The 69,258-nt window shown below is 49.8% G+C and overlaps 2 protein-coding genes and 1 long non-coding RNA gene across 3 annotated transcripts; 1 reads left to right on the top strand and 2 right to left on the bottom strand.

The window, feature by feature from the left end:
- Positions 1-10,420: 10,420 nt before the first annotated feature.
- On the top strand, positions 10,421-11,248 carry LOC144672401 (uncharacterized). The gene is made up of 2 exons (XR_013574105.1): positions 10,421-10,753; positions 10,892-11,248. It is a non-coding gene; the product is annotated as an uncharacterized LOC144672401 (long non-coding RNA).
- Positions 11,249-12,968: 1,720 nt separating this feature from the next.
- Positions 12,969-14,865, bottom strand: LOC144672375 (uncharacterized). The gene has a single exon (XM_078534220.1). It carries the CDS (start codon positions 14,839-14,841, stop codon positions 13,024-13,026), a length of 1,818 nt encoding a protein of 605 aa, XP_078390346.1. The 5' UTR covers positions 14,842-14,865; the 3' UTR covers positions 12,969-13,023.
- Positions 14,866-20,798: 5,933 nt separating this feature from the next.
- nat14 (N-acetyltransferase 14 (GCN5-related, putative)) lies at positions 20,799-41,547 on the bottom strand. Its single transcript, XM_078534282.1, has 3 exons — positions 41,506-41,547; positions 21,889-22,026; positions 20,799-21,337 (listed from the first exon to the last, which is right to left on the bottom strand). Exons 2-3 carry the CDS (start codon positions 21,967-21,969, stop codon positions 20,801-20,803), a joined length of 618 nt encoding a protein of 205 aa, XP_078390408.1. The 5' UTR covers positions 21,970-22,026; positions 41,506-41,547; the 3' UTR covers positions 20,799-20,800.
- Between the last annotated feature and the right edge of the window lie 27,711 nt (positions 41,548-69,258).

The raw sequence follows: 69,258 nt of genomic DNA, 5'->3' as shown, positions 1-69,258 counted from the left end.
CCTGACCCAGGGTCACGTGAGGAGATATTAGGGACAGGAGACCCAAACCTCAGTCACGGAGGGAGGTTTAAGGAGAGTCTGAAAGGAGAGAGGGAGAGAGAGAGAGACACAAAGAGAGAGACAGAATGAGAGAGACAGAGAAAGAGAGAGAGAGAGAGAAAGAAAGGCAGAGAGAGAGGGAGAGAGAGAGCAGAGAGACAGAGAGAGAGGGACAGAAGCAGAAAGACAGAGATAGAGACAGAGAGAGAGAGACAGACAGTAATAGATGGGCAGTGAGAGAGAGAGAGAGAGAAGGAAACAGAAAGAGAAAGAATGAGAGAGACAGAGGTAGAGAGCTCCATAATCCAAGCTGACACTTTCCACACAAGTCCTAGAGTATATACCTCTCCCTCCGACAGTGCAGCACTCCCTCAGTACTGGCACCGGGGGGGAGTGTCGGCCTGGATTATGGAGCTCAAATCCTAGAGTATATACATCTCCCTCCGACAGTGCAGCACTCCCTCAGTACTGGCACCGGGGGGAGTGTCGGCCTGGATTATGGAGTTCAGGTCTGAGAGAATATCTGCCAATGCTGAGGGAGTGCTGCACTGTCGGAGATGCTGCCTTGTGGAACAGGGCAGCAAAGTGTTTCCCATGTGCTCTCGCTCGTGAACGTCTAAGATCCCACGGCCGCTTTTGGGGTATGGTTGCCGGGGAGGCTCTGTTTTCTCTGCGGTGTCCTGAGGCCCAATATTCATCCTCAATCCACATCACACAGCCAAACAGATGACCTGGGCCATTATCGCATTGCTGTTTGTGGGAGCTTGCTGTGTACTCCTTTGGCCACACAGCCACTCACAACCTCCTGTGCAAGTAAATGTCACGATAATAGTGCAAAGTTCTTCGTTAATCTCTGTGCCTTTGAGTTTTTTTCAATTATTTCACTGGGGTGTGACTAGGTCAGCACTTATTGCCCATCCCTAATTACCCCTTGAGAAGGTGGTGGTGAAGCTGCCTTCTTGAACAAAGCAGCCCCGCTTGATCGGCACCCCATCCACAAACATTCACTCCCTCCAACACCGACGCACAGTAGCAGCAGTGTGTGTGCCATCTACAAGATGCACTGCAGCAACTCACCAAGGCTCCTTCGACAGCACCTTCCAAACCCACAACCGCTACCATCTAGAAGGACAAGGGCAGCAGACACATGGGGAACACCACCACCTGGAAGTTCCCCTCCGAGCCACTCACCAGCCTGACTTGGAAATATATCAGCCATTCTTTCACTGTCGCTGCAATCCCTGTGGTGTAGGTACACCTACGGCGCTGTTAGGGAGGGAGTTCCAGGATTTTGTCTGTGTGGTGTAGGTACACCCACGGTGCTGTTAGGGAGGGAGTTCCAGGATTTTGTCCGTGTGGTGTAGGTACACCCATGGCGCTGTTCGGGAGGGAGTTCCAGGATTTTGTCCCTGTGGTGTAGGTACACCCACGGCGCTGTTAGGGAGGGAGTTCCAGGATTTTGTCTGTGTGGTGTAGGTACACCCATGGCGCTGTTAGGGAGGGAGTTCCAGGATTTTGTCCGTGTGGTGTAGGTACACCCACGGTGCTGTTAGGGAGGGAGTTCCAGGATTTTGTCTGTGTGGTGTAGGTACACCCATGGCGCTGTTAGGGAGGGAGTTCCAGGATTTTGTCCGTGTGGTGTAGGTACACCCACGGCGCTGTTAGGGAGGGAGTTCCAGGATTTTGTCCGTGTGGTGTAGGTACACCCACAGCGCTGTTAGGGAGGGAGTTCCAGGATTTTGTCCGTGTGGTGTAGGTACACCCACGGCGCTGTTAGGGAGGGAGTTCCAGGATTTTGTCCGTGTGGTGTAGGTACACCCACGGCGCTGTTAGGGAGGGAGTTCCAGGATTTTGACCCAGCGACAGTGAAGGGACGGCCGATATATTTCCAAGTCACGGTGGTGAGCGGCTTGGAGGGGAACTTCCAGGTGGTGGCATTCCCATGTGCTGGAAGACCGGGTTTAGGGAGCTCATGTGTTTGCTCTGCAGTTGAAGGAACGGTGAGCTTAGAGTGCGGTTTGTGGGGTGGTCTTGGGGAGAGATACGAATTGGGTGAAAAGCGTCAAGTGGAAGCTCAGGAATTCACCGGAAGGAAACCATTTGCAACTGCGCCAGTCCCAAGCCAGAAGCCCCTGAGTCAAGCCAGTGGTTACTGTTCACTGTTTTATGTGCCTGTAAAGGTGTTGTTGGGGTAAAGGAATAGCAGGGATTTGAGTCATTTTCTTGTGTCTGTATTGACCATTTTGTCTGGTGTGAGATAGTTCAATCATCCCGTTTGATAAATATTTTATTGTTTGTGTTGAAGGTTTATCAGCAGACTCCTGTGCATTTGCTCTGTGACTTTCTTCTGCAGTTTCTCAAATAAAGGTTAGGATCGATCAGGCCAGGTTGCACACTGGGACCTGACTTGCCCAGTATTAACCTCAGCTGGGATTGTAACATAGGCAGGATGAACCTTTGGGCTGACGGCGTCTGTCCTGTCACTGGGAAATAACACTCGCATATTCGAATATTGCAGGGGAACAAAAGCAGCTTTTTGGTCTGGCACTCATTAGGACAATTCGCAAGAATGCTAAATGGAACAGGAACAACAATTTATACCGTATGAGAAGAGAGTGGCTGATCGGTTGGCAAGTGGACTCCGATGGGTCGAGGCATTGCCATGGAGAGTGCACCAGTTGATGGTGACTGACAGTTAGCTGCCAAGCATTGTTTTAATGGTAAATTCTGATTGGTAAAGGCATTGCCGTGAGGAATGAACAAGCGAATGGCTGCTGCTTATTTTGCTTTAGCTTGCATATTTGACAAAAATCTGCGTTTTTCATCAACTGCAGGTCCGCTGTCAAAGTCAGAGCTCAGCATTAATGTGAAATCTGGAATTTACTGGAAAGGAGAAAGTATGGAGATGACATGTAAGGGGGATGTAGCAGAGCCAGAGGGACTGTACTACTTTGATCGAGATGGGCGCGTACTGGGGAACCCTTGAGCTTTCAGACTGTTCGCATTCTCGGTGATGACCGAGAGGGAATCTACCAGGGCAAATATGCACTGTCCACCCCTGCCAAGTGATTTGAGTCCCCTTTCAGTGATGGAGTCCGAGTGACAGAAATCGGTGCGTGTCCAGGGTTTGTTCATCATTTCTGTTAAAGGAGGAATCTGAGTCTTGTGAATCTATCCTTCCAGTTTTCACTCGATTGTAAATTGTTATGTCAACATATTTGCTCACACTTTCATGTTGTGGGGTTGTGCAGGGTTTTACAGTGTAGTTACAGGCCGTTTGGTCCATCTGATCTATATCAGGGCAGACAAGGGATATGGAGACCAGAACTGTGCACGGTGCTCTGAGTGTGGTCTAACCGAGGGGTATGGAGACCGGAACTGTGCACGGTTGTCCGAGTGTGGTCTAACAGAGGGGGATACGGAGACCGGAACTGTGCACGGTGCTCCGAGTGTGGTCTAACCGAGGGATACGGAGACCGGAACTGTGCACGGTGCTCCGAGTGCGGTCTAACCGAGGGGTATGGAGACCAGAACTGTGCACGGTGCTCCGAGTGTGGTCTAACAGAGGGGGATACGGAGACCGGAACTGTGCACGGTGCTCCGAGTGTGGCCTAACCGAGGGATACGGACACCGGAACTGTGCATGGTGCTCCCAGTGTGGTCTAACCGAGGTATACGGAGACCGGAACTGTGCACGGTGCTCCGAGTGCGGTCTAACCGAGGGATACGGAGACCGGAAATGTGCACAGTGCTCCGAGTGTGGTCTAACCGAGGGATACGGAGACCGGAACTGTGAATGGTGCTCCCAGTGTGGTCTAACCGAGAGATACGGAGACCGGAAATGTGCACGGTGCTCCGAGTGCGGTCTAACCGAGGGATACGGAGACCGGAACTGTGCACGGTGCTCCGAGTGTGGTCTAAACGAGGGATATGGAGACCGAAACTGTGCACGGTGCTCCGAGTGTGGTCTAACCGAGGGATACGGAGACCGGAACTGTGCACGGTGCTCCGAGTGTGGTCTAAACGAGGGATATGGAGACCGGAACTGTGCATGGTGCTCCGAGTGTGGTCTAACCGAGGGAGACGGAGACCAGAAATGTGCACGGTGCTCCGAGTGTGCTCTAACCGAGGGATAGGGAGGCCGGAACTGTGCACGGTGCTCCGAGTGTGGTCTCACCGAGGGATAGGGAGACCGGAACTGTGCACGGTGCTCCGAGTGTGGTCTAACCGAGGAGATACGGAGACCGGAACTGTGCACGGTGCTCCGAGTGTGGTCTAACCGAGGGATACGGAGACCGGAACTGTGCACGGTGTTCCGAGTGTGGTCTAACCGAGGAGATACGGAGACCGGATCTGTGCACGGTGCTCCGAGTGTGGTCTAACCGAGGAGTTACGGAGACCGGATCTGTGCACGGTGTTCCGAGTTTGACACTCGCACCCCAACTCCCCCCACCCACCAGGTGGGGTTCTCCGGGTGCTTTCACAGTCCCGTTCCATGCAAACAGCTTCCTTCCTCGCCCCGGACCCCCAGCCCTTATTCCCGGAACAGCTAAACTCTCCGAGCGGAGGGCATGAGGGTCTATTCCAGCTTCTTTTCCAGTGACCTCCCGCCGACTGGCATTGCCCTCGAAGGAGGGTGTTCCCGGAGGGCGACTCGATCAGCATCACCTGCGAGGAACCCCCCCCGATTGGGACTGGCCGCAGGTTTTACATGGACCAGGGGTCTCGAGGGGAGGCCTGGTGCTGATGAAGAATGCGCAGCCTGTGAGTCTCTCCGTCACCTTCAACATCCAGAACGTCACGGAGACGGTGTAGAGGGATCTTTACTGTATCTAACCCCGTGCTGTACCTGTCCTGGGAGTGTTTGATGGGGACGGTGTAGAGGGAGCTTTACTCTGTATCTAACCCCGTGCTGTACCTGTCCTGGGAGTGTTTGATGGGGACGGTGTAGAGGGAGTTTTACTCTGTATCTAACCCTGTGCTGTACCTGTCCTGGGAGTGTTTGATGGGGACGGTGTAGAGGGAGCTTTACTCTGTATCTAACCCCGTGCTGTACCTGTCCTGGGAGTGTTGGATGGGGACAGTGTAGAGGGAGCTTTACTCTGTATCTAACCGCGTGCTGTACCTGTCCTGGGAGTGTTTGATGGGGACAGTGTAGAGGGAGATCAACTCTGTATCTAACCCCGTGCTGTACCTGTCCTGGGAGTGTTTGATGGGTACAGTGTAGAGGGAGCTTTACTCTGTATCTAACCCCGTGCTGTACCTGTCCTGGGAGTGTTTGATGGGGACGGTGTAGAGGGAGCTTTACTCTGTATCTAACCCCGTGCTGTACCTGTCCTGGGAGTGCTGGATGGGGACAGTGTAGAGGGAGCTTTACTCTGTATCTAACCGCGTGCTGTACCTGTCCTGGGAGTGTTTGATGGGGACAGTGTAGAGGTAGCTTTACTCTGTATCTAACCCCGTGCTGTACCTGTCCTGGGAGTGTTTGATGGGTACAGTGTAGAGGGAGCTTTACTCTGTATCTAACCCCGTGCTGTACCTGTCCTGGGAGTGTTTGATGGGGTGGAGGATGTTGGGTGTGAATGGGGGTGCTGGTTGGCCCTGCTATCATGCTGTTCGTGAACTGGTTGAAGATTTTGTCTGGCTGTCTTTTGAACTGCGGCCAGTAGGAGGTGCCCCATCACGCTCATGATGTCTATATTGCCTCTGCAGTTGAATGAGTGACATTTACACTGTCCGAGGACTGTTCAGCACTTGGGAAGCAGCGAACCAACTCTGCTCAAAAAGCTTTGGACTAAGAATGCACGCTTCAACTTATTGAAATGAAAGAGGCCATTTTCCCTGGGTGAATTGGCCTGGTCTCCACCGCTGGTTCCATCAGCCTCACCCTTCCTCCGAGTGAACGCTGTGTTGTGCGCAGAGTCCACCACATGGCCTGTTGAGCCTTCCCCCAGAGTCCAATACTGTCATGGCTGACCGTGGCGTTTCCCACTCCCCCGAATCCCTTAAATCACCCGAGAACCCCAGAAAGTCCGTCCGCCCCCAACCTTCAGTGATGGGGCACCCACAACCCCTTCTGGGGTAGAGAATTCCACCAGGCTCACAGCCCCCTTTGGAGTGAAGACGTTTCTTCTCCTCATCCTCAGTCCCAAACGATCAGCCCCTCCTCCCGAGCATGTGCCCACCCCCCACCCCTCCCACCCCATGTTTTAGATTCCCCCGGCCAGCGGGAACGATCTCTCAGCGCCCACCCCCTCCAGAGTTTTGTAGCTTCCAATGAGATCTCCCCTCGTTCTTCCAAACTCCGGAGAATATGAACCCAATTTACTCAGCCTCTTGCCGTAGGATAACTCCTTCAACCCCCCGGTGACCAATCTGGTGGACCTCGGCTGTACCGCCTCCAATGCAAGTGCATCCTTCTTTAAACGCGGAGACCAAAACTGCGCCCAGTGTTCCAGATTCAATCTCGCCAAAACCCTGTCCGATTGTAACAAGGCTTCTTTCTTCTTGTGCTCCAGTCCCTTTACAATAAAGGCCCACTCGCCATCTGCCTTCCCAGTTGCTGGCTGCACCCACACGCTAACTTTCTACAGGCCTCGTACCAACGCTCCCAAATCGCCCTCACGATCAAACTGTGTGAGCCTCGCACCTTTTGAAAAAAATATACTGCCACCAATAAACATTGGCACAGGGGGGAAATGACATGGGCAACCTTGCTTCTGCACCCCCAACACCCTGTCCACACACCCGCAAATTGTGTAACCGTAACGGCACTTTGCCACCTCTGAGGGTGGTGACAGTCGCTATATAAATGAAAATGGTTGACGTTGCAAATTGCGCAACACGCCACTTGTGAATCGGTAGATTTCATCGCGCGTTCACGCCAGGGTACATCCACGGTCAGGTTTTTTTCCCCTCTCACACCCCATCAGCCAATGAGTTCGAGATGCCACGCAACTCTCTGGGGGGGAGGGGTAGCCGTTGAACAGGAACTGAACTGGGACCAGCCGTATAAATACGGTGTCGACAAGAGCAGGTCAGAGGCTGGGAATCCTGCGGAGAGTCACTCACCTCCTAACTCCCCCAAAGCCTGTCCACCATCTACAAGGCACAAGTCAGGCGTATGATGGAAAACTCCCCACTTGCCTGGATGTGTGCAGCTCCCACAACACTCAAGAAGCTCGACACCGTCCAGGACAAAGCAGCCCCGCTTGATCGGCACCCCATCCACAAACATTCACTTCCTCCACCACCGACGCACAGTAGCAGCAGTGTGTGTGCCATCTACAAGATGCACTGCAGCAACTCACCAAGGCTCCTTCGACAGCACCGCCCAAACCCACGACCGCTACCATCTAGAAGGACAAGGGCAGCAGACACATGGGAACACCACCACCTGGAAGTTACCCTCCAAGCCACTCACCATCCTGACTTGGAAATATATCGGCCGTTCCTTCACTATCGCTGGGTCAAAATCCTGGAACTCACTCTCTAACAGCGCCATGGGTGTACCTACACCACACGGACAAAATCCTGGAACTCCCTCCCTAACAGCACTGTGAGTGTACCTACACATGGACAAAATCCTGGAATTCCCTCCCTAACAGCACCGTGGGTGTACCTACACCACACGGACAAAATGCTGGAACCCCCTCCGTAACAGCGCCATGGGTGTACCTACACCACAGGGACAAAATCCTGGAACTCCCTCCCTAACAGCACCGTGGGTGTACCTACACCACAGGGACAAAATCCTGGAACTCCCTCCCTAACAGCGCTGTGGGTGTACCTACACCACATGGACAAAATCCTGGAACTCCCTCCCTAACAGCACCGTGGGTGTACCTACACCACAAGGACAAAATCCTGGAACTCCCTCCCGAACAGCGCCATGGGTATACCTACACCACACGGACAAAATCCTGGAACTCCCTCCCTAACAGCACCGTGGGTGTACCTACACCACACGGACAAAATCCTGGAACTCCCTCCCTAACAGCCGTGGGTGTACCTACACCGCACGGACAAAATCCTGGAACTCCCTCCCTAACAGCACCGTGGGTGTACCTACACCACATGGACAAAATCCTGGAACTCCCTCCCTAACAGCGCCGTCGGTGTACCTACACCACACGGAACAAAATCCTGGAACTCCCTCCCTAACAGCGCCGTGGGTGTACCTACACCACACGGACAAAATTCTGGAATTCCCTCCCTAACAGCACCGTGGGTGTACCTACACCACAGGGACAAAATCCTGGAACTCCCTCCCTAACAGTGCCTACACCACAGGGACTGCAGCGGTTCAAGAAGGCAGATCATCACCACCTTCTCAAGGGGCAATAAGGGAAGGGCAATAAATGCTGGGCCCGGCCATCGATGTCCACATCCCCGTGAATGAATATACTTAAAAACAAGAGAGAAATATGCCTTCAAATCCCCTCTATAGCTTCCGCAGAATATTTCTAATCTCTGCTCCCGCCGTTCATGGATGCAGCTCCCTCCTTTCTGATCGGTCGCGCATCGTCATAATTCTCCGCGCCACGGTTAAATCCTCTTTCTGGCCTCACAGAGAGGCCAAACGCCACTTTTCCCGATCGTTCCTGGCGGAACCAGCCTCCGTAAGTCCGCTGCCAGAGGAGGGGAATTGTGGAGGCAAAGAGAACGGGGAGGAGGGTGAAAGATTCACAGCCAGACAGGGCTGGGAGGGAGGTCAAATTGGGTCACTCGTTCACACAGGGCCGACACTCTTGAGACGGGCTGAATGGCCTCCTCCTGGAGCTGTCCACTGATCCTCTTCGCTTGAAACCGGGGATGTTTGATCGGGTAACAGTCCAGTCACTTCAATAAGCGGTGTATTCACGCTCTCGCCACACTGTTACCGAGCACAACATGTTTTTTTCTGTAACGTGTAATTATTCAGCAGTGTTGTTCGGTTTCTTGACTACGCAGTGTGGTTTATCCATCCCGCGTGACAGTTGCAGTGGTGAGGATTTGGGTACGCGCGTGGGAGGGGGGAGTGGGGGGGATGGGAGGGAGGCCATTCAGCCCTGAGGACCTGTTCCAGCCGTTCAGCGAGAGCAGGACTGATGTGTGACCCGACTCCCACACGCACGCCTCTGACCCAGGTCCCTCAATGTGGGGAGGCTGACATCGATCTGGGAGGGTAAACGTCTGGGTTTAATGTCTCGTCCCGAAAGACGGCACCTCCGACAGTGCGGCACTCCCTCAGTACTGGCACCAGGGGGGAGTGTCGGCCTGGATTATGGAGCTCAAATCCTAGAGTATATACATCTACCTCCGAAGGTGCAGCACTCCCTCAGTACTGGCACCGGTCTCTGTCTCCCTCGGTTAGACCACACTCGGAGCACCGTGCACAGTTCCGATCTCCGTATCCCTCGGTTAGACCACACTCGGAGCACCGTGCACAGTTCCGGTCTCCGTATCCCCTCGGTTAGACCACACTGGGAGCACCGTGCACAGTTCCGGTCTCCGTATCCCCTCAGTTAGACCACACTCGGAGCACCACGCACAGCTCCGGTCTCCGTATCCCCTCGGTTAGACCACACTGGGAGCACCGTGCACAGTTCCGGTCTCCGTATCCCCCTCGGTTAGACCACACTGGGAGCACCGTGCACAGTTCCGGTCTCCGTATGCCTCTCGGTTAGACCACACTGGGAGCACCGTGCACAGTTCCGGTCTCCGTATGCCTCTCGGTTAGACCACACTGGGAGCACCGTGCACAGTTCCGGTCTCCGTATTATAAAAATGAAATAGAGACACTGGAGAAGGTGCCGTAAATATTCACGAGGAACGATATCGGAACCGAGAGGTTATAACTATCGGGAAAGACTGAATAGGCCGGGGCTCTTTTCTCTGGAAAAGAGAAGCCTGAGAAGGGGGGGGGTAGGGTGGCGGGGTGACCCGATCGAGATCTTTAAGATGAGGAAAGGGGTTTCAATCGGGTCAATGTAGAGAAGATGTTTCCACTTACGGGTGAGAGCAGAACTGTCCGTGGGGGCGTGTGAGGTAAAGGGCATCAATATGAGAGAGTGACTAACAAATCCAATTGGGGTGGGGGGTGGGGAAAGTCAGGAGATACTTCATTCCCCGGAGAGCGGTGGGGTAATGTGGAACTCGTTCCCACAGGGAGGGTCCCGAAGGGAATGGCGGAGATACATTCGGGGGAGGGAGGGGAAGGGATAGAAGGAAATGGGGAAGGGGATGAGATGAAGAGGGGGGGGGGCTGCGAGGAGGAGGCTTCTGGGGAGCTGGGGACACCACAGCACAGGGCAGAGGGGCCGAAGGGCCAGGCGCTGTTGTTTGCGAAATGCTTTCTGTTGCCGGGGGTGCAGAGAGATCACACGAGAGAACGAACAGCAACGTTTACAGATTCCTTTAATATTAATGGAGCAAATCGCACACACACACAGAAACATCAGAGACGTCAGCACCTCTCGGTCACTGAGCCTCGAAAGCTAAAGGTTTTCCGTTCATGCAAACCTCCCTCAGTTTTTCCCAAGAGTGGAAAACAATCCCCAGTGTACACCGTCCCCGTCAAACACTCCCAGGACAGGTACAGCACGGGGTTAGATACAGAGTAAAGCTCCCTCTACACCGTCCCCGTCAAACACTCCCAGGACAGGTACAGCACGGCGTTAGATACACAGTAAAGCTCCCTCTACACCATCCCCATCAAACACTCCCAGGACAGGTACAGCACGCAGTTAGATACAGAGTAAAGCTCCCTCTACACCGTTCCCATCAAACACTCCCAGGACAGGTACAGCACGGGGTTAGATACAGAGTAAAGCTCCCTCTACACTGTCCCCATCAAACACTCCCAGGACAGGTACAGCACGGGGTTAGATACAGAGTAAAGCTCCCTCTACACCGTCCCCATCAAACACTCCCAGGACAGGTACAGCACGGGGTTAGATACAGAGTAAAGCTCCCTCTACACCGTCCCCATCAAACACTCCCAGGACAGGTACAGCACGGGGTTAGATACAGAGTAAAGCTCCCTCTACACTGTCCCCATCAAACACTCCCAGGACAGGTACAGCACGGGGTTAGATACAGAGTAAATCTCCCTCTACACTGTCCCCATCAAACACTCGCTGGACAGGTTGGGAATGGGGAGAAAGTAGGGGACAGGCAGAGAAAGAGTGTCAGAGAGAGGGACAGAGACAGAAAGGGAGGGAGAGAGGGACAGAGAGGGAGGGAGAAAAACAGAGAGGGAGGGATGGACAGAGAGAGAAACAGAGAGAGAGAGAGAGCGAGAGAGAGAGAGACAGAGAGAGAGACAGAGCGAGACAGAGAGAGAGACAGAGAGAGAGAGAGAGAGACAGAGAGAGAGAGAGAGAGACAGAGAGAGAGAGAGAGAGAGACAGAGCGAGACAGAGAGAGAGAGACAGAGAGAGGGATAGAGAGAGAGAGAGGGATAGAGTGACAGAGAGAGAGAGCGTGCCTTTGGCAGCGAGCTGGGGTGCTGGAGATGAAGATGAACTCCCCGCCCGCTGCCCCGCGCTCCTTCAACACGGAAAAGCAGGACAATTCTCACAAAGCGGGTCGCATTCGGGAAGCGTCGGCCGCCAGCTCTTTGGCGGGCGCGGGAGGCGTGAGCGGCGGAGTCAGGGGATCCAGGAGCGGCACACGGGCCCACTCCCAGAGGGGTAGGCAGTCCACAGAGACAGGCGGCAGGGTGAGCTTCTCCTCAAAGTCCCTTCGGCTCAGGCAGCGCCCAGGGCTGAGCCGCCCTCGGCCGACGATCCTGCACCTCTCTCTCTCTCTCTTTCAATACTGCATCGCTCTGCCTTCCTCAGTCGAGCAGCTCGCGGTTGGTGCAATTGGGAGGGAGGCGAGCGGGCGCTCCCATGGAAGCAGCAGCACTAGATTCCCTCAGCGTGAGACTCCAAACTTGTAAAGTCCATACGCTCTTTCGGCGTTAAGCTCCAAACTTTTAGATTCCCTCAGCATGAGACTCCAAACTTATAAAGTCCATACGCTCTTTCGGCGTTAAGCTCCAAACTTTTAGATTCCCTCAGCATGAGACTCCAAACTTGGAAAGTCCATACACTCTTTCGGCATTAAGCTCCAAACTTCTAAAGTCCACAGGCTGCCTCAGAAGGAGGCTCCAAACTTGTAAAGTCCATAGATTCCCTCGACGTGCAGCACCAAAGTTACGAAGCCCATCAATTTCATTCGGCGTGAAGTCCCTCGACTCCCTCAGTGTGAAGCTCCACCCTGTAAAGTTTGTGGCAATCGTCGCAGTTCAGCCATTTTCCTGTTGACGGGGGCGGGGGGGGGGGGGGGGGGGGGGGGGCGGAGGGGTGGGTCAGGGGGCTGTGCTGCAGCACCCTTGGCTCGATGGGGCACCCTGGCGGCAGGAACGAGGCATCGTGACGTGACAAAGAAGCGGCGTGTCGCCCCCCCCCCCTCAGTAAGTACGCAGAGACACGGGGCGGCGTTGGATACGTCTGTCGGGGCCCAGAGCGCCCGAGGTTTGTCTGCTGGCCACGCCAGCTCCGTCTCTCCTGCTCACAGGCCGCGCAGGAAACGGAAGGCCACCGGTTGTTGGTTCTGAAGTGGTCCCGAGGGGACAGACCCATGGCTGCAGCAGCCGAACTCCTCAGCCTGAGGCTCCAAACTTGTAAAGTTCGCAACTCCCTCGGTGTGAAGGTCCAAACTTGTAAAGTTCGTGGAGAGCGTTGCGGTTAGTCTGTGTTCCCACGAGACGGTGGGGGGGGGAAGCAGGGGTGGCGGGCCTAGCTCTGTTGGCGCAGCCTGGTGCTGGGAATGAGGCATTGAGGGGTGGTCGGGGAAAAGTGCAAAGCAGTGAATGGGCACCGGTTGATGGACAATCTTTGTGGTTGGGGGTTGGGATGGGTGGCTCGCGATTGGGGGGCTTTGCGCCTTGACGTCAAAATGGGTTGGAGTTGGAGTTGGCGCTTTCGGGGGGACCCGCGGGAGGGCTGCAGGCCCTCAGAAGGTCTGCACGAGCTGGACGGTGGGCAGGGCCTGCACGGTGTGGATGATCTGGATGGTGGGCAGGGTCTGGAGCCCCTGGACGGCGGCGGGCAGGGCCTGGAGGGCGGGGGCGGCGGGCGGGGCCGGTGGGGGCTGGGGCTCGGCGGCGTGGGTGCGCAGGTGGCGCTGCAGGTAGGAGGCCACGGCGAAGGACTTGGCGCAGACGGGGCAGACGTGGGGCCGCTGGGCCGAGTGGGTGCGGCGGTGGAGCAGCAGGTTGGAGGAGTGGGTGAAGGTCTTGCCGCACACGTCGCAGGCGTAGGGCCGCTCGCCGGTGTGGGTGCGCTGGTGCTGCCGCAGGTTGGAGGACTGCGCGAAGGCCTTGCCGCACAGCTGGCAGGGGTAGGGCCGGGCCCCTGTGTGGAGGTGCCGGTGCCGCGAGAGGCTGGAGGAGTTGCGGAAGGCCTTCCCGCACTCGGAGCAGGCGTAGGGCCTCTCCCCGGTGTGCTGGCGCAGGTGGTACTGGTAGTGCGAGGACCACTTGAAGGTCAGGCCGCACAGGGCGCAGCGGAAGACCCGGGCCCCTGTGTGGACCCGCTGGTGCACGGCCAGCAGCGAGGCCCGCTTGAAGGCCTTGCCGCACTCCGAGCACTTGTAGGGCCGCTCGCCGGTGTGGCCGCGCTGGTGGTAGCGCAGGCCCGAGGAGCCCTTGAAGGCCTTGCCGCAGTCGGCGCACTGGTAGGGGCGGCCCCGATCGGGCGCCAGCTGCGGCGGGGCGGGGGAGGGGACCGCCGGGGGTGGGGGGGCGGGAGGGGGAGGCGGGGCGGCGCAGGTCACCTCGGCCTCGGCCTGCACCAGCCGCTGCTCGGCGGTGTGGCCGCGCTGGTGGGCCAGCAGGCCGGCCAGCTGGGCGAAGCTGCGCTCGCAGATGGCGCACTTGTAGGGCGTCTCGTCCCCGGGGCTGGGGGCCGGCGGGGGCAGCTGGCAGATGGCCTCCACCACCACCTCGCCCGCCACCGCCGGCGAGGCCTCCTCGTCCTCCTCCTCGGCCGCCGCCCCTGCCTCCTCGCCCTCCTCCTCGCCCTGCGCGGGTGGTGGCTGGGGGCCGCCCTCCTCGCTCGCGTGGCAGCGCAGGTGCCGCTGCAGGTAGGCCGGGGCGGCGAAGGACTTGGCGCAGAGCGGGCACCGGTGGGCCCGCTGGCTGGCGTGGGTGCGCCGGTGGAGCAGCAGGTTGGAGGAGTGGGTGAAGGCCCGCCCGCATTCCCCGCAGCGGTAGGGCCGCTCCCCCGAGTGGGTGCGCTGGTGTTGCCGCAGGTTGGCCGACTGCGCGAAGGCCTTGCCGCACAGCTGGCAAGGGTAGGGCCGGGCCCCCGTGTGGACCCGCCGGTGCCGCGAGAGGCTGGAGGAGTTGCGGAAGGCCTTCCCGCACTCGGAGCAGGCGTAGGGCCTCTCCCCGGTGTGCTGGCGCAGGTGGTACTGGTAGTGCGAGGACCACTTGAAGGTCAGGCCGCACAGGGCGCAGCGGAAGGCCCTCCGCCCCGTGTGGACACTCTGGTGCACGGCCAGCAGCGAGGCCCTCTTGAAGGCCTTGCCGCACTCCGAGCATTTGTAGGGCCTCTCCCCGGTGTGCCCGCGCTGGTGGTACAGCAGCGCCGATGAGCCCTTGAAGGCCTTGCCGCACTCCGAGCACTTGTAGGGCCGCTCCCCGGTGTGGCTGCGCTGGTGGTGCGCCAGCCGCGACGACCACTTGAAGCTCTTGCCGCACTCCAGGCACTGGTAGGCCTGCCCGCTAGGTGGGCCACGGCTCCCAACCGAAGTTTCACTCTCAGCCATCCTCCCCCGACCGATCAGGTCCGGCGGCCCTGGGTCAGTCCTGCAGAGGAGACAAAAGATAGAGAAAAAAAAAGAACACTTGTCAATTTGGCCAATGGCAATGACGCCAAGCTCACTACCGCCAACTTCCAGCCCCGCTCCTGATTGGCTCCAAGCCCCATCTTCCTCATGGCCCCACTGGTCATGCCAACCCTGCTGACAAAGCTTCTGATGGGCCCCAAGACCTAACTTCCCAATTGACCCATGTCAATTTGTCCACCCACTTCCAAAGCCACATCTGACAGGGCTCGGACCCCTAACTTCCCAATTGGCCAACGTCGCCTACGTCAATTTGACTACCCGTCCCCAAAGCCCTTTCTGATTGGCTCCACGCTCTAAGTTCCCAACAATCAGATTGGTCGAGGTTGACCGCGTCAAGCTTGTGTCCTCCCTTCCGGCCCCAAGTTCAGTTGGCTGTAGGCCCCAACTGCGGAGAGACACGATTGGCCAGTGGGCGACCTCTGCCACCCACCTCCAAACAATTGTCACCTATTCCACACCGCCCCCCCCCACCCCATCGATCCTCTGTTTCCTACCCTGCCGGCTCCCCGCCCCTGCACAAGTAGGATGCCAAGGGGGCTGGGATGGGGAGAGAGGTCAAAGGTCAACCGCCAATTTGGCAAACAGTGGGGGAACCGAACGGTTTCTTTCGGCTGCCCTCTTTGCACAGCCCATCCCAAATCCGTGTCAGTGGGTCCCCCAAAATGTAGCGGAGGTGGCAAAATGGCCGACCCGTTGCCCGCTTTCTCTTCCCCTTCGGCTAACACACTTGTGGGTTTGGGGGTGGAAACATACAAATATATGTTTAAATGTGGGTGGCTGCACCTTGGTGATATTTGCTTGGGGTGTGGGGGGAGGGCAGTTGACATTTTTTGGGCATGTCTAAAGCGGTGGCCTGTTCCTTTAAGATTGAGACGCCCCCTCCCCCACCCACCGCTTCGCCCCCACCCCCCCGCCCCACTTCCTGGACCCCCCCTCGACCAATCAGCTGCAGACCTCAGCCGCGCTCTCAGCCGTCTCCCAGCAACCGGGGGGTTGCGGGCGCGCGGCTCCCCAACAGTCGACGATTCCAATTCCAACGGTTTCCCGAGGCCTAACGGCCGCCGCTCGAGCTCGAACAGCTGCGTCACGACCCCGCCCAAGCCCGCCGACGGAAGCGCGCACGAGCCGACCTGATCCCTTATTGGCCATCAGCCGCTGGAACCCGTACCCCATTGGTCGGGCCGCCGAACCGACCCGCTCCGCCATTGGTCACTCGCCAGTCCCGCCAGAGCGCGCACCGATTGGACGGTTCGCCCTGTTCCGCGATTGCTCAACCAACGTCGTTTTGCACTCCGATTGGACGGCGGTCCTCACTAAACACCTCTTCGCTTTATGATTGGTCCAAATGTATTCTCCGCCCATCCCGGCGATCCGTAAGAGGGGCGGAGCATACTCCCGTCCAATCAGCGACCGGGTTTAATGAGCGCCTTGGCACGGCGGGGATCCCCGGGCTGCTTTGAAAGCCATCATTCCATTGGTCCATTTTATAATTTTGGTTTAAAAGGCTCAAACTGCTTTTTTCCCACAGGTTCAAGCCGTTTGGGGAAGAGGGAGTCATTTACGTTCACTTCCACCCAGTAGCCGCATTGAGAGGGCAGGCGATAATGGTTTTTTGGAGGGGGCGGTTCCTTGACATTTGATCCTTGACTATCCAGCAAAGGGGCCAAAAATTGGCCATAGCCATTTGCTTGGTCACTCACCACCCCTCCAACTGTATGTCCAGAGACATTGAGCAGGGGGCAGGGGCAGTTGGTAGGTGGGAAATGGATCTGTTGTTGGCTTCCTCTGCCACAAAGCCAATCTCCGAGGTGCCAAGTTGACGTCCAAAATGGCAACCATGGCCTCACGCCAATGGCGCATGAATCAGCCAAATAAAAGGCAGTCGGGCGATCTTCTTCCAGCATAATTTCCAAAATGTCTGTGCTCCTCCAATTCCCGGCCCCGTAAGCATCAGCAACCTCCCGCCCCCGACCCCATCATCACCCCGTGTTGATTCCCATCACACCGCCATTAGCGACCGTACTTTCATTTGTCCAGGGGCAGGGGTGGGTGGTGGGAGCATCTGAGCTCTGGAATTCCCACCCTAAATCGCTCCGACTCTTTCCAGTTTTAAATTAAGGCTTCCAACGTCTTGGAAGGAAACGTCACGCCAAGAGCAGCCCACATGAAGGAAAAAAAAAACCCTTGCATTTCTATAATCGCCTGAGGTACATGCCAACACTCCCCCCGGTGCCAGTACTGAGGGAGTGCTGCACTGTCGGAGGGAGATGTATTTACTCTAGGATTTGAGCTCCATAATCCAGTCCGACACTCCCCCCGGTGCCAGTACTGAGGGAGTGCTGCACTGCTGGAGGGAGATGTATATACTCTACGATTTGAGCTCCATAATCCAGGCCGACACTCTCCCCGGTGCCAGTACTGAGGGAGTGCTGCACTGTCGGAGGTGCCGTCTTTCGGGACGAGACATTAAACCCAGACATTTACCCTCCCGGATCGATGTCAGCCTCCCCACATTGAGGGTCCTGGGTCAAAGGCGTGCACATGGAGTCGGGTCACACATCAGTCCTGCTCTCGCTGAACGGCTGGAACAGGTTCTCAGGGCTGAATGGCCTCCCCACGCCCTTTCCCCTCCCACGCGTGTACCCGAATCCTCACCACTGCAACTGTCACGCAGGATGGATAAACCACACTGCGTAGTCAAGAAACCGAACAACACTGCTGAATAATTTACTTTACTCACAGGAAAAAACATGTGCTCGGTAACAGTGTGGCGAGACCGTGAATACACCGCTTATTGAAGTGACTGGACTGTTACCCGATCAAACATCCCCGTTTTAAAGTGAAGAGGATCGGAGGACAGCTCCGGGAGGAGGCCATTCGGCCCATCGTAAGCGTGCCAGCCCTGCGAACGAGCGACCCAATTAATCCCCCTCCCTCCCCTCTACTTTTCTTTCCCCCCCCCCATCTCCCTGTAAATTTTTCCCCTTCGAGTATTTATCTAATTCCCCCTTTTTTGAGAGCTTCTTTTGAATCTGCTTCCCCCCGTCCTTTCAGGCAGCCTCTTCCAGGTCACAAAAGAAAACACTTGGTTATAGAAACAGTCGTTGGGTCGTTCAGGACACTCCACAAGAGTACCCATATCAACGGAAAACAACAATTTATACTTGATGTGAAGAGAGTGCTGCTTGGTTGGCAAGTGGACTCTGATTGGCAGAGGCGTTGCCATGGAGAATGCTAAAAAAGGATACTTGTGGAAGCTTTTCGTCTTTCACTCATCAAGTCACTCCGCAAGAATACCCATATCAACGGAAAACAACAATTTATACTTGATGTGAAGAGAGTGCTGCTTGGTTGGCAAGTGGACTCTGATTGGTAGAGGCGTTGCCATGGAGAATGCACCAGTGATAGTGACGGACGACTTGCCAACCAATCAGCACTTTCTTCACTCACTCAATCCGATTCAGGGTCGCGTGGAGGCGAGGCCTATCCCGGCAGGCAAGGGGCGCGAGGTGGGGTAAACCCAGGGCGGGATGTCAGTCCATCATGGGCACACACATGGTGGGGGGACAATTTTCAATTTGCCGCGGCCGATCCACCTCCCAGTCTTTTGCCGGCAGGAGGACACCGGAGCACCCGGCGGGAGTCCCACGCGGACACGGGGAGGAGGTGCGACCACCACACACAGACACAGACAGACAGACACCCGAGGTCACCCAAACCCGGGTCCCTGGAGCGGCGAGGCAGCAGCGCTAACCACTGCGCCGCCCCGCTCTCTTCACATGTAGTATAAATTGTTGTTTTATGCTCATCCTGGTGAGTGCAAGACAAAAAGCTTCCACGTGTCTTTTTTTTATCAACCGTGCTTGATTATGTGTTCACGTCCCAGGCTTTGGTGCACAGGGTACAATTTCAAAGCTCACGGACGACAGGAAATTGGGAAAGCGTTGCGAACCGTGAGGAGGTTTGTGCTAAACTCCGAGAAGTGAGATTGGTGGAACGGGCAGGCAAGCGGCAGATGAAGTTTAACGCAGGGAAGTGTGGAGGGATTAATTTCGGTCGGAGGAAGGCGGAGAGAGACAACATAACATAGAGGATACAATTCGGGGGTGCGAGGTGTTTCAGGAACAGTGTATACTTTTCTGTCAAACAAATATAAACGAATTCAATAATTGAAAACCCCCTCAGAGGAGACGCTCTAACCAACAATGAAAGTATCAAAGGAAACATCAATTAAATTAACATGTGAGTTAAGAGCGTTGAGAGAGCGGGTAATAAAGCAGACAGTATCCTGGGCTTTATTAATAGGGGCAGAGAGTACAAGAGCAGGGAGGGTGTGGTGAGCTGGTATAAGACACAGGTTGAGAGAGAGCGGGTAATAAAGCAGACAGTATCCTGGGCTTTATTAATAGGGACAGAGAGTACAAGAGCAGGGAGGGTGTGTTGAGCTGGTATAAGACACTAGTTGGGCCTCAGCTGAGGTACTGCAACCAGTTCTGGGCTCTGCACTTTGGGAAGGATGTGAAGGTGTTGGAGAGAGTGTGGGAAAGATTGACGAGAATGGTTCCAGGGATGAGGAACTTCAGTTCACGGGGAGAGATTGGAGAAGTTGGGACCGTTCTCCTTGGAGAAGAGAAGGTCCAGAGGAGATTTGATCGAGGTGTTCAAAACCACGAGGGGTCCGGAACAGAGTGGAGAGGGAGAAACTGTTCCCATTGGCGGAAGGATGGAGAACCAGAGGGGACACAGATTTAAGGGGATTGGGAAAAGAAGCAATAGAGACAGGAGGAGAATGTTTTTCACCCAGTGAGTGGTTAGGATCTGGAACGTGCTGTCTGAGAGTGTGGGGGAGACAGGGTCAATCGAGTGGTTAGGATCTGGAATGCACTGCCTGAGAGTGTGGGGGAGATAGGGTCAATCGAGTGGTTAGGATCTGGAACGCACTGTTTGAGAGTGTGGGGGAGACAGGATCAATCGAGTGGTTAGGGTTTGGAACGCACTGTCTGAGAGTTTGGGGGAGACAGGGTCAATCGAGTGGTTAGGATCTGGAACGCACTGTCTGAGAGTGTGGGGGAGACAGGGTCAATCGAGTGATTAGGATCTGGAACGCACTGTCTGAGAGTGTGGGGGAGACAGGGTCAATCGAGTGGTTAGGGTCTGGAACGCACTGTCTGAGAGTGTGGGGGAGACAGGGTCAATCGAGTGGTTAGGGTCTGGAACGCACTGTCTGAGAGTGTGGGGTAGACAGGGTCAATTGAGGCATCAAGGAGGGAAGTGGATTGCTATCTAAAAAGGAAGAACGTGCAGGGTTACGGGGAGAAGGCGGTGGTTGGGGGGGGAGTGCGTTGAGGCAAACTGCTCCTGAAGAGAGCCAGTGGACACAATGGGCTGAATGGCCTCCATCTGTACGGTAACCAGTCGATGATTCTGAGGACAGGAAGGAGGATCACACCTGCCAAACACAGACACAAAAATTTGTCCCAGAAAAGGATCTTCACAACGGAGAAGGAGCAGGAATCTAGAACTCATTCCCCCCACCCTCTCATCTGACTAAAAAGGATTGTGAAAGCCGGGGAGTCAATTGGCTAATGAAGATCGATAGAGTTTTGTGAAGTTTACAGCTGAGGGTTTGGAGGAGAGCCAGTGGAGTTAAGATACTGGGTCGAATGGCTAATCCCCGAAGGGCTGAATGGCCTCCTTCTGTCCTTAGCTCAAGATACACAAAAAAAAATCAAGAAGACACACTTCCCCTTGCTGGCCGGAATGAGGCTGAGTGTCGGATCCCGTGACCAAGCCGCCTCAGGGAATCTGTTTTGAACTCATTCCTCATTCTGTCCCTCGCTCTCGCCCTCCGACCCCTCAAACTTGGGGGCGGTGGGGGTCACAAGTCCTTGGCGTACTCGAGGCTGATGCTGGAGCAGAGACGCACTCCCACCCCTCCGCCCGGGCTGGGCTTGTACCCGTGCTTCTCAAAGAGGGCGATGGCGGCGCGGTTGACCAGGTCGACCCGGAGCGTGGCCCGCCGGTACCCGTTGGCGCGGGCCCAATCCTCGAAGCGGGCCAGCAGGAAGGTGGCGACCCCCGACCTCCGGTGCCAGCGGCTCACCGCCAGGCAGCAGAGCTCCGCATCCGGCGGCGAGCCGAGGCGGCCCCCCGGCTTGGGGTCAAAGGCCACGCAGCCGCAGACGTCCTCGCCGTCGTAGACGGCCACCCAGGGGCGGGCACGGGGCAGCCGGGCCCGGCGACGCAGGGCGAGCTTGAGCAGGGCGGCGGCGCACAGCATGGGCGCCAGGAGGGCGGCAGCGAAGGAGCTGAGGGCAAAGCGGAGGGCGCTGCTGCCCACCGCCATCAGGAGCAAGGCGGCCGGGCGCGTCATGGCATAGAGGAGCAGGCGGTTCTCCGTCTCCCTGGAACCATCCTGTCGAGAGAGCAGAAGGTGGGGGGGGAGAGAGAGAGAGAGAAAGGAGTCACCGTCAGAATGAGTCCATACACACACCAACAGAAACGCAAGAGGAATGAACAGGGGGGCCGAACGGCGCCTCCTCCTGTTCCTGTGTAACAGGCTCGAGGGGGCTGAATGGGCCTCCTCCTGTTCCTGTGTAACAGGCTCGAGGGGGCTGAATGGGCCTCCTCCTGTTCCTGTGTAACAGGCTCGAGGGGCTGAATGGGCCTCCTCCTGTTCCTGTGTGACAGGCTCAAGAAGGGGCTGAATGGGCCTCCTCCTGTTCCTGTGTAACAGGCTCGAGGGGGCTGAATGGGCCTCCTCCTGTTCCTGTGTAACAGGCTCGAGGGGGCTGAATGGGCCTCCTCCTGTTCCTGTGTAACAGGCTCGAGAAGGGGCTGAATGGGCCTCGTCCTGTTCCTGTGTAACAGGCTCGAGAGGGCTGAATGGGCCTCCTCCTGTTCCTTAATCGAAGTAAGCTGAGACAATTCATTCCTGCTTGGACAGACGCCAGGAATTTCACTAACCTTCAGCATCTCCATGACAATCTCCGTCTCCGTCTCCAGCATTTCCCGAAATTTCAATTTATTGTTCTCCATAGGAGGCATCTCGATAGCAGCAGAGGGCAAGCAGTAGACGGAGGCTGGAGAGGGGAGAGCAGCAGTCTGCAGCAGCAGAGAGAAGTATATCAGAGCAGGAAACCATCAGAGCATCAAGCAGAAAACACAGATAACCAGAGTGAGTTACCAGCTGGAATCTAATCGAGGGGCTCAGGCTGGTTTATATATAGAATAATAGATACCCGGGAGTGATTTACAGGCTGGAATCTAATCGAGGGCTTTGGTGTGGTTTATATATAGAATAACAAATAAACGGGAGTGAGTTACAGACTGGAATCTAATCGAGGGCTTCGGTGTGGTTTATATATAGAATAACAAACACCCGGGAGTGAGTTACAGACCGGAATCTAATCGAGGGCTTCGGTGTGGTTTACATATAGAATAACAAACACCCGGGAGTGAGTTACAGACTGGAATCTAATCGAGGGGTTCGGGATGGTTTATATATAGAATAATAGATACCCGGGAGTGAGTTACAGGCTGGAATCTAATCGAGGGGTTCGGGGTGGTTTATATATAGAATAACAGATACTCGGGAGTGAGTTACAGACTGGAATCTAATCGAGGGGTTCGGGGTGGTTTATATATAGAATAACAGATACACGGGAGTGAGTTACAGGCTGGAATCTAATCGAGGGGTTCGGGGTGGTTTATATATAGAATAACAGATACACGGGAGTGAGGTACAGGCTGGAATATAATCGAGGGGTTCGTGGTGGTTTATATATAGAATAACAGATACACGGGAGTGAGTTACAGGCCGGAATCTAATCGAGGGGTTCGAGGTGGTTTATATATAGAATAACAGATACCCGAGAGTGAGCGACAGACTGGAATCTAATCGAGGAGTTCGGGGTGGTTTATATATAGAATAACAGATACCCGGGATTGAGTTACAGGCTGGAATCTAATCGAGGAGTTCGGGGGGTTTATATATAGGATAAGAGATACCCGGGATTCAGTTACAGGCTGGAATCTAATCGAGGGGTTCGGGGTGGCTTATATATAGAATAACAGATACCAGGGACTGAGTTACAGACTGGAATCTAATCTAGGGGTTTGAGCTGGTTTATATATAGAATAACAGATTCCCGGGAGTGAGTTACAGACTGGAATCTAATCGAGGGGTTCGGGGTGGTTTACATATAGAATAACAAATAAACGGGAGTGAGTTACAGGCTGGAATCTAATCGAGGGGTTCGAGGTGGTTTATATATAGAATAACAGATACCCGAGAGTGAGCGACAGACTGGAATCTAATCGAGGGTTTCCGGTGGGGCTTATGTATAGAATAACATATAACCGGGATTGAGTTACAGACTGGAATCTAATCGAGGGGTTCGGTGTGGTTTATATATAGAATAACAGATACCCGAGAGTGAGTTACAGACTGGAATCTAATCGAGATGTTTGGGGTGGTTTACATATAGAATAACAAATACCTGGGAGTGAGTTACAGACTGGAATCTAATCAAGGGTTTCAGAATGGTTTATATATAGAATAACAGATACGGAGGAATGGTTACAGACTGGAATCTAATCGAGGGGTACGGGGTGGTTTATATATAGAATAACAGATACACGGGAGTGAGTTACAGACTGGAATCTAATTGAGAGGTTCGGGGTGGTTTCTATATAGAATAACAGATACCCGGGAGTGAGTTACAGGCTGGAATCTAATCGAGGTGTCCGGCGGGTTTATATAAAATAACAGATACCTGAGAGTGCGTTACAGACTGGAATCTAATCGAGGGGTTCGGGGTGCTTTCTCTATAGAATAACAGACACCCGGGAGTGAGTTACAGGCTGGAATCTAATTGAGGGGTTCGTGGTTGTTTATATATAGAATAACAGATACCCGGGAGTGAGTTACAGACTGGAATCTAATCGAGGCGTACAGGGTGGTTTATATATAGAATAACAGATACCCGGGAGTGAGTTACAGACTGCAAAATAATCGCGGGGTTCGCAGTGGTTTATATATAGAATAACAGATACTCGGGAGTGAGTTACAGCCTGGAATCTAATCGAGGATTTCAGGCTGGTTTATATATAGAATAACAGATACCCAGGAGTGAATTACAGACTGGAATCAAACTGAGGGGTTCGGGGTGGTTTATAGATAGAATAACAGATACCCGGGAGTGAGTTACAGACTGGAATCTAATCGAGGTGTTCGGGGTGGTTTATAGATAGAATAACAGATACCCGGGGTGAGTTACAGTCTGGAATCCAATAGAGGAGTTTGGGGTGGTTTATATATGGAATAACAGATACCCGGGAGTGAGCTACAGACTGGAATCTAATCAAGGTGTTCGGGGTGGTTTATATAAAGAATAATAGATACCTGGGGGTGAGTTACAGACAGGAATCTAATCGAGGAGTTCGGGATGGTTTATATATAGAATAACAGATACCTGGGAATCTGCTACAGACTGGAATCTAATCATGGGGTTCGGGGTGGTTTATATATAGAATAATAGATACCTGGGAGTGAGTTACAGACCGAATTTAATCGAGGGGTTCGGGGTGGTTTATATCAAGAAAAACAGATACCTGGGAGTGAGTTAAAGACTGAAATCTAATCGAGGGGTTCAAGGTGGTTTATATGTAGAATAACAGATACCCAGGGGTGAGTTACAGACTGGAACCTAATAGAGGAGTTCGGGGTGGTTTATATATAGCATAACAGATACCTGGGAGTGAGTTACAGACTGGAATCTAATCGAGGGGTTCGGGGTGATTTATATAAAGAATAACGGATACCCGGGGGTGAGTTACAGACTGGAATCTAATCGAGGGGTTCGGGGTGATTTATATAAAGAATAACGGATACCCGGGAGGGTGTTACAGACTGGAATCTAATCGAGGGGTTCGGGGGCTTGATATAAAATAACAGATACCCGGGAGTGAGTTACAGGCTGGAATCTAATCGAGGGGTTCGGCGGGTTTATATAAAATAACAGATACCTGAGAGTGCGTTACAGACTGGAATCTAACGAGGGGTTCGGTGTGCTGTCTCTATAGAATAGCAGGTACCCGGGAGTGAGTTACAGACTGGATTCTAATCGAGGGGTTCGATGTGGTTTATAGAAAGAACAACAGATAGCCGGAGTGAGTTACAGACTGGAATCTAATCGAGGGATTCGGGGTGGTTTATATATAGAATAACGGATATCCGGGAGTGAGTTACAGACTGGAATCTAATCAAGGGGTTCAGGGTGGTTTATATATAGAGTAACAGATACCCGGGAGTGTGTTACAGACTGGAATCTAACGAGGGGTTCGGGGGGTTTATATATAGAATAACAGATACCCGGGGTGTGAGTTACAGACTGGAATCTAATTGAGGGGTTCGGGGTAGTTTATATATAGAATAACAGATACCCGGGAGTGAGTTACAGACTGGAATCTAATCGAGGGGTTCGGGGTGGTTTATATATAGAATAACAGATACCCGGGAGTGAGTTACAGACTGGAATCTAATCGAGGGGTTCAGGGTGGTTTATATATAGAATAACGGATACCCGGGAGTGAGTTACAGACTGGAATCTAATCAAGGGGTTCAGGGTGGTTTATATATAGAATAACAGATACCCGGGAGTGTGTTACAGACTGGAATCTAACGAGGGGTTCGGGGGGTTTATATATAGAATAACAGATACCCGGGGTGTGAGTTACAGACTGGAATCTAATTGAGGGGTTCGGGGTAGTTTATATATAGAATAACAGATACCAGGGAGTGAGTTACAGACTGGAATCTAATCGAGGGGTTCGGGGTGGTTTATATATAGAATAACAGATACCCGGGAGTGAGTTACAGACTGGAATCTAATCGAGGGGTTCGGGGTGGTTTATATATAGAATAACAGATACCCGGGAGTGAGTTACAGACTGGAATTGAATCAAAGGGTTCGTGGTAGTTTATCTATGGAATAACAGATACCCGGGAGTGAGATTCAGGCTAAAATCTAATCGAGGAGTTCGGGGTGGGTTATATGTAGAATAACAGATCCAGGAGTGAGTTACAGACGTTAATCTGATCGAGGGGTTACGGGGTGGTTTATTTATAGAATAACAGATTCCCGGGAATGAGTTACAGAATGGAATCTAATCGAGGGGTTCGGGGTGGTTTATATATAGAATAACAGAAACCCGGGAGTGAGTTACAGACTGGAATCTAATCGAGGGTTTTGGGGGGGTTGATATAAAATAACAGATACCCGGGAGTGAGCTACAGACTGGAATCGAATTGAGGGGTTTGTGGTGGTTTATATATAGAATAATAGATAGCCGGGAGTGAGTTACAGACTGGAATCTAATCGAGGGGTTCGGGGTGGTTTATTTATAGAATAACAGATACCCGGGAGTGAGTTACAGGTCGGAATCTAATTGAGGTGCTCAGGGTGGCTTATATGTAGAATAACAGATCCAGGAGTGAGTTACAGATGTTAATCTAATCGAGGGTTACGGGGTGATTTACTTAGAGAATAACAGATACCCGGGAATGAGTTACAGACTGGAATCTAATTGAGGGTTTCGGGGTGGTTTATATATAGAATAACAGAAACCCGGGAGTGAGCTACAGACTGGAATCGAATCGAGAGGTTTGTGGTGGTTTATATATAGAATAATAGATACCCGGGAGTGAGTTACAGACTGGAATCTAATCGAGGGGTTCGGGGTGGTTTATATATAGAATAACAGATACCCGGGAGTGAGTCACAGACTGGAATCTAATCGAAGCTGTTCGGGGTGGTTTATATATAGAATAACAGATACCCGGGAGTGAGTTACAGACTGGAATCTAATCGAGGGGTTCGGGGTAGTTTATATATAGAATAACAAATACCCGGGAGTGAGTGAGAGACTAGAATCTAATCGAGGGGTTCGGGGTGATTTATATATAGACTAACACATACCCAGGAGTGAGTTACAGACTGGAATCGAATTGAGGGGTTCAGAGTGGTTTATATATAGAATAACAGATACCCGGGAGTGAGTTACAGACTGGAATCTAATCGAGGGGTTCGGGGTGGTTTATATATAGAATAACAAGTACCCGGTAGTGAGTTACAGACTGGAATTTAATCGATGGGTTCGAGATGGTTTATATATAGAATAACAGATACCTGGGTGTGAGTTACAGACTGGAAACTAATCTAGGGGTTCCGGCTGGTTTATATATAGAATAACAGATACCCGGGAGTGAGTAAGAGACTGGAATCTAATCGAGGGGTTCCTGGTGGTTTATAGAAAGAACAACAGATACTCGGGAGTGAGTTACAGGCTGGAATCTAATCGAGGGGTTCAGGGGGTTTATTTAAAATAACAGATACCCGGGAGTGAGTTACAGACTGGAATCTAATCGAGGGGTTCGGGGTGGTTTATATATAGAATAACAAGTACCCGGTAGTGAGTTACAGACTGGAATTTAATCGATGGGTTCGAGATGGTTTATATATAGAATAACAGATACCTGGGTGTGAGTTACAGACTGGAAACTAATCTAGGGGTTCCGGCTGGTTTATATATAGAATAACAGATACCCGGGAGTGAGTAAGAGACTGGAATCTAATCGAGGGGTTCCTGGTGGTTTATAGAAAGAACAACAGATACTCGGGAGTGAGTTACAGGCTGGAATCTAATCGAGGGGTTCAGGGGGTTTATTTAAAATAACAGATACCTGAGAGTGCGTTACAGACTGGAATCTAATCGAGGGATTCGGGGTGGTTTCTATATAGAGTAACAGATACCCGAGAGTGAGTTACAGACGGGAATCGAATCGAGGGGTTCGGGGTGGTTTATATATAGAATAACAGGTATCCAGGAGTGAGTTATAGACTGGAATCTAATCGAGCGGTTCGGTGTGGTTTATACATAGGATAACAGATACCCGAGAGTGAGTTACAGACTGGAATCTAATCGAGGGGTTCGGTGTGGTTTATATATAGAATTACAGATACCCGGGAGTGAGTTACAGATTGGAATCTAAACAAGGGTTTCAGGCTGGTTTATATACAGAATAACAGATACCCGGGAGTGAGTTGCAGACTGGAATCAAATCAAGGGTTTCAGGATGGTTTATATATAGAATAACAGATACCGAGGAATGGTTACAGACTGGAATCTAATCGAGGGGTACGGGGTGGTTTATATATATAATAACAGATACCCGGGAGTGAGTGAGAGACTAGAATCTAATCGAAGGTTCGGGGTGATTTATATATAGAATAACAGATACCCGGGAGTGAGTGAGAGACTAGAATCTAATCGAGGTGTTCGGTTTGATTTATATATAGAATAACAGATACCCGGGAGTGAGTTACAGACTGGAATCTAATCGAGGGGTTCAGAGTGGTTTATATATAGAATAACAGATACCCGGGAGTGAGTTACAGACTGGAATCTAATCGAGGGTTCGGGGTGGTTTATATATAGAATAACAGATACCCGGGAGTGAGTTACAGACTGGAATCTAATCGATGGGTTCGAGATGGTTTATATATAGAATAACAGATACCCGGGAGTGAGTTACAGATTGGATTCGAATCAAGGGGTTCGGGGTGGTTTAATATAGAATAACAGATACCCGGGAGGGTGTTACAGACTGGAATCTAATTGAGGGGTTCGGGGTGGTTTATATATCGAATAACAGATACCCGGGAGTGAGTAAGAGACTGGAATCTAATCGAGGGGTTCGTGGTGGTTTATAGAAAGAACAACAGATACTCGGGAGTGAGTTACAGACTGGAATCTAATCGAGGGGTTCGGGGTGGTTTATATATAGAATAATAGATACCCGGGAGTGAGTTACAGACTGGAATCTAATCGAGGGGTTCCGGGTGGTTTATATATCGAATAACAGATACCCGGGAGTGAGTAAGAGACTGGAATCTAATCGAGGGGTTCCTGGTGGTTTATAGAAAGAACAACAGATACTCGGGAGTGAATTACAGGCTGGAATCTAATCGAGGGGTTCAGGTGGTTTATTTAAAATATCAGATATCTGAGAGTGCGTTACAGACTGGAATCTAATCGAGGGATTCGGGGTGGTTTCTATATAGAATAACAGATACCCAAGACTGAGTTACAGATTGGAATCTAATCGAGGTGTTCTGGGTGGTTTATATATAGACTAACGGGTATCCAGGAGTGAGTAACAGACTGGAATCTAATCGAGCGGTTCGGGGGGATTATATATAGAATAACAGATACCCGAGAGTGAGTTACGGACTGGAATCTAATCGCGGTGTTCGGAGTTGTTTATATATAGAATAACAGATACCCAGGAGTGAATTACAAACTGAATTCTAATTGAGGGTTTGGGGTGGTTTATATATAGAATAACAGATACCCGGGAATGAGTTACAGACTGGAATCTACCGAGGGGTTCGGGGTGGCTTATATATAGAATAACAGATACCTGGGAGTGAGTTACAGACTGGAATCTAATCGAGGGGTTCCGGCTGGTTTATATATAAAATAACAGATACCCGGGAGTGAGTTACAGACTGGAATTTAATCGAGGGGTTCGGTGTGGTTTATATATAGAAAAACAGGTACCCGGGATTGAGTTACAGACTGGAATTTAATCGAGGTGTTCGGGGTGGTTTACATGTAGAATAACAGATCCAGGAGTGAGTTACAGACGTTAATCTAATCGAGGGGTACGGGGTGGTTTATTTATAGAATAACAGATACCTGGGAGTGAGTTACAGACTGGAATCTAATCGAGGGGTTCCGGCTGGTTTATATATAAAATAACAGATACCCGGGAGTGAGTTACAGACTGGAATTTAATCGAGGGGTTCGGTGTGGTTTATATATAGAAAAACAGGTACCCGGGATTGAGTTACAGACTGGAATTTAATCGAGGTGTTCGGGGTGGTTTACATGTAGAATAACAGATCCAGGAGTGAGTTACAGACGTTAATCTAATCGAGGGGTACGGGGTGGTTTATTTATAGAATAACAGATACCCGGGAATGAGTTACAGACTGGTATCTACTCGAGGGGTTCGGGGTGGTTTATATATAGAATAACAGATACCCGGGAGTGAGTTACAGACTGGAATCTAATCGAGGGGTTCGGGGTGGTTTATATATAGAGTAACAGATACCCGGGAGTGAGTTACAGACTGGAATCTAATTGAGGGGTTCGGGGTGGTTTATACATAGAATAACAGATACCCGAGAGTGAGTAACAGACTGGAATCTAATCGAGGGGTTCGGGGTAGTTTATATATAGAATAACAGATACCCGGGAGAGGGTTACAGACTGGAATCTAATCGAGGGGTGCGTGGTGGTTTATAGAAAGAACAAAAGATACTCGGGAGTGAGTTACAGACTGCAATCTAATCGAGGGGTTCGGGGTGGTTTATATATAGAATAATAGATACCCGGGAGTGAGTTACAGACTGGAATCTAATCGAGGGGTTCAGGGTGGTTTATATATAAAATAATAGATACCCGGGAGTGCGTTACAGACTGGAATCTAATCGAGTGGTTCGGGGTGCTTTCTCTATAGAATAACAGATACCCGGGAGTGAGTTACAGACTGGAATCTAATCGAGGGGTTTCAGCTGGTTTATATATGAATAACAGATACCCGAGAGTGAGTAACAGACTGGAATCGAATCGAGGGGTTCGGGGTGGTTTATATATAGAATAACAGGTACCCAAGAGTGAGCTACAGACTGGAATCGAATCGAGGGGTTCGGGGTGGCTTATGTATAGAATAATAGATACCCGGGAGTGAGTTACAGACTGGAATCTAATCGAGTGGTTCGTGGTGGTTTATAGAAAGAACAACAGATACCCGGCAGTGAGTTACAGACTGGAATCTAATCGAGGGGTTTGTGATGGTTTATATATAGAATAACAGATACCCGGGAGTGAGTTACAGACTGGAATCTAATCGAGGGGTACAGGGTGGTTTATATATAGAATAACAGATACCCGGCAGTGAGTTACAGACTGAAATCTAATTGAGGGTTTCGGGGTGGTTTATCTATAGAATAACAGATACTGGGGAGTGCGTTACAGACTGGAATCTAATCGATGGGTTCGGGGTGGTTTATACGTAGAATAACAGATCCAGGAGTGAGTTACAGACGTTAATCTAATCGAGGGGTTCGAGGTAGTTTATATATAGAATAACAGAATCCCGGGAGTGAGTTACAGACTGGATTCTAATCGAGGGGTACAGGGTGGTTTATATATAGAATAACAGATACCCGGCAGTGAGTTACAGACTGAAATCTAATTGAGGGTTTCGGGGTGGTTTATCTATAGAATAACAGATACTCGGGAGTGAGCTACAGACTGGAATCGAATCGAGGGGTTCATGGTAGTTTATATATAGAATAACAGAAACCCGGGAGTGAGTTACAGACTGTATTCTAATCGAGGGGTTCGGGGGGTTTATATACAGAATAACAGATACCCGGGAGTGAGTTACAGACTGGAATCTAATCGAGGTGTTCGGGGTGGTTTATACGTAGAATAACAGATCCAGGAGTGAGTTACAGACGTTAATCTAATCGAGGGGTTCGAGGTAGTTTATATATAGAATAACAGAAACCCGGGAGTGAGTTACAGACTGGATTCTAATCGAGGGGTTCGGGGTGGTTTATATATAGAATAACAGATACCCGGGATTAAGTTACAGGCTGGAATCTAATCGAGGGGTTCGAGGTGGTTTATATATAGAATAATAGAAAACCGGTAGTGAGTTACAGGCTGAATTCTAATCGAGGGTTTTGGGGTGGTTTATAGAAACAATAACAGATACTTGGGAGTGAGTTACAGACGGGAATGTAATCGAGGGGTTCGTGGTAGTTTATCTATAGAAAAACAGATACCCGGGAGTGAGTTACAGATTGAAATCGAATCAAGGGGTTCCGGGTGGATTAATATAGAATAACAGATACCCGGGAGGGTGTTACACACTGGAATTTAATCGAGCGGTTCGGGGTGGTTTATATATCGAATAACAGATACCCGGGAATGAGTTACAGACTGGAATCTAACGAGGGGTTCGGGGTGGTTTATATATAGAATAACATTTACCCGGGAGTGAGTTACAGACTGGAATCTAATCGAGGTGTTCGGGGTGGTTTATACATAGAATAATAGAAAACCGGTAGTGAGTTACAGGCTGCATTTTAATCGAGGGGTTTGGGGTGGTTTATAGAAACAATAACAGATACTCGGGAGTGAGTTACAGACGGGAATGTAATCAAGGGGCTCGTGGTAGTTTATCTATAGAAAAACAGATACCCGGGAGGGTGTTACACACTGGAATTTAATCGAGCGGTTCGGGGTGGTTTATATATCGAATAACAGATACCCGGGAATGAGTTACAGACTGGAATCTAATCGAGGGGTTCGAGGTGGTTTATATATAGAATAATAGATACCCGGGAGTGAGTTACAGACTGGAATCTAATCGAGGGGTTCAGGGTGGTTTATATATAGAATAACAAGTACCCGGTAGTGAGTTACAGACTGGAATCTAATCGATGGGTTCGAGGTGGTTTATATGTAAAATAACAGATACCTGGGTGTGAGTTAGAGACCGGAATCTAATCGAGGGGTTCCGGCTGGTTTATATACAGAATAACAGATACCCGGGAGTGAGTTACAGATTGGATTCGAATCAAGGGGTTCGGGGTGGTGTATTATAGAATAACAGATACCCGGGATGGTGTTACAGACTGGAATCTAATCGAGGGGTTCGGGGTGGTTTATACATAAAATCACAGATACCTGGGAGTGAGTAAGAGACTGAAATCTAATCGAGGGGTTCGTGGTGGTTTATATATGGAATAACAGATACCCGGGAGTGAGTTACAAATTGGAATCGAATCAAGGGGTTCGGGGTGGTTTAATTTAGAATAACAGATACCCGGGATGGTGTTACAGACTGGAATCTAATCGAGGGGTTCGGGGTGGTTTATATATCGAATAACAGATACTCGGGAGTGAGTTACAGGCTGGAATCTAATTGAGGGATTCGGGGGGTTTATATGAAATAACAGATACCTGAGAGTGCGTTACGGACTGGAATCTAATCGAGGGGTTCGGGGTGGTTTCTATATAGAATAACAGATACCCGAGAATGAGTTACAGCCTGGAATCGAATCGATGGGTTCGGGGTGGTTTATATATAGAATAACAGGTACCCGGGAGTGAGTTACAGACTGGAATCTAATCGAGCGGTTCGGGGGGTTTATATATAGAATAACAGATACCCGGGAGTGAGTTACTGACTGGAATCTAATCGAGGGGTTCGTGGTGGTTTATAGAAAGAATAACAGATACTCGGGAGTGAGTGACAAACTGGAATGTAATCGAGGGTTTCGCGGGGTAGATATAAAATAAAAGATACCTGCGAGTGTGCTACAGGCTGGAACCTAATCGAAGGGTTCGTGGTAGTTTATATATAGAATAATAGATACCCGGGAGTGAGTTACAGACTGGAATCTAATCGAGGGGTTTGGGGTGGTTTCTATATAGAATAACAGATACCTGGGAGTGAGTTACAGACTGCAATCTAATCGAGGGGTTCGGGGTAGTTTATATATCGAATAACAAATACCCAGGATTGAGTAAGAGATTGGTATCTATTCGAGGGGTTCGTGGTGGTTTGTGGAAAGAATAACAGATACCCGGGAGTGAGTTACAGACTGGAATCTAATCAAGGGGTTCATGGTGGTTTATAGAAAGAACAACAGATATCCGGGAGTGAGTTACAGACTGGAATCTAATCGAGGGGCTCGGGGTGGTTTATATATAGAATAACAGATACCCGGGAGTGAGTTACAGACTGGAATCTAACGAGGGGTTCGGGGTGGTTTATATATAGAATAGCAGATACCCGGGAGTGAGTTTCAGACTGGAATCTAATAGAGGGGTTCGAGGTGGTTTATATATAGAGTAACAGATAACCAAGAGTGAGTTACAGACTGGAATCTAATCGAGGAGTTCGGGCTGGTTTATATATAGAATAACAGGTACCCGGGAGTGAGTTACAGACTGGAATCTAATCGAGGCTGTTTGGGGTGGTTTATATATAGAATAACAAATACCCGGGAGTGAGTGAGAGACTGGAATCTAATCGAGGGTTTCGGGGTGATTTATATATAGAAAAACAAATACCCGGGAGTGAGTGAGAGACTGGAATCTAATCGAGGGGATCGGGGTGGTTTATATATAGAATAACAGATACCCGGGAGTGAGTTACAGACTGGAATCTAATCGAGGTGTTTGGGGTGGTTTATATATAGAATAACAGATACCCGGGAGTGAGTTACAGACTGGAATCTAATCGAGGTGTTCGGGGTGGTTTATACGTAGAATAACAGATCCAGGAGTGAGTTACAGACGTTAATCTAATCGAGGGGTTCGAGGTAGTTTATATATAGAATAACAGAAACCCGGGAGTGAGTTACAGACTGGATTCTAATCGAGGGGTTCGGGGTGGTTTATATATAGAATAACAGATACCCCGGATTAAGTTACAGGCTGGAATCTAATCGAGGGGTTCGAGGTGGTTTATATATAGAATAATAGAAAACCGGTAGTGAGTTACAGGCTGCATTCTAATCGAGGGGTTTGGGGTGGTTTATAGAAACAGTAACAGATACTTGGGAGTGAGTTACAGACGGGAATGTAATCGAGGGGTTCGTGGTAGTTTATCTATAGAAAAACAGATACCCGGGAGGGTGTTACACACTGGAATTTAATCGAGCGATTCGGGGTGGTTTATATATCGTATAACAGATACCCGGGAATGAGTTACAGACTGGAATCTAACGAGGGGTTCGGGGTGGTTTATATATAGAATAACAGTTACCCGGGAGTGAGTTTCAGACTGGAATCTAATCGAGGGGTTCGGTGTGGTTTTTATATAGAATAACAGTTACCCGGGAGTGAGTTTCAGACTGGAATCTAATTGAGGGGTTCGAGGTGGTTTATATATAGAATAACAGATACCTGGGAGTGAGTTACAGACTGGAATCTAATCGAGGGGTTCGGGATGGTTTATATATAGAATAACAAGTACCCGGTAGTGAGTTACAGACTGGAATCTAATCGATGGGTTCGGGGTGGTTTATATATAAAATCACAGATACCTGGGAGTGAGTAAGAGACTGGGATCTAATCGAGGGGTTCGTGGTGGTTTATATATAGAATAACAGATACCCGGGAGTGAGTTACAGATTGGAATCGAATCAAGGGGTTCGGGGTGGTTTAATTTAGAATAACAGATACCCGGGATGGTTTTACAGACTGGAATCTAATTGAGGGGTTCGGGGTGGTTTATATATCGAATAACAGATACTCGGGAGTGAGTCACAGGCTGGAATCTAATTGAGGGGTTCGGGGGGTTTATATAAAATAACAGATACCTGAGAGTGCGTTACAGACTGGAATCTAATCGAGGGGTTCGGGGTGGTTTCTATATAGAATAACAGATACCCGAGAGTGAGTTACAGCCTGGAATCGAATCGATGGGTTCGGGGTGGTTTATATATAGAATAACAGGTACCCGGGAGTGAGTTACAGACTGGAATCTAATCGAGCGGTTCGGGGGGTTTATATATAGAATAACAGATACCCGGGAGTGAGTTACTGACTGGAATCTAATCGAGGGGTTCGTGGTGGTTTATAGAAAGAATAACAGATACTCGGGAGTGAGTGACAGACTGAAATGTAATCGAGGGTTTCGGGGGGTAGATATAAAATAACAGATACCTGGGAGTGTGCTACAGACTGGAACCTAATCGAAGGGTTCGTGGTAGTTTATATATAGAATAATAGATACCTGGGAGTGAGTTACAGACTGGAATCTAATCGAGGGGTTTGGGGTGGTTTCTATATAGAATAACAGATACCCGGGAGTGAGTTACAGACTGGAATCTAATCGAGGGGTTCGGGGTGGTTTATATATAGAATAACAGATACCCGGAAGTGAGTTAGGGACTGGAATCTAATCGAGGGGTTCGGGGTGGTTTATATATAAAATAACAGATACCCAGGAGTGAGTTACAGACTGGAATCTAATTGAAGTGTTTGGGGTGGTTTATGTATAGAAAAACAGATTCCCGCGAGAGAGTTACAGACTGGAATCTAATCGAGGGGTTCAGGGTGGTTTATTTATAGAATAACAGATACCCAGGAGTGAGTTACAGACTGGAATGTAATATAGGTGTTCGGGTTGGTTTATATATATAGAATAACAGATACCCGTGAGTGAGTTACAAACTGGAAGCTAATCGAGGTGTTCAGGCTGGTTTATATGTAGAATAACAGATCCAGGAGTGAGTTACAGTGAGTTAATCTGATCGAGGGGTATGGGGTGGTTTATTTATAGAATAACAGATACCCGGGAGTGAGTTACAGACTGGAATATAATTGATGGGGGCGGGGAGGTTCTGTTTAGAATAACAGATACGTAGGCGTGGATTATCACTTTGTTAATTAACGAATGTCTCTATTAATTAATGTTTACTTTTACCAATTGCTTAATTGATGGATTCATTTACTATTTATAATTCGGTGAATATCCCAAAATATCTAATAAGTATTTAGTGCCCTTGTATAGTCACTGTATAATATTCTAGGTTATTAATTAAGGTCACATTTTCTTAATGTATTAATGTTCATAAATGGAAATTAAATAATGAATGTCACATTCAATTGTTTGGTTAATATTTCCTTGGAATCTTTCATTTAGTTGTTTGGTCAAACGGAACTTGAGTGTTCATGAAGAAGGAGACCTGTCAAAGATTTTCGTATTGGACTCATCAGGACATTTTGCATGAATACCAATATAAGGGGAAAACAACAATTTATACTGTATGTGAGGAGAGTCTCAACTGGTTGGCAAGTGGAGAATGCACCTGTTGCCATGGAGAATGCACCAGTGATGGTGGCTGACGGACACCAAAAGTGCCCAGTCTACCTCAGGTTACCCTGGAAGGGCAAGGTATCTCAAAAGTCTGAGCAACAGGTGAAGCTAGCTGTTTCACGCTGCTACTATGTAGCAGTAACACTGGTGGTATTCGTCACCAACAGGATTCTGCAGTCAAGTCAATCCTCGGTGTGCTAAGAGTTACGCTGACGACCAATTTAAGATTGTCAGTTGGGGGCTCGCAGTATGGAGCATCTGCGTGTACTGGAAGCTACATATATTAATACACGGGGCCCTGTTCTTGGCAGACAGGAAGGACATGTACGCACATTGCGCCTGCCACAGCGAAACAAAATAAAGTGACAGCCATTCGCTGACTGATTCCTCAGGGCAATGTCCTGACCAGTCAGAGTCAAGCTCGTCGGGATTATGGAGAGATAACTGCAGGGTGACCAGGAATGGGAAATGAACACCCAGGGGTATTCAGTCTTCAGGAAGGACAGACAAAAAGGACAAGGCGGTGGAGTTGCATTGCTGGTCAAAGAGGAAATTAACGCAATAGGGAGGAAAGATATTAGCTCCGACGATGTGGAATCTGTATGGGTAGAGCTGAGAAACACTAAGAGGGAAAAAGCGTTAGTGGGGGTTGTATTTCGACCCCAAATCTGTAGTGGTGATGTTGGGAATGGCATTAAACAGGAAATTAGAGACGCATGCAATAAAGGAACATCGGTAATTATGGGTGACTTTAATATGCATATAGATTGGACAAATCAAATTAGTAACAATACCATAGAGGAGGAATTCCTGGAGTTTATATGGGATGTTTTTCTGGGCCAAAACATTGAGGAACCAACGAGAGAACAGGCCATCCTAGACTGGGTATTGTGTAATGAGAAATGAATAGTTGGCAATCTAGTTGTGTGAGTCCCCTTGGGGATGAGCAACCATAATATGATAGAATTCTTCATCAAGATGGAGAGTGACGTAGTTGATTCTGAGACGAGGGTCCTGAATCTTAATAAAGGAAACTACGATGGTATGAGGCGCGAGTTGGCTATGATGGATTGGGAAACGTTACTTAAAGGGATGACAGTGTATAGGCAATGGCAAACATTCAAAGAGCGCATGGGTGAATTGCAACAATTGTTTATTCCTGTCTGGCACAAAAGTAAAACAGGAAAGGTGGCCAAACCATGGCTTACAAGGGAAATTAGAGATAGTATTAGATGCAAGGAAGAGGCATACAAATTGGCCAGAAAAAACAACAGACCTGAGTGGGAGCAGTTGAGAATTCAGCAAAGGAGGACCAAGGGATTGATTAAGAAGGGGAAAATAGAGTACGAGAGTAAGCTTGCAGGGAACATAAAAACTGACTGTAAAAGTCTCCATAGGTATGTGAAGAGAAAAAGATTGGTGAAGACAAATGTAGGTCCCTTACAGTCAGAAACAGGGGAATTTATAATGGGGAACAAAAAAATGGCTGACCAACTAAATACATATTTTGGTTCTGTCTTCACAAAGGAGGTCACTAATAACATCCCAGAAATGTTGGGGAACACAGGGTTTAGTGAGAGGGAGGAACTGAAAGAAATCAGTATTAGTAAGGAAATGGTGTTGGGGAAATTGATGGGATTGAAGGCCGATAAATCCCCGGGACCTGATAATCTACATCTCAGAGTACTTAAGGAAGTGGCCCTAGAAATAGTGGATGCATTGGTGGTCATCTTCTGAGATTCTATAGACTCTGGAACAGTTCCTACAGGTTGGAGGGTAGCTAATGTAACCCCGCTATTTAAAAAGGGAGGCAGAGAGAAAACAGGGAATTATAGACCAGTCAGCCTGACGTCGGTAGTGGGGAAAATTCTAGAGTCCATTATAAAAGATTTAATAGCTGAGCACGTGGAAAACAGTGACAGAATCGGACAGAGTCAGCATGGATTTATGAAAGGGAAATCATGCTTGACAAATCTACTGGAATTTTTTGAGGATGTAATGAGTAGAGTTGATGAGGGGGAGCCAGTGGATGTGGTTTATTTAGACTTTCAGAAGGCTTTCGACAAAGTCCCACATAAGAGATTGGCGTGTATAATTAAAGCATATGGGATTGGGGTAGTGTATTGAGATGGATAGAAAACTGGTTGGCAGACAGGAAACAAAGAGTAGGAATAAACGGGTCTTTTTCCGAATGGCAGGCAGTGACTAGAGGGGTACCGCAGGGATCGGTGCTGGGACCCCAGTTATTCACAATATATATCAATGATTTAGATGAGGGAATTAAATGTAATATCTCCAAATTTGCAGATGAGACAAAGCTGGGTGGGAGGGTGAGCTGTGAGGAGGATGCAGAGATGGTTCAGTGTGATTTGGACAAGCTGAGTGAGTGGGCAAATTCATGGCAGATGCAGTATAATGTGGATAAATGTGAGGTTATCCATTTTGGTAGCAAAAACAGGAAGGCAGATTATTATGTGAATGGCTATAAATTGAGAGAGGGGAATGTGCAACGAGTCCTGGGTGTCCTCGTACACCAGTCGCTGAAGGTAAGCATGCAGATGCAGCAGGCGGTAAAGAAGGCAAATGGTATGTTGGCCTTCATAGCGAGAGGATTCGAGTACAGGAGCAGAGATGTCTTGCTGCAATTGTACAGGGCTTTGGTGAGACCACACCTGGAATATTGTGTGTGCAGTTTTGGTCTCCTTATCTGAGGAAGGATGTACTTGCTATAGAGGGAGTGCAGCCGACTGATTTCTGGGATGGTGGGACTGACATATGAGGAGCGATTGAATCGGTTAGGATTATATTCGCTGGAGTTCAGAAGAATGAGGGGGGATCTCATAGGAACCTATAAAATTCTAACAGGACTGGACAGGGTAGATGCAGGAAGGATGTTCCCGATGGTGGGGGAGTCCAGAACCAGGGGTCACAGTCTGAGGATATGGGGTAGACCATTTAGGACTGAGATGAGGAGAAATTTCTTCACCCAGAGAGTGGTGAGCCTGTGGAATTCGCTACCACAGAAAGTAGTTGAGACCAAAACATTGTATGTTTTGAAGAAGGAGTTAGATATAGCCCTTGGAGGCGAAAGGGGTCAAAGGGTATGGGGAGAAAGCAGGAGCAAGCTATTGAGTTGGATGATCAGCCATGGTCATAATGAATGGCGGAGCAGGCTCGAGGGGCCGAATGGCCTCCTCCTGCTCCTAGTTTCTATGTTTCGAAGCTGCCTGGTACAAAATTACAAACAACGCTTGGCAGTTAACTTGTCAGTCACCAGGTAAATAGACTGATGTGACTGACAGGCCATGGTCAGGGGGCGGGGCCATGCAGGTGAGGGGGCGGGACAGGGGAGGGGCCAGGGCCAGGTGAATAGACCGATGTGACTGACAGGCCATGGTCAGGGGGTGGGGCCAGGCAGGTGAGGGGGCGGGACAGGGGAGGGGGCAGGGCCAGGTGAATAGACTGTTGTGACTGAAAGGCCATTGTCAGTGGGCGGGACGGGGGAGGGGGCAGGGCCAGTTGAATAGACTGATGTGACTGACAGGACATGGTCAGGGGGCGGTGCCGGGCAGGGGGCGGTGCCGGGGAGTGGGCGGGGCGGGGCCGGAGAGGGGGGGGTGGGGGCGGGGATAGGCAGGTTGATTGATGCGACTGACAGGCCATGGTCAGTGGGCGGGGCAGGGGAGCTTGATTGACGTGACTGACAGTCCATGGTCAGTGGGCGGGGCAGGGGAGGGGGCGGGGCGTGTTGCGTGCGGGGCCGGGCAGGTTGATTGACGTGACTGACAGGCCATGGTCAGTGGGCGGAGCCGGGGAGGTTGATTGATGTGACTGACACATGGTCAGTGAAAGGGTCCGGGAGAGGGGGCGGGTCCAGGGAGTGGGCGGGGCGGGGGCGGGGCCGGGCAGGTTGATTGATGTAAAAATATAAAAACAAAAAACTGCGGATGCTGGAAATCCAAAACAAAAACAGAATGACCTGGAAAAACTCAGCAGGTTTGGCAGGGTCATGAGGACTCGAAACGTCAACTCTTTTCTTCTCCGCCGATGCTGCCAGAGCTGCTGAGTTTTTCCAGGTCATTCTGTTTTTGTTGAGGTTGATTGATGTGACTGACAGGCCATGGTCAGTGGGCGGGGCCAGGGGGAGGCGGGGCCAGGGGGAGGCGGGGCCGAGGAGTGCGCGCGGCGGAGGTGGGCCGAGGAGTGCGCGCGGCGGGGGCTGGGAAGGTTGATTGATAGGCCATGGTCAGTGGGCGGGGCCAGGGGGAGGCGGGGCAGGGGCGGGGGCGGAGCCGGGAAGATTGATCGATGTGACTGACAGGCCATGGTCAGTGGGCGGGGCCATTCAGTGGGCGGGGCGGGGGCGGAGCCGGGAAGGTTGATCGATGTGACTGACAGGCCATGGTCAGGATGAACTGGACAATCTCCCAGTTTTTATTCCGTTACCAGGAGCCTCCGTTTCTATCAATGGGACTGAGCCTCCCCCGGACTCCCCCGATGGGGGAAATGTCTCCATTGGGATCGATGGCTGGATTCGGAGCCGTCAGGGCCCCTCCCCGTCTCTATCCGCTGCCGTCTCCGCCTCTCGCCCCTCCCCCACTCACCTTCCGGCCGCCTCGCTCGCCAGCCGCCGACTGACGCCGCCGCCGGGGGGTCGCTGAAGTCATTCAAGGGGCGGGGCCAAGAAGGGGGCGTGACTGAATAGAGGGCGTGGCCTGCGTAGGGGGCGTGGTCTTGGGGTAAGGACGGGGCGGGGTCACATTCCCTGGATCACACACAGAGCAGAAGAGGCCCTTCAGCCCATCGAGTCTGCACCGACACTGTGAGAAACACCTGACCTACCTCCCTAATCCCATTGACCAGCACTTGGCCCCATAGCCTTGAATGTTGATGAGGTGCCAAGTGCTCATCCAGGTGCTTTTTAAAGGATGTGAGGCTAACCCGCCTCCACCACCCTCCCAGGCAGCGCATTCCAGACCCTCACCACCCTCTGGGTAAAAAAGTTTTTCCTCACATCCCCCCTAAACCTCCTGCCCCTCACCTTGAACTTGTGTCCCCCCCTCGTGACTGACCCTTCAACTAAGGGGAACAGCTGCTCCCTATCCACCCCTGTCCATGCCCCTCAGAATCTTGCACACCTCGATCAGGTCGCCCCTCAGTCTTCTCTGCTCCAACGAAAACAACCCAAGTCTATCCGACCTTTCTTCATAACTTAAACCTTTCATCCCAGGCAACATCCTGGTGAATCTCCTCTGTACCCCCTCCAGTGCAATCACATCCTTCCTATAACGTGGCGACCAGAACTGCACACAGTACTCCAGCTGTGGCCTCACCAAGGCTCTATACAACTCCAACATGACCTCCCTACTTTTGTAATCTATGCCTTGATTGATAAAGGCAAGTGTCCCATATGCCTTTTACACCACCCCATTAACATACCCCTCCGCCAGTAAGAGACCCTCAACAAATTTAAGTCAATTTAAATCCCCAAATATAAAACCCCAAACATAAAACCCAAATATAAATCCCCAAATATAAAATCCAAAACATAAAATCCCAAACATTCCCCCAAATATAAATCCCCAAAAACTCCCCCAAATATAAATCCCCAAACATTACCCTAAATATAAATCCCCAAACATTCCCTCAAATATAAATCCCCAAACACTCCCCCAAATATAAATCCCCAAACATTCCCCAAATATATATCCCCAAACACTCCCCCAAATATAAATCCCCAAACACTCCCCCAAATATAAATCCCCAAACATTACCCCAAATATATATCCCCAAACACTCCCCCAAATATATGAGAATTGTAGGTGCTGGAGGAGGTTACAGAGGCAGGGAGGGAGGGGGTGAGGGAGGGATTTGAACAGGAGGATGAGAATTGTAGGGGCTGGAGGAGGTTAAAGAGATAGGGAGGGAGGGGCTGAGGGAGGGATTTGAACAGGAGGATAAGAATTGTAGGGGCTGGAGGAGGTTAGAGATAGGGAGGGAGGGGGTGAGGGAGGGATTTGAACAGGAGGATGAGAATTGTAGGGGCTGGAGGAGGTTACAGAGATAGGGAGGGAGGGATTTGAACAGGAGGGTGAGAATTGTAGGGGCTGGAGGAGGTTACAGAGATAGGGAGGGAGGGGGTGAGGAAGGGATTTGAACAGGAGGATGAGAATTGTAGGGACTGGAGGAGGTTACAGAGATAGGGAGGGAGGGGGGTGAGGAAGGGATTTGAACAGGAGGATGAGAATTGTAGGGACTGGAGGAGGTTACAGAGATAGGGAGGGAGGGGGGTGAGGGAGGGATTTGAACAGGTGGATGAGAATTGTAGGGGCTGGAGGAGGTTACAGAGATAGGGAGGGAGGGGGTGAGAGAGGGATTTGAACAGGAGCGAAAGAAATGTTGCAGCTCTATGGCTGAAACTTTATCACTTCAATATCTCATATTGGAATAAAATCAATAATGACTCTATCTCACTGTCTGCATCATGCTGTGCATGTGCACTCATTTCCCATCAGCAAATATAAGGAATAAATGACTGAAGGTTCCCCGACACTTAAAGCCCACAAGTGGAACATTGTACAGAACCACTCTCAAACACACATGCGTGGCCGTACGTAGCTGCTCTTATTAAAGACTGACTTGCCGGAAGGGCGTACTCTCACGTCTTGGAACATGGAGACAGGAGTGTTTGGTAAGCGGTGAAACAATTGTGTTCCAAAATTGCTGGATTCCTGGCTGAGCGAGTCAATAGCAGAGGGAGAGGGTTTCTGAGTTCGGCAGTGTTTGGTATCCGATGATAGCTGGCTGGATCAAAGCCAAACTTTGGTTGGGTCTGCATTTCTGAAGTTGAAACCTGCCTGCCCTTCGAGAGGCAGCGAGAGTTGGCGACATAAGCCAGAGCGGAGAAGCGGAAAGTGTGTGCCCGCTGCTGAGATTGATCCTCTGGCCCCCTTGTGAACTTTGGCAAGTGGCTGTCTGCCCAGGACCGTGTGAACACCTTCGGTCTGTCCGCAAGCACGACCCAGACCTCCCTGTCGCTTGCCGTTTCAACACTCCACCCTGCTCTCGCGCCCACATGTCCGTCCTTGGCCTGCTGCATTGTTCCAGTGAAGCTCAACGCAAACTGGAGGAACAGCACCTCATCTTCCGACTAGGCACTTTACAGCCTTCCGGACTAAACATGGAGTTCAACAACTTTCGATCGTGAACTCTCTCCTCCATCCCCACCCCCTTTCCGATCCCCCTTTTTCCAATAATTTATCATTTTTTTTTACAACTATATATTTTTCTTTTCCCTCCTATCTTTGAATTTATTTCGATCTATTCATCTCCACCTTTGAGCCCATTTCGAACCCTGCTCCCTACCCCACCCCACCCCACCCCGCTAGGGCCATCTGTCACTAGCTTGCTTCCCTTAATGTCCCCATTAGCACATTCCTTTAGATAATATCACCACCGTCAACACCCCTTTGTCCTTTTGTCTATGACATCTTTGGCAGTCTCTTCTGTCACTGGCCCCCTATCGAGCTCTACCTGTCCCACACCCTTCTACCAGCTTATATTTCATCTCATTTCTATATGTCTTAGTTCTGATGAAGGGTCACACAGACTCGAAACGTCAACCGTATCCCTCTCCGCAGATGCTGTCAGACCTGCTGAGTTTTTGCCAGGTATTTTTGTTTTTGTTCTAGATTTCCAGCATGTGCAGTATTTCGCTTTTATATGACCGTGTGAATCACAGCAGACAGCTTCTGAACTCAAAGCACGAATGTGTTTGCACAGCCGCTTCCCATAGACCTGAGTGAGTTCCAGTTTCTTTCACTCTCTGTCTCTCGGTCTCCCTCTTGATTTGTCGTCTCCCCCTGAGAACATGTGAGAAAGAATTTCAGAAATGTTAATCAGCCAATTTAGGCTGGTGCAAGGGTGGCCTTTTTATATGAGCTCAGCACTGAGACTTTTATGACAGACTTGACTCCTCACTAAGATAATGTTAGTTCTTGAATCGTGACAGAGACCCAGCTAGGGAGACACCAACGTGGGTTTTATACCCTGGAATTGCGAAAGATGTGGGGCGATTTGTTCAAGGTTTTCAGAAGAATGCAAACTGATAGAGAAAAATGCTTCTTGCTGGTTTTGGAGCCTAGGACTGGGGTCATAGCCCGTAAATTTAGCTAAAGTGAAGTTTAATGGATTGGAGTGCAAGGGTAAGGAAGTCTCGCTGCAAGTGTTTTGCTGAGACCATGCCTGGAACACTGAGAGCAGGTTGACATGACACACCCAGCGAAATTCTCTCCCTGTCTCCGTCTCTCCCTGGACAGCAGTGATTTGAGACATTTCCAGGTTAATTTTAAGCCTTTCGCTCCTTCCCCTGTTGGGAATGTGACTTGCATCGGAGAAAGGGCAGAAAATGCTTCACCTGAATGGTTCCAGGGAAGAGAAACTTCAGTGGAAGAGATAGATTGGCGGAGCTGGGGCTGTTTTCCGTGGAGAGGAGAAGGTTGAGAGGAGATTTGATCGAGCTGCTTAAAATCATGGGGGGGCTCTGGATAGACAGGGAGCAACTGTTCCCATTGGTGGGAGGGTGGGGAACCCGAGGGCACAGATTTAGGGTCATTTTCAAAAGAAGCAATGATGACATGAGAATTATTTTTTTAATTAAGTGAGTGGTAAGGATCTGGAATGCACTGGCTGAGAGCGAGGTGAAGGCAGATTCAATCAAGGCATTCAGAAGGGAATTGAATCATGTGTGTGTGTGTGTGTCTGTTTCTGTCCCTCTCTGTGTGCCCGTCCCTGTGTGTGTTTGTCTGTGTCTCAGTCTGTGTGTGTGAAAGAGAGAGAGTGACAGAGATTCGCAGTGAGAGAGACGGGGTGAGAGAGAGGGACAGAGAGAGCGACAAAGAGACGGGGTAAGAGAGAAAGAAAGGTAGAGTGAGAGAGAGAGAGAGTGACAGAGAGATGGGGCAAGTGTGTGAGAGAGAGAGAGAGACAGGGCAAGAAAGGGAGGGGAAGAGGGCGACAGAGGGAGAGAGAGCCAGAGAGACAGGGTGAGAGAGAGAGAGAGAGGTGGGTTGCGAAAGAGGGAGGGACAGAGAGCGACAGAGGGAGAGAGAGCCAGAGAGACAGGGTGAGAGAGAGAGAGAGGCGGGTTGCGAGAGAGGGAGGGACAGAGGGCGACACATATGCAGCGAGAGAGAGAGAGAGAGAGAGACAGGGTGAGAGAGAGGGACAGAGAAGGAGCAAGAGAGAGAAATGAGGTGAGAGAGAGAGAGGCAGAGACAGGGTGAGAGAGAGAGAGCTTGGGTGAGAGACAGGGATGGGTCGAGATGGAGAGACAGGAAGACTGGGCAAGAGGAAAGGAGGTGGGGTGAGAGAGAGACAGAACGATGGGTTGAGAGAGGAAAAGAGATGGGGTGAGAGAGAGAGACAGAGCAACAGGTTAAAAGGCAAAACAGATAGAGAGAGATGAGGAAATGGAGATGGGACTGTTTTCCTTGGAGAATAGACGGATGAGGGGAGAATTGATAGAGGTATACGAGATCCTGGTGGGGGTTTTGCCACACACTGGGTTAGTGCCCCTACCTCTGGGCCAGTAGCTCCGGGTTCGAGTCCCGGAGTTCAGGAGTCGATGGCCATGGAAGGGGTGTTGGAAACGTGGCCAGACAGGTTGATGATCAGCCTGGAAATCCTTCCAATATGCCTGATGGCCAGGCGGTGAGAGAGGGAGAGTCTCCTTGGGGTCAGCCAGAACCTGCAGAAGGAAATGGCAAACCACTGCAGTATCTTGTCGAGCATAACCACAGAGCAAGACATGGAAAGCCAAGGCCACCTTAGGACATGGTACCTGAAGAGAGAGAGAGATTCAAGATCATGAGGAGTGTGGACAGAGTAGACAGGGAGGAACTGTTTGTCTGTATTGAGTGTTCCAACATTTGCAACATCTGATCAGCCAACATATACTGCAAAGTACATTGTATGAATCCAACCTTGAAATATCCACACACACACACACACACACACACACAGGAGAGAATAGTTCCCATATGTCACATATCTGTTATCCTTCCTTAGGTCCGGGGGTGAAAACTCTCCTCGGTATTCCAGATGTGGTTTCAGCAAAACACTTGCAGCAAGACCTCCCCTACTCTCGCACTCCAATCCCTTTGTAACAAAGTCCCACACACTTCATTTACCTTCCTCCTGGTTAGCTGTTCCTGAATGTTAACCTTCTGTCTGATGTCTGTACAAGGACACCCAACTCCCTCAGAAGACAAGTATATAACGCACTGTCTGCTAGGGAGGCGGTTGATGGTTCAATAGGGAGCTTCAAAGGGATAAATCATTGAATGAGAATAACAGACAGGGTTATGGGGGAAATAGTGTGGCAGTGAGACTACCTGAATTCCTCTTCAAAAGAGCCAGCATATTCTGGATGGACCGAATAGCCTCCTCAAGTGGCTGGTCTATTCTATGATCCTACCTTGGACCCTTTATTGATCCCTATTACTTCCATCTACACACGTTTGCTTCGGGAACAGTTTGTGAATGAAGGAAAACCCACTCAGCCTTTTCCCTCTGCTCTCTCCAGATGGGATTAGCGACAAGGAACAAACAGGGAAACATGGATTTCGGGAGAGAAAACTTTCACCCGACGCTCCTCTCTGTGGATTCCCTGTCCCCAGAGAAAGCATCACAGGTCTTAGAGAACGTAACAACTCATGAATATAAGGCGCAGAATTGGAATAAAATGGATAGGAGAGAGATGAAGGCTGATTTCAGAAGAGAGAGAGTGAGAGAGATACCGATACAGAGCCAGAGAGAGACGCCGAAACAGGATGAGATTGTGCTGTAGTTGTTTCCAGAGCTGACACTGAGACACGCGAGATGTGCAGGAGTTGATGGGAGTGAATCATCCCCTTTTACCCGCAGTGTACTGGACATGGACAGAGTCTGGTCCTGAGGCGCACACAGCAATAACTCGCATTTAGGTAGCGCCTTGATCAGAATTGTCCCAAGATGCTTCACCGGACCCTTATCATGAAAAATTTAACCCTGAGCCCCAGGAGAGTTTAGTTGGGGGGGGGCGCGGTTAGGCCCAAAAGTTTGGTCAAAGGGGGTTGGCCTCAGGGTGCGTGTCTTAATGGAGGAAAGACGGAGAGGTTGAGGGAAGGAATTCCAAGAGTTCGAGCCCAGGCAGTTGAAGGCAGGGCCACCAATGATTGAATTTGGATATGTTTCGGAAGCCAGAACAAAAGGAAAACTGATATCAGACATTGGTGGGACTGGAGGAGATAGGGAGGGATCATTTACAGAAGACAGTTCCAAACACTTCTACCACACCTTGTGTGAAGAAGTGTTTCTTAATGTCACTCTTGAAAAGGATTCAGACTATTGTTAAATTTTTAGACTATGATCCTAGACTCCAAAACCAGCTAACAGCGTTTCTGTCTATCCAGCCTAGAAGTTTCTATTATTCTCTGGAAAAGCTGGATTAAGTCGCCCCTGATCTTTCGAAATTCCCGGGTACACGACCCTCGTTGGTGTCTCCCTAGCTGGGTCTCTGTCACTTTTCAAGAACTAACATTGTCTTAGTGAGGAGTCGAGTCTGTCATAAAAGTCTCAGTGCTGAGCTCACATACAAAGGCCACCCTTGCACCAGCCTAAATTGGCTGACTGAGGTTTGTGGATTTATTTTTTCCCACAGATTCTCAGAGACACAAATCAATTTTGAGATCAAGAGACAGAGATGGAAAGAAGTGAAAGTTTAACTCTCCACTGGTTGGAGAAACTTTCCTGGGATGAAAGTGATCCAATGCCACCCTCTGCTGGCGGCTCACGGCTACTGCAGGCGCTGCTCTTTGCCAGTCTCAGAGAGGTTCAGTCACTGGGTGGCTGGGTCCGGGCACAGGCTGATGCGGTATGAACGCGGCAAAGGGGATTGAAATTTGCAGCGGGTGCTCGGCTGGTGCATTCGCCCCTTTAGCAGCGGACACTGCCCATGAGCTCTGCTCCTCCTTCCCCGTTGGATATATTGTCTGGAGATGGTGTTTGGGGGATTATTTGGTACAGATTTCAGACACTGCTCCCAGTGTCAGGATCACTTTGCTGTGCTCTGTAAACCCTCTGCAAGACATTGTCAATGTTTAACCCCCACCCCTTCCCTGAAACCACACACACACACACACACACACTGCATTTTGCTAAAGGTTTCCAATGAATTCGTTCCCAGGATAATTTTCCCCATTTCTCACACCAACTCTTAATCCCAGGAACAAAGATTGGAAACACCCACAGTTAATGGGGATAAATTTAATTTTTACATATTCACCGCCTTTATTCACTCTGTGTCTATGCCGGACCAGGAGAGAAGATTTATACAGACCTTTCCCATTTTGCAGCTCTTGCCCTGTGACCCTGTGGGTTACAGTGAAACAGCCAGACGGGCAGAGTCGAAGTGAAAACTCTTGAACCCGCCCCCCCCAAACTACCCGCCCATTTACTCCGCCAGTTCTAAACCTCACCCAAAGTCTCTAACAGAATTGCCAGCGAGAGTCTCCCTTTCGAAAGCTGGTGTCGACTCTGGTGAAACAGGTGAATCTTCCCCACCGCACAATAAACACACACAGTCTCAATGATGCCTCCATTATCTTTGGAGCTGTTAAAGCCCTAAATATAATCTCCACACATTCACCCCCACCCCAGTAAATGTTGGATTAAATCCCCAAATATAACCATTTCTGGGGAAGGTGGGACCTGTACAAGCGGGGTGGTCTACATCTGAACCAGAGCGGGATTAACATCCTTGCGGGCGGGTTTGCTAGTGCTGTTGGGAGAAGTTTAAACAAATTCGGCAGGGGGAGGGGACACAGAATGTTAGCAGAATAGGGACATATCATAATACAGTAAAACAATCAAGTCAGAGGGAGTACAGCTGCAATAAGCTTCAAGGGAGTAAAGCAAGGCTGGATGGCCTCTACTTTAATGCCAGGAGTACTACAGGTAAAACGGGTGAGTTAAGGGTGAGGATTGACATGGGGAATTGTGATATAGTAGCCATCACTGAGATGTGGTTGAGGGAAGGGCAGGATTGGCAGCTCAGCATTCGGGGATAGCGAATCTTCAGGCGAGACAGGGGAGGGGGTAAAAGAGGAGGAGGTGTTGCATTATTAGTTAAGGTGTCAGGTACTGCAGTAAGGAGAGATGATATCTTGGAGGGGGCCTTGAATGAAGCTTTGTGGGTAGAGCTTAGGAATAAAAAAGGGGTAGCCACATTGTTAGGTGTTTATTATAGACCCCCAGATAGTCAGCGGGGAATTGAGGAGCAAATATGTGCACAATTTGTGGAGGTGTGTAAAAACAATAACAATAAGGTAATTATATTCAGTGATTTCAACTTTTCCAACATTAATTGGGATAGACATAGTGTTAAGGGCTTGGATGGAGTGGATTTCTTGAAATGTGTACAGGAGAACTTTTTAGGTCAATATATAGAGGGTCCAACAAGGGACGGTGCAGTGCTGGACCTAATTCTGGGGAATGAAGCCGGACTGGTGGCTGAGGTGTTGGTGGGCGAGCATTTTAGCAATAGTGACCACAACATGGTACAGTTTAAACTTGTTATGGGCAAAGAAATAGACAAGTTGCAAACAAAAAAAATGGTTTGGATTGGGGGAGAGTGGATTTCAGTAAAATAAGGCAGGATCTGGCCAAGGTAGACTGGGAACAGCTACTTGTGGGGAAACCTACAGACGAACAGTTGGGGGTGTTCAAAAAGGAAATGGGGAGGTACAGGTTCAACATGTTCCCTCTAGGGTGATAGGAAGGAGTAACAAGCCCAGAGAACCATGGATGACCAGAGATATTCAGGATAAGATGAGAAGGAAAAGAGAGGCTTTTAGCAGGTACAAGGGAAGCAAATCAGCAGAGGCATTAGTGGAGTACAGAAAGTGCAGGGTGGAGCTTAAGAAAGCAATTCGGAGAGAAAAGAGGGGATATGAGAAAGCTCTGGCTAGTAAAAGTAGGGAAAATCCCAAGATATTCTATAAGTATAACAATGGGAAGAGGATAACCAGGGAAAGAGTAGGGCCCATTAGGGTCCAAGGGGACAATCTATGGGTGGAGCCAGAGGACATCGGTAGCGTGTTGAATGAATACTTCACATCCGTCTTCACCCAAGAGAATGAGGATGAAGGTATCGAGCTCAGGGAGAGAGACTGCGAGGTTCTTAAGCAAATTGATATAGGGAGTGCCAAGGTGTTGGAGGTGTTGGCAGGCTTAAAAGTGGACAAATCTCCAGGTCTGGATGATTTGTGTCCCAGACTGCTGAGGGAGGCAAGGGAGGAGATCACAGGGGCTCTGACCCAAATCTTTAATTCCTCTCTGGCCCCGGGGGAGGTGCCAGGGGACTGGAGAACAGCTAATGTGGTTCCGCTATTTAAGAAGGGTTGTAGAGATAAGCCAGGGAACTACAGGCCAGTGAGTCTCACGTCAGTGGTAGGGAAACTATTGGAGAAAGTTCTGAAGGAGAGTATCTATCTCCACTTGGAGAGGCAAGGTTTGATCAGGGATAGTCAGCATGGCTTTGTCAGAGGGAGGTCATGCCTAACAAATTTGATTGAATTTTTTGAGGAGGTGACCAGGTGTGTAGATGAGGGTCGTGTAGTTGATGTTCTAATAGCCTCACTGGGGAAAGTAACGGTGAGCAGACAGTCAATGCCCTTTAGCATTGAGGTCTGCTCCCCATTAGCAACTGTTCACAGGACCTGTCCCACTGTTGAGTGTTTACCTGTTTCTGTCACGTTTCAGCTGCTGGTAGAATTTCCTGAACTTTTATCAGACTTTAAGGTGGTTCCTTGAATTCCTGACCAATTGCACCATTGCTTTCAGTGTCAGCGTCAGAGAGACCCCGGCCAAGCCCAGAGTGAGGACTTCACCCTCTCCGCAGAGGTGAAACTGTGGAACAATCCCAGGAATCCCGGGCCCTCAGGGAGAAGCCTAGTGCCGATCATCCCAGTGACCATGGACATGTCTCCCATTTCACTATCATGCAAGGAAACTCTTTGTTTACAGAGAGCATCCCTGACGACTGCAAGCTACAAGTGAAGTGTTATCTCAGTCCTGGTGTTGAGTTTACATCATGTGCCATTGGAACTAACATCTTGGAACTTAGGGAATAGGAGGAGGCCATTCAGCCCCTCTAGCTTGCAGCTGGCGAATTATATCGTGGCTGTTCTGTCGCTATTCATTTAACTGTCTTTCCTACATCATCTTTGGCAGCCCCGACATCACAAGGAAGGAGTTCCCAATTTCCAGGTGGCACTTCCTGATATTATTCCTGAACTACCTAGCTTTCTTTTTAACATCTATGCAGCCCTGTTTCTGGAGCCTCCGATCAGAGCAGATCTGTCTCTACGTTAAGAAATTAGTTGAACACAGTAACCGCCATCAGTCTGATGACCCGTCAATATTAGACCCTCGAGAGAACAGGAATCGAGTCTCTGCTCGTCCTCTAACACCCTGAGCGAGGAATCAGCTGTGGTACAGGCGCTTCCAAAGGGCAGTGTCTCTGTCCCCGGGCACCAGTGACCGGAACCGAACAGGGTTACTTCCGATGGGATCTTGCTGTGCCTCTGACGCTTCACGTCCACACCCCCTGCCGCATTCCCAAACTCTTCGAGATGCGGTGGGGGGAGGGGGGGAGTGGGGGAGATGGATCAGGCGACTGCTCCCCGTGGTGACCTGTCCTTTTACAATGGCTCAGTTCATAGCACCCTCGCCTTTGAATCAGAGGGTTGTGGGTTCATGTCCCACTCCCGGAAACCAAGAACTGTGAATGTACTCGAAAGAGTTACATGCGATCTGTTGATAACTCGAAAGAGTTATAACTGTTGGATTGATCCGTCCCTCCGCCAGACTTTCCTCTCTGTGCTAAGACTAGGCAACTCTCAACGCCCAGAAACTAAAGGCCAAAATCCACTTCTATTCCAGAGCGGGATTTTCCTGATGGTTATTGCTGGGGGGGCGTTAATTTGTTTCTTGTTATAGATGTTTAAGATGCTTTGGTAGATTTTCAATGTGATCCCTGTCTCGTTGTGAGGCAATCCTGGCCTTTTGGTTTCTCAATAAACACGTGACAATGTGACGATTGACCTGGTTGTGGATTTACTGGAATAGGGAGATAGGATTCCATCCGGATCATCACTCGGACCAGCATTTATATTAACCATTTAGACCTTGCTGTTAAAAAAAACAATATTTCTTAGCTGACACCACATGGAATTGGGAGGCACTGACTGGGAACTGATTTTGTTAAGTCCCTCTCCCCTCACTCTCTGCCCCATGGACTGAATTCCCAGTCAATTCGCTGATGTGGGTGTGAGAGGCTGTGAAGGGGCCAATGAGAATTCGGAATAGCGATTTCCGGCTTCTCCACCACACCTTCATTCAAATGTCCCGAAATGAACACGATCAGTTTCAATCCTATCGCTAACTGTGCCAATGCATTTCACTGGGAGCTGCAGGATATTCAATCTGTAGAAAGAACAACCACAGTTCATGGGTGTCCATCCTTGATGATGATGATAAATGTGGATCAATGCATCGTGTAGACAGATGCTTTAGCGTCGCTCCTGATATACCTATATCTATAAACTGCACCAGCCCCACAAACCCCCAGGGTCTCAGTGCTTCTCCTATCCTGGCCTCTCTCACATCCCCTGTTTTATTTACCCACCAGTCGCGGCTCTGCCACTGATTATGTTTGATTACAAATCCCTCCATCCAGGTTTGAGCATTAGGGACAGGGCTGGTGGCAAACACTTGGCTTTCCTCAGGTTGTTGGACTTTATTATGGATATCTATGGAAGACATTTTCTCACACAGGATTCAGAAAGTTTTATCAGGAGAGGATAAGGAGGAGTCAGAAAGGCTATCAGCACGACACTGGGAGTGTGAAACAATACCTGTGTCAGTCAAGGTACCTGGGAGTAGATTTGCACCACTGTTTATCCAATGAACCAAACACTCAGCTTCTCACCTGCAAAATAGCCCAAGCGACTTCAACTGAAGAACATGGGAAGTGAGGAGCTGCAGACAACATAGCTCATGCTGCTGCTTTGTCAATTGCTTTCGTGCTGGGTGAGAATGTTGACCCAGTGAAATGTTGCCCCTTGTGCGATGACACTTACCTGATTAGATATTAAAACGATGCAGAATTAAGGTACCGTGTGTACTGAGTGTAACAGTGTTTGCTGCTTCCCATCATATAATAGACTTCGCTGTGTGTGCTGTGTGGATCCAGAGGTGAAATATCCAGAGGGACACTGAAGGCTGAATAGGGACTGATGGAGCAGTCTCGAGGGGTCCCTATGGTATAATAAAGCCCCAAATATATTCTCCACGCATTCAACACCCCTCCAGTAAATGATATATTATAGCCCCAAATATAATCTCCACACATTTACCCTCTCCCCAGTAAATGAATAAATTGAGAATGAGGGAGATGGAAAGTGAAAGTTTAACTCTCCACAGTTTGGAGAAACTTTCCTGGGATGAAAGTGATCCAATGCCACCCTCTGCTGGCGGACCACGGCTACTGCAGGTGCTGCTCTTTGCCAGTCTCAGAGAGGTTCAGTCACTGGGTGGCTGGGTCCGGGCACAGGCTGATGGGGTATGAACGCTGCAAAGGGAGTGAAATTTGCAGCGGACGCTCGGCTGGTGCATTCGGCCCTTTAGTAGCGGACACTGCCCATGAGCTCTGCTCCTCCTTCCCCGTTGGAGATACTATCTGGAGATGGTGTTTGGGGGCGTTTGGTACAGATTTCAGACACTGCTCCCAGTGTCAGGATCACTTTGCTGTACTCTGTAAACCCTCTGCAAGAAATTGTCAATGTTTAACCCCCACCCCTTCCCTGAAACCACACACACACACTGCATCTTGCTAAAGGTTTCCAATGAACTCGTTCCCAGGATAATTTTCCCCATTTCTCACACCGACTCTTAATCCCAGGAACAAAGATTGGAAACACCCACAGTTAATGGGGATAAATTTAATTTTTACATCTTTACCGCCTTTATTCACTCTGTGTCTATGCCGGACCAGGAGAGAAGATTTATACAGACATTTCCCATTTTGCAGCTCTTGCCCTGTGACCCTGTGGGTTACAGTGATACAGCCAGACGGGCAGAGTCGAAGTGAAAATGCCCCACACCCACTCTTGACCCCCCCCCAAAACTACCCGCCCATTTACCCCGCCAGTTCTAAACCTCACCCAAAGTCTCTAACAGAATTGCCAGCGAGAGACTCCCTTTCGAATGCTGGTGTCGACTCTGGTGAAACAGGTGAATCTTCCCCACCGCACAATAAACACACAGAGTCTCAATGATCCCTCCATTATCTTTGGAGCTGTTAAAGCCCCAAATATAATCTCCACACCTTCACTCCCTCCCCCTCCCCCAAGTAAATGTTGTATTAAATCCCCAAATATAACCGTTTCTGGGGAAGGTGGGACCTGTACAAGCGGGACGGTCTAAATCTGAACCAGAGCGGGACTAACATCCTTGCGGGCGGGTTTGCTACTGCTGTTGGGAGGAGTTTAAACTAATTCGGCAGGGGGAGGGAACGCAGAATGTTAGCAGAATAGGAACACATCATAATACAGTAAAACAATCAAGTCAGAGGGAGTACAGCTGCAATAAGCTTCAAGGGAGTAAAGCAAGGCTGGATGGCCTCTACTTTAAAGCCAGGAGTATTACAGGTAAAATGGGGAGGTACAGGCTCAACATGTTCCCTCTAGGGTGATAGGGAGGAGTAACAAGCCCAGAGAACCATGGATGACCAGAGATATTCAGGTTACGATGAGAAGGAAAAGAGAGGCTTTTAGCAGGTACAGGGGAAGCAAATCAGCAGAGGCATTAGTGGAGTACAGACAGTGCGGGGCGGAGCTTAAGAAAGCAATTCGGACAGCAAAGAGGGGATATGAGAAAGCTCTGGCTGGTAAAAGTAGGGAAAATCCCAAGATATTCTATAAGTATATCAATGGGAAGAGGATAACCAGGGAAAGAGTAGGGCCCATAAGGGACCAAGGGGGCAATCTATGGGTGGAGCCAGAGGACATCACTAGAGTGTTGAATGAATACTTCACATCTGTCTTCACCCAAGAGAATGAGGATGAAGGTATCGAACTCAGGGAGAGAGACTGCGAGGTTCTTAAACAAATTGATATAGGGAGTGACAAGGTGTTGGAGGTTTTGGCAGGCTTAAAAGTGGACAGATCTCCAGGTCAGGATGATTTGTGTCCCAGACTCCTGAGGGAGGCAAGGGAGGAGATCGCAGGGGCTCTGACCGGAATTTTTAATTCCTCTCTGGCCATGGGGGAGGTGCCAGAGGGCTGGAGAACAGCTAATGTGGTTCCGCTATTTAAGAAGGGTTGTAGAGATAAACCAGGGAACTACAGGCCAGTGAGTCTCACGTCAGTGGTAGGGAAACTATTGGAGAAAGTTCTGAAGGAGAGAATCTATCTCCACTTGGAGAGGCAAGGTTTGATCAGGGATAGTCAGCATGGCTTTGTCAGAGGGAGGTCATGCCTAACAAATTTGATTGAATTTTTTGAGGAGGTGACCAGGTGTGTAGATTAGGGTAGTGTAGTTGATGTAGTTTATATGGATTTCAGCAAAGCCTTTGACAAGGTCCCACATGGGAGACTTATAAAGAAGGCAAATGCACATGGGATACAGGGTAATTTGATAAGGTGGATTCAAAATTGGCTTAGTTGTAGGAGGCAGAGGGTGATGACAGAAGGATGCTTTAGTGACTGGAAGCCAGTGTCCAGTGGCGTACCACAGGGATCTGTGCTGGGTCCCCTATTATTCATCATTTATATAAATGGCATAGATGACTATGTGGGGAGTAGGATTAGTAAGTTTGCGGATGACACAAAGATTGGCCGGGTGGTTAACAGTGAGGTTGAGTGTCTTGGGCTACAGGAAGATATAGACGGGATGGTCAAATGGGCAGATAAGTGGCAGATGGAATTTAACCCTGAAAAGTGTGAGGTGATACACTTTGGAAGGAGTAATTTGACAAGGAAGTATTCAATGAACGGCATGGCACTAAGAAGTTCTGAGGAACAAAGGGACCTTGGCGTGTGTGTCCATAGATCTCTGAAGGCGGAGGGGCATGTTAGTGGGGTGGTGAAAAAGGCATATGGGACACTTATTCCCTGGCTGATCTCTATAACCCTTCTTAAATAGCGGAACCACATTAGCTGTTCTCCAGTCCTCTGGCACCTTCCCCGTGGCCAGAGAGGAATTAAAAATTTGGGTCAGAGCCCCTGCGATCTCCTCCCTTGCCTCCCTCAGCAGTCTGGGACACAAATCATCCGGATTCGTGCATTTTATACTTTATACTTATTACCTTATAATATATTGTCATTCCAGACCAGCGTTTGAAGCAACCTGTTTCTGCCCATCAACATCAGTTCTCAACCATTTTAAATGCCTCTGTAAAACCATTCTTTGTTATATTACTCTGATAAGTGGAAAAAAAACACACCAAGTTGTCCATGTCAGATTCCACGTTTCTTCATTGTAGGTAACCTTCTGGTGAATATACGCTCCCTCTCTTTCTCTCCCTCTCTCTCTCACTCTCTCTCTCTGTGTTTCTTGCTCTTTCTCTGTCTCTGCCTCACTCTCTCTCTTTTGCACCTCTCTTTCCTTGCCTCTCCCTCCTTTTCACTCTCTCTTTCTCATCTCTCGCTCTCTTTCTTTCCATCTCTTTCTCATCTCTCTCTCTCTCTGCCTCTCTCTCATCTCTCTCTCTTTCTCATCTCACTCTCTCTGCCTCTCTCTCTTTCTCTCTCTTTTTCTGTCTTTCTCTGTCTCACACTCTCTCTCAGTCTCGCTCTCTCTCTCATCTCTCTCTCTCTGTCTTGCTCTCTCAATCTGCACCCCTCTCTCTCTCTCTTTCTCATCTCTCTCTGTCCCTCCCCCTCTCTCTCTCTCTCTTCCTGTCTCTCTTTCTCATCTCTCTCTCTCTTTCTCATTGCGCTCTCTGTCCTGCTCTCTCTCTCTCTCTCTTTCTCATCTCTCTCTCTCTTTCTCATTGCGCTCTCTGTCCTGCTCTCTCTCTCTCTTTCTCATCTCTCTCTCTCTCTCTCTTTCTCATCTCTCTCTCTCTCTCTTTCTCATTGCGCTCTCTGTCCTGCTCTCTCTCTCTCTCTTTCTCATCTCTCTCTCTCTTTCTCATTGCGCTCTCTGTCCTGCTCTCTCTCTCTTTCTCATCTCTCTCTCTCTTTCTCATTGCATTCTCTGTCCTGCTCTCTCTCTCTCTTTCTCATCTCTCTCTCTCTTTCTTATTGCGCTCTCTGTCCTGCTCTCTCTCTCTCTCTCTCTCTTTCTCATCTCTCTCTCTCTTTCTCATTGCGCTCTCTGTCCTGCTCTCTCTCTCTCTCTCTTTCTCATCTCTCTCTCTCTTTCTCATTGCGCTCTCTGTCCTGCTCTCTCTCTCTCTTTCTCATCTCTCTCTCTCTTTCTCATTGCGCACTCTGACTTGCTCTCTCTCTCTCTGTCTCGCTCCCTCTCTCTCTCTGTTGTGTCAAGAATATTTCTACAGTATGAAGACTAAAAGTGTTCAAAGTTCCCCACCAATGCCATTGTTAAAGATGGTATCATCTGTTCCATTATATGTCAACATTTCTACCCCGGACCCTATAAGTCAAATATAACTTTTTATTTGGACTGATCCATTTTGAGGTGTTGACGTTAGATTGCTGTTACCCTGAATCCCCAGATTCAGTTTCTGGTCAATGGTAACCCCCCAGGATGTTGATAGTGGGGATTCAGCGATGGTAATGCCCATTGAATGTCAAGGGAGAAATGAATAGCAGGATATGCAGATGGAGCTAGATGAAGGAGATAGGGAGGAGGCTCAGAAGTGTCCTGTGAATGAAACTCATCACTGTCGATCTGTCTGGAGCGGAATGATAGATGCTGAGAGCTCATTTGGCCCTGTGAACACGCTCTGAGGATATTGGAGCCTGGGTCGATTTCCTGCAACCCTTTCTCCAGTCAGATCCTTGCTTATGTGTCCTCTTGATGAACCAGATCTTACCTTAGTCCCATGTCCCTCCGATTCCTCATCCAACTGGTCAAAGGTGTTCTCTGAATCATCTCTCTCTCTGACTCAATTTCTCTTTCTTTTCTCCCTGTCAGTCATATCTGAGTGTGTGTGTGTGTGTGTGTGTGTATGTCTGTGTGTGTTTCTGTGTTCATCTATTACTCTGTGTCTGTCACTCTGTCTCTCGGCATCTGTCTCTGTCTCTCTCTTTCCCTCTCTCTCTCCCTGCCCCTCTCTTTCTCTCTGTCTCAATATTTTACTCTCTTCCTCTTTTTTTCTCTCTACCAGTTCCTCTATCTGTGTTTGTGCTTTTGTCTATTGCTCTGTCTCTGTCTTTCTGTCTCTGCCTCTCTCTCTCTCTGTCTGCCCGTCTCGCTCCCTGTTTCTCCCTCTCTCGTTCTAATTTCTCCCTCACCCTCTTTCTTACCCTCTCTTTCTCATCTCTCTCTCTCTCTCTCTTTCTCCCCCCTCTCACTTTCTAATCTCTCTCTTTCTTTCTCTCTTTCTCATCTCTCTCTCTTTCTCATCTCTCTGTCTCGCTCTCAGTCCTTCTATCTCTCTCTCTTCCTCTTTCTCTTTCTCATCCCTCTCTCTCTGTCTCTCTCTCTCTCTCTCTTTCTCATTGCGCTCTCTGTCTTTCTTTCTCGCTCTCTCTCTCTCTCTCTCTCTCTCCCTGTCTCACCCTCTCTCCCTCTGTTGTCTCAAGAATATTTCCACAGTTCTCTGTCTTTCTACCTCTGCAACTCTCTGTCAGCCTGTCTCGCCCCATGTGTCTCTCTCTCTCTTTCTTAACTCTCTCTGTCTATTTCTTTCTCTCTCTGTCTCATCTCACTCTCTTTGCCCCTCTCTCTCTTTCTCATCTCTCTCTCTCTTTCTCATCTCCCTATCTCTCTTTGTCCCTCTCTCTCTCTATCTTATCTTACTCTCTCCTTCTCCTCTCTCTCATCTCTCTCTCTTTCTCGCTCCCTGTCTCTCTGTCTTGCTCTCTCTCTCTCTGCCTCCCTCTCTTTCTCTCTCTTTTTCTCTCTTTCTCATCTCTCTCTCTCTCTCTCTTTCTCATTGCGCTCTCTGTCTTGCTCTCTCTCTCTCTGTCTCGCTCCCTCCCTCCCTCTGTTGTGTCAAGAATATTTCTACAGTATGAAGGCTAAAAATGTTCAAAGTTCCCCACCCATGCCATTGTTAAAGATGGTATCATCTGTTCCATTATACGTCAACATTTCTACCCCGGACATCCCACCCTGTAAGTCAACTGTTACTTTTTAGTTAGATTGATCCATTTTGAGGTGTTGACATTAGATTGCTGTCATCCTGAAGCCCCAGATTCTCCTGTTCTCCAACATCAGTCAGCTTTCACTCGGTCCCAGCCACTGAGAGGCATTCCAATGTGGAACTATCAGGAGAGATTTAACAGACTGGGGCTCTTCTCTCTAGAAGGGGAAGGCAGAGGGCTCACCTGATAGAGGCCTTAGATTAATAAAGCATTTGATAAGGCCTTAGGGAAGAAAGTGTTTCCACTTGTAGGTAATACCCGGGTCATGAACATGTGTCAGTCACTAATAAATCCAGCCGGGGAATTCATGATGAACCAGAGAGTGGGGAGAATATGGAACTCACTGCCACAGGTAGTGGTTGAGTTGAATGGATTCAATGTATTGAAAGGGAAGACAGATAAACACATTTTTAAAAATTCATTCACGTGATGTGGGCATCGCTGGCTAGGCCCGTGTTCATTGCCCATCCCTAATTGCCCCCTGAGAAGGTGGTGGTGAGCCGCCTTCTTGAGCCGCTGCAGTCCATGTGGTGTAGTTACACCCACGGCGCTGTTAGGGAGGGAGTTCCAGGATTTTGTCCCTGTGGTGTAGGTACACCCACGGGGCTGTTAGGGAGGGAGTCCCAGGATTTTGTCCGTGCAGTGTGGGTACACCCACGGCACTGTTAGGGATGGAGTTCCAGGATGTTGTCTGTGTGGTGTAGGTACACCCACGACGCTGTTAGGGATGGAGTTCCAGGATTTTAATCCGTGTGGTGTAGGTAAACCCACGGCGCTGTTAGAGAGGGTGTTCCAGGATTTTGTCCATGCGGTGTAGGTACACCCACGGCGCTGTTAGGGAGGGAGTTCCAGGATTTTAATCCGTGTGGTGTAGGTAAACCCACGGTGCTGTTAGAAAGGGTGTTCCAGGATTTTGTCCGTGTGGTGTAGGTACACCCACGGCGCTGTTAGGGAGGGAGTTCCAGGATTTTGTCCGTGTGGTGTAGGTACACCCATGGTGCTGTTAGGGAGGGAGTTCCAGGATTTTGACCCAGCAACAGTGAAGGAACGGCCGATGCTTTTCCAAGTTAGGATGGTGTGTGGCTTGCAGGGAAATGTCCAGGTGCTGGTGCTCCCATGTGTCTGCTGCCCTTATCCTTCTAGATGGTAGCAATCGTGGGTTTGGAAGGTGCTGTCGAAGGAGCCTTGGCGAGTTGCTGCAGTGCATCTTGCAGATGGTACACACACTGCTGCCACTGTGCGTCGGTGGTGGAGGGAGTGAATGTTTGTGGATGGGGTGCCGATCAAGCGGGGCTGCTTTGTCCTGGACGGTGTCGAGCTTCTTGAGAGTTGGGGGAGCTGCAACTCATCCAGGCAAGTGGAGAGTATTCCATCACACTCCTGACTTGTGCCTTGTAGATGGTGGACAGGCTTTGGGGAGTCAGGAGGTGAGTTACTCTCCGCAGGATTCCCAGCCTCTGACCTGCTCTTGTAGCCACAGTATTTATGTGGCTGGTCCCAGTTCAGTTTCTAGTCAATGGTAACCCCCAGGATGTTGCTAGTGGGGGATTCAGTGATGGTAATACCCATTGAATGTCAAGGGAGAAATGAATATCAGGATATGCAGATGGAGCTAGATGAAGGAGATAGTGAGGAGGCTCAGAAGTGGCCTGTGAATGAAACTCATCACTGTCGATCTGTCTGGAGCGGAATGATAGATGCTGAGAGCTCATTTGGCCCTGTGAACACGCTCTGAGGATATTGGATAAAAGCAAAAAACTGCGGATGCTGGAAATCCAAAACAAAAACAAAAACACCTGGAAAAACTCAGCAAGTTTGGCAGCATCTGCGGAGAGGAGCACAGTTAACGTTTCGAGTCCGAATGACCCTTCAACAGAACTAAGTAAAAATAGAAGAGAGGTGAAATATCAGCTGGTTTAAGTGGGGGGAGGGTAGAGCTGGATAGGGGGCCAGTGATAGGTAGAGATAACCACAAGATGTCACAGACAAAAGGACAAAGAGGTGTTGAAGGTGGTGATATTATCTAAGGAATGTGCTAATTAAGGGTAGAAAGCAGGACAAGCAAGGTACAGATAGCCCTAGTGGGGGTGGGGTGGGGGGAAGGGATCGAAATAGGCTAAAAGCTAGAGATGAAACAATGGGTGGAAATACATTTAAAAATAATGGAAATAGGTGGGAAAAGAAAAATCTATATAAATTATTGGAAATAACAAAAAGGAGGGGGAAAATCGGAAAGGGGGTGGGGATGGAGGAGAGAGTTCATGATCTAAAATCGTTGAACTCAATATTCAGCCCGGAAGGCTGTAAAGTGCCTAGTCGGAAGATGAGGTGCTGTTCCTCCAGTTTGCGTTGAGCTTCACTGGAACAATGCAGCAAGCCAAGGACAGACATGTGGGCATGAGAGCAGGGTGGGAGTGTTGAAATGGCAAGCGACAGGGAGGTCCGGGTCATGCTTGTGGACAGACCGAAGGTGTTCTGCAAAGCGGTCACCTAGTCTACGTTTGGTCTCTCCAATGTAGAGGAAACCGCATTGGGAGCAGCGAATGCAGTAGACTAAATTGAGGGAAGTGCAAGTGAAATGCTGCTTCACTTGAAAGGAGTGTTTGGACCCTTGGACGGTGAGGAGAAAGGAAGTAAAGGAGCAGGTGTTGCACCTTCTGCGGTTGCATGGGAAGGTGCCATGGGAGGGGGTTGAGGTGTAGGGGGTGATGGAGGAGTGGACCAAGGTGTCCCGGAGGGAATGATCCCTGCGGAATGCCGCCGGAGGGGGGGGTGGTGAAGGGAAGATGTGTTTGGTGGTGGCATCATGCTGGAGTTGGCGGAAATGGCGGAGGATGATCCTTTGAATGCGGAGGCTGGTGGGGTGATAAGTGAGGACAAGGGAGGATATTGGAGCCTGGGTCGATTTCCTTCACCCTTCCTGCAGTCAGATCCTCGCTTAAGTGTTCTTTTGATGAACGAGATCTTACCTTAGTCCCATGTACTTCGATTCCTCATCCAACTGGTCAATGGTGTTCTTTGAAACATCTCTCTCTCACTCTTTGGCCTAATTCCTCTTTCTTCTCCTTTTCTCTCTGTCATTTTCGTCTCTGTGTGTGTGTGTGTTTCTGTGTTCATCTATTACTCTATGTCTGTCACTCATCTCTGCTTCTGTCTCTGTCTCTGTCTCTCTCCCGCTCTCTCTTTCTCTCTGTCTCAATATTTCACCCTCTTTCTCCATTTTACTCTCTGTCAGTTTCTGTTTGTGTGTGTGCGTGTGTGTGTTAGTGTTAGTGTGAGTGTGTGTGCGTGTGTGTGTGTTCACGTCAGTGTGTGTGTGTGAATGTGTGTGTGTAAGTGTGTGTGTGTGTGTGTTTGTGAGAGTGTGTGTGTGTTCATGTGAGTGTGTGTGTGAGTGCTTTTGCCTATTGTTCTGTCTCTGTCTTTCTCTCCCTCTCTGTCTGCCTGTCTCTCTCCCCCTCTCTCACAACCCCTCTCCATCTCTTTCTCTCTCTTTGTTTGTCTCTCTCTCTGTCTCTCTACTCCTTTCTCACAACCCTTCCCCATCTCTCTCTCTCTGCCTATCTCTCTCTCCCTTCATCTCTCTCTCTCTCTGTCTGTCTCCTACTTCCTCATTTCTAAATGACCTGTGGCCTTTTCCCCTTTCAGACGTTCATGCCACTTCCTGTTTATTTAAAGAAACCTCTCACATTTTCTCCCTCTGCAGTTCTGTCTGGCTTCACATCCCCATATCCAAACAACTAGTTGACATTCTGAAGCCTCCTGTTCCGTTTTTTCATTGCCTCTTGACAGACAGGCCACCCAGGGAAGTGGAAATACCAGCACCTTGCTAGGCTTTTGGATCTGACTTGTCCTGGTCAGTCTTTATCTTCCACACTGGCAGGTACACATGGTGATCCCATGAGTTTGCCCTGTTCCGCATTGCCTCATCCCCTCTTCCACCGAGAAGTCCCCCCCCCTCCCGTGAATTATCATGAAGCAGTTCCTAACCCAGGCCGTCACATGTCAGTGTGAAATAACCTTTCGAGTAGACCGATTCCATTTGGACTATGAACCGGGGAATGCCAGCAGCCACTGAAACAGTCTACCTGGTGACACAAGCAAAACACTGCGGACGCTGAGAAACTGAGACAAAGAAACAGAAAATGCTGGAGAAAGAACCTCAGCAGTTTTAGCAGCCTCCGCGGAGAGAGAAACAGAGTTAACGGTTCGAGTCCATCAAGATCTTCTTCAGGGCTGAAGAGAAGTGATGAATTTATACTGTTAAAGAGGGTGAGGGGGGGCAGGTGAAGCTGGATGGAAGGTCAGCGCTAGGTACGGACAAAGGAGAACATAAGAAATAGGAGCAGGAGGAGGCCATTCAGCCCCTCAGGCCTGCCCAGCCATTCAATGAGTTCACATCTGATCTGCGCCAAACTCCCCTTCCATCCCAGCTCCTCATAGCCATCAACTCCCCGATATTTCAAAAACCTATCTAGCCCCTCTTTAAATATTTTCAGTGATCTAGCCTCCACTACTCTCTGGGGTAGGCGATTCCAGACATTCACTACGCCCTGAGAGAAGAAATTCCTTCGCATCTCAGTTTTAAACGAGTGTCCCCTTGTTCTGTAACCATGTCCCCGAGTTCGAGATTGCCCCCCACTAGTGGAACCACCTTCTCACCATTCTGCCCTCAGAATCTTGGACGTTTCGAAAATATCACCCCTCATCCTTCAAAACTCTAATGAATAAAGGCCTAACCTGTGGAGACGTTCTTGATAAGACAACCCCTTCATCCCAGGAATCAAGCCCTAGTGAATCTCTTTTGAACAGCCTCCAATGGCGGTATACCCTTTCTTAAATACTGGGACAGGAACTGGACACAGAACTCCAGATGCGGCCTCACCAACACCCCTGTCCAGTTGCAACAAGGCTTCCCTATCTTTAAACTTCAACTCCCTAGCAATACAGGCCAAAATTCCATTTGCCTTCTTAGTTACTTGCTTGACAAAGGGGTCATGAACAAAAGGGCAAAGGGAGTGTAAGTGATAGTGGAAAGGGCTAACGAAAAAGCTGTTCATACTGACGTAAAGGTTAAGAAAGCAGAATGTGAACAAAGCAGAACAAGGGTAGCATTGTGTGAACGGACAACATGGAGCAACATGGTAATTATGTGACCTGCTGTTTTGGGAGGGGGTTAGGGGCCATGCATAGACTCGAACAGTAGGGTAAGAGACGTTGGAACTGGCTAAGAGGAGATGTGTTTGAGGTCAAACTGCCCACTGAGTAGATCATTGATTGCATCTCTTTTCTGATAATGTTGCGAATTAATTGAAGTCACTCTTCACACCTCACTGGTGGCACAGCCCCGAGAATCAACTTTATATGTACTCTTTACTGTATCAATCACATCTTAATCCCCAAAACCTCAAATACATCTCCCCTGAGCTAGTTCCAGTGCTTCTCACCCTGCTGTTCAATTCTAGGCCTGGCCCGTAACCCCCTCCGAATCTGTGTAAACTCCTCCACCTCGTAGAAATCCCATCCTCCTCTTCATATCCCTCCATGGCCCCTTCAATTCCCATCCTCCTGTTGAAATTGGTCCCTCACCCCCTCCCTCCCTATCTCAACTCCTCCAATGCCTACAATTCTCATCCTCCTGTTCAAATCCCTCCCTCGCCCCCTCCCTCCCTATCTCTGTAACCTCCTCCAGCCCCGACAATTCTCATCCTACTGTCCAAATCCCTCTCTCACCCCCTCCCTCCCTATCTCTGTAACCTCCTCCAGCCTCTACAATTCTCATCCTCCTGTTCAAATCCATCCATTGCCACTTGCTCCCTCCCTCCCTATCTCTGTAACCTCCTCCAACCTCTACATTTCTCATCTTCCTGTTCAAATCCCTCCTTCACCCCCTCCCTCCCCATGTCTGTAACCCCCTCCAGCTCCTACAATTCTCATCCTTCTGTTTAAATCCCTCCATGGACCCTCGCCCCCCTCCCTCCATATCTCTGAAACCTCCTCCAGCCCCTACAATTCTCATCGTCCTGTTCAAATCCCTCCCTCACCCCCTCCCTCCCTATCTCTGTAACCCCCTCCAGCCCCTACAATGCTCATCCTTCTGTTCAAATCCCTCCATGGCCCCTCAACTCCTCCTTCCCTGTCCCTGTTACCTCCTCCAGCCCCTACAATTCTCATCCTCCTGCTCAAATTCCACCCCCCCTCGCCCCCCCACATTCTTATATCGGCAACATAGAGACCCTCCTCCAATTATCTGTAAACGGTTCATCACCTCAGTGTCTGTTCAGTTACAGGGACATTCCCCAGGGAACCAAGGTGCCTGGAGATCCGCTCTTGGGTGTTGCTCCAGAGGGATGCCAATTCGACATGCCAATACAGGTGCCATTCAGCCCTCTGCTGCTCACCTCTTCATCCCACAGAGATGCTGAACAGAAGGGGATACCCGGTGTAGCTGCAGCTCCCCACTCGGTCCCTTTCACCAAGAGGAGGGCGGTGGTTGGAGATGGGAGCAAGTGGTTTACAAGCCTAGGGGAGGTCCAGATGAAGGGCTGGTGAGGGCAGCTTGGTACCTCCCAGCATGTGACTGCGCTTCCCCATCACAGAACCACATCCCCGGGCACTTCCCTGCTCTGCGGAGCTTAGTAACACCATTCGTCAGTTTGCTTTCCACCCTCTTTGATTAACATATCACTTGCTTCATCATGTCACATCCAGGCCACTTTATCTGATATCACAACACCTGAGCCATCTCAGCATTAGTCCCGGGGCTGAGCCAGAGAAAGAGGCAGCAGCAGATTGCTTCCCAATGCCTGTGTATGGTCTGAACACCATTCTCCAGATGGCAGCTACCTCCAGCCTGCTGCTGATCAGTAAGTCTCTCTTCGTTTGAGCATTTAGTTCACACAACAGCAGGGGCAGGGAAGTTATGTGTTTACTTCACTTTAAGATCTTGATGAAGAAAGGTTGAAATGGGGAAGTTCAAACTCAATGATAACATTATATATTTTTAAATGCTGCAAATCCAATTATGCTTTATTATTTATTTAACCTTTTTGAAGTGATCTGGGATGCTAAAGCTGTTGAATTGTAATTCAAGTCTCCCCTGCTCAATTCTTTGCTTATAACTCCAGCTCTCCAGCTCACTCCAATTTCTGAGGCTCTGGCCCTCAGCCTCGATTTTAAACTTCATCTTTGGGCTCAACTCGCCCTCTTTAACTTTCAGCTCCTTCAATTCCCTGCCACCCACCCCTTTCCTAACTTGTTCCTGGACACCTCACCCTCACCACCTCCCGGTGTTCACTGACCCACACTGGCAACATCTGGATTCTCAAATTCTCATCCTCCTGTTCAAACCCCTCCCTCACCCCCTCCCTCCCTATCTCGGTAACCTCCTCCAGCTCCTACAATTCTCATCCTCCTGTTCAAGTCCCTCCCTCACCCCCTCCCTCCCTATCTCTGTAACCTCCTCCAGCCCCTACAATTCTCATCCTCCTGTTCAAATCCCTCCCTCACCCCCTCCCTCCCTATCTCTGTAACCTCCTCCAGCCCCTACAATTCTCATCCTCCTGTCCAAATACCTCCCTCACCCCCTCCCTCCCTACCTCTGTAACTTCCTCCAGCCTCTACAATTCTCATCCTCCTGTTCAAATCCCTCCATTGCCACTTGCTCCCTCCCTCCCCATCTCTGTAACCTCCTCCAACCTCTACATTTCTCATCTTCCTGTTCAAATCCCTCCCTCACCCCCTCCCTCCCCATGTCTGTAACCCCCTCCAGCTCCTACAATTCTCATCCTTCTGTTTAAATCCCTCCATGGACCCTCGCCCCCCTCCCTCCATATCTCTGAAACCTCCTCCAGCCCCTATAATTCTAATCCTCCTGTTGAAATCCCTCCCTCACCCCCTCCCTCCCTATCTCTGTAACCTCCTCCAGCCCAGACAATTCCCATCCTCCTATTCAAATGCCTCAATGCCCCTCATGCCCTCCCTCCCTCTCTCTGTAACCCCCTCCAGCCCCTACAATGCTCATCCTCCTGTTCGATTCCCTCCATGGTCCATCATCCCCACCCTCCTTAGCACTGGAACGTCTTCCAGCCCCTACAATTCTCATCCTCCTGTTCAAATCCCTCCATGGCCCCTCACCCCCTCCCTCCCTGTCCCTGTAACCTCCTCCAGCCCCTACAATGCTCATCCTTCTGTTCAAATCCCTCCATGGCCCCTCAACTCCTCCTTCCCTGTCCCTGTTACCTCCTCCAGCCCCTACAATTCTCATCCTCCTGCTCAAATTCCACCCCCCCTCGCCACCCCACATTCTTATATCGGCAACATAGAGACCCTCCTCCAATTATCTGTAAACGGTTCATCACCTCAGTGTCTGTTCAGTTACAGGGACATTCCCCAGGGAACCAAGGTGCCTGGAGATCCGCTCTTGGGTGTTGCTCCAGAGGGATGCCAATTCGACATGCCAATACAGGTGCCATTCAGCCCTCTGCTGCTCACCTCTTCATCCCACAGAGATGCTGAACAGAAGGGGATACCCGGTGTAGCTGCAGCTCCCCACTCGGTCCCTTTCACCAAGAGGAGGGCGGTGGTTGGAGATGGGAGCAAGTGGTTTACAAGCCTAGGGGAGGTCCAGATGAAGGGCTGGTGAGGGCAGCTTGGTACCTCCCAGCATGTGACAGCGCTTCCCCATCACAGAACCACATCCCCGGGCACTTCCCTGCTCTGCGGAGCTTAGTAACACCATTCGTCAGTTTGCTTTCCACCCTCTTTGATTAACATATCACTTGCTTCATCATGTCACATCCAGGCCACTTTATCTGATATCACAACACCTGAGCCATCTCAGCATTAGTCCCGGGGCTGAGCCAGAGAAAGAGGCAGCAGCAGATTGCTTCCCAATGCCTGTGTATGGTCTGAACACCATTCTCCAGATGGCAGCTACCTCCAGCCTGCTGCTGATCAGTAAGTCTCTCTTCGTTT

Source organism: Cetorhinus maximus, chromosome 38 (assembly GCF_964194155.1).
Source record: "Cetorhinus maximus chromosome 38, sCetMax3.hap1.1, whole genome shotgun sequence".
In the NCBI taxonomy this organism is placed as follows: domain Eukaryota; kingdom Metazoa; phylum Chordata; class Chondrichthyes; order Lamniformes; family Cetorhinidae; genus Cetorhinus; species Cetorhinus maximus.
This window is presented reverse-complemented; position numbering and strand designations above follow the sequence as displayed.

What these genes read in the sequence shown, in the direction of transcription:
- LOC144672375 (XM_078534220.1), bottom strand. Translation starts at nt 14,841, where the DNA reads ATGGCTGAGAGTGAAACTTCGGTTGGGAGCCGTGGCCCACCTAGCGGG.
- nat14 (XM_078534282.1), bottom strand. Translation starts at nt 21,969, where the DNA reads ATGCCTCCTATGGAGAACAATAAATTGAAATTTCGGGAAATGCTGGAG. An exon ending in TTGTCATGGAGATGCTGAAG is followed by an intron (nt 21,338 to 21,888) that starts GTTAGTGAAATT and finishes CTCTCTCGACAG; the next exon opens with GATGGTTCCAGGGAGACGGA.